Genomic DNA, 72,089 nt, shown 5'->3' with positions numbered 1-72,089 from the left:
GCTCGTGACAGGAATCTTATGGCTTGTGCCCAACTGTGGGAGAGGGTGGCCTGTGCCAACCCTATGGTGTAGTTGTCAAACTATTTATCAATGAACTTTGGAGCATTCTTGTATCACACCATCTAGATTGAAAGTATATAGTTTCAGTGATTCGAGAACTTGTTAAATTATACTTGTATGTTTTGTTGCTGATTATGTACTTCCAATTAGGTAAACATTATATTTTTAACTTATGGAAAATAACTAAGTTCGGTCTTGTTGCTCTTTGGTGTGGTATTTTTTCCTTTTTCTATGAGACTCTAGACTTTGGTGTTATTATTGTGTTCACTATGTTTGCAAATTATATTCCACGTTCTCTCAGACTATAATTTGTTGACCTACTGCTTTCGCGGTTCAGTGTAGCTGAGTTTGATTATGCATCAAAGAAAACCTAGTATATATAGAAACAAACTTGCGAGCAAATTAAGATTTCTACAGAACAGAAATAAAATCATCAAGAAGTGAGCAAAAAGAAGGGAATTGAATCAAGGGTCGTGTTCTTTTTTTGCAGACGAGGTAAATTTTGGCTTCCAAAGTGGATTATATTTTGCAGTTGAATGCATGTGTATTGAATAGCTAACAGAAGTACTAAAAACAACTCAGCTTTACTAGCTCTTACTTCGTAGTCATCTTTTTAATTTTGTCGATAAATTTATAAGACACTGCATAAAATTTGATCCAAAGATATGGAATGTGTTCATAGCGGGACTCTGCCTTTCATGCTACAAATGAAATTTATTTAAATAATATATTTTATTTGTATATATTACTGACAAAGGTATGAACATATCCACCTCTAACTATGCAAATGTACGCATCTTTATTATTCTGTATAATCTTTTTTCTTTTCCTTCTTTTGCAGTAACCTAAGTGGTCATGGTATAGCTTTTAACTGAAGAAAAAAACAAATTTTTATTCATCTTCGATTACGCAAAAAAGTTACATGCAATATACATACATATAAACATATGAGGGTGTCATTTGAACCCATTAACTCTTTAGGTAATGATATAGGAGTTGAGTGTTTAGGCAATATTTGGGAAAATTTTGAACTGCGGTTGGAATACTGAACCAAATTGCACGAGGTTTGATTCTTTCTCTACTTTTTCTATGTTTGTTTCTGTTGAATGCTTCTCCGATTTTGTTTGAGCTATCAAGTGTTTTTGCATTATTTTTGAAATGTCTACTGCTTAAAAATGCTACTAATTTTTTTTTCGAGCTCGTTTCTCGAAAAATCTTAAGTCACGCATGCATGCAACATTGCTGAAAATTTCATCTTTCAAAAATATTAGTAATCATCTATCGATTAAAATACTGCAGTTTAAAATAAAGCAAATATGAACGAGTACAAATTTTGATAACCAATAACATAACAAAATGAATGAGTAAAAATATTTGTGTTCACTCCTATCTCAAATCATGATGTGCGGAAAAATATATGGACCTCGGGTTCACATGCGCACATCCAGCCCCGCCTACTCAGACTTCGACGCCTCCAACCTCCTCATCGACATGCTCACCTGCATCATTCACACATAGTGAATGTAACGTACCGTACTTTTACTATTCAAAATTTGCGGAAAAATTAAAAATTTTCTTAAATAATTCTTGAACCTTCAAAATTTGAGAAAACAACTGTTCGTCCTCAAAAATTGTTGCAACAGAAAAATATCAAAATGATGTCTACCAAAAGTATTTGCTCGAACCTCAAACAGTAACACAAAATCATAGTATTTAGACATTTTCATAAAAGCTTAAACTTGGGCGGTCCTCGGGTTTAGCCTCCTGCTCAGTCCAAGCCTGCTCCTTGGTCCCCACCCCTTGTCTCCTCGAAAACATCCTCACCTGCATCGATCAAGTCTAGTGAGTCTAAAGACTCAACACGTATAAACTGTGAGTAACAAGTACTACATAATAAAACCGCATGCAACTTAAAAATAAGTCATACATAACTTGAAACTTGATACTTGAATTTAAACTTGAACTTACATACGTACGGACGTAGACGTGCCATAAACATAAAACTTTTCTTAAACATGCTTGCATACTTGTACATACATGAACATACATAAATTTCATCATTTTGCGTAGAGGCATGTTTCAAAGCAAGTGACCCATAACATAAATCGCCTGATCAGACTAAACCACAACACTGGGCTGACAGGGACGAATCCACTGCCACATACATGAGATCCCCGTTCATGCTTTAACAAGCGGATTGGTCCCCGTTCATGATTTAACGCTTTCCAATCCTAATCTAGACCCGTTCATGCTTTAACGGGGTGGGTTGATCCCCGTTCATGATTTAACGCTTTCCAACCCCATACATACATTGGTCAAAAGACATTTAACATACCTAAAAAACTTGAAAATATTTTCTTGCACGTCGACATACTTACTTTGCGTTGTGGGATTCGTTGGATTTCATTTGGGGCTGCTGCTGCACATACTACTATGAAATTTAAATACTTAACTTGCATAGCTTAGACGTAGGCATACGTGCTCACCCCCGAATTCAATAAATAACTTAAGACATTCTAGGACACTCGGGACTAGACCTTATTTAAATCATCGTACTAACCCAAGACATAAAACTACAAAACACAAATAAAATTTTCAAAAAATATGAAGTACACGGACCCCGTGCCTGGGTCTGTGTATGGGTCCATGTAGGTGCGCAAAAGAAATATTCGGGAAGGAGAAGGGACACGGACCTCGTGCCCAGGTCCAGTTCCGGGTCCGTGTAGGTGCGGTGAAATTTGTCATGAAGAAAAGGGAAGGCACGGACCCCATGCATGGGTCCGTGTAAGGGTCCGTGTAGACTCGGTGAAAAGACACTTCGAAGGATACAAAGGCACGAACCCCGTGTAAGGGTCCGTGTACCTGCGCTAATCGGAAACTCATGAAAATTTAGTACATGCGATGCTTATCATTCTAGACTCGATTGTACGGACCATGAACCGACACCCCGAGACCCATCCTAGTACACCCTAACATTGAACCAACCTCGTACAAACACCCCAAAGCAACGACGTCCACTCTACGACACATACAATTCAAAACAATATGGCAATTGACACTAAATCGTTTCCTATGACTTCTCATGAATTCAAGTGCCTATCGACACTAACCATCAATCCAAATACCAACCCAGCATCATACTAAGCATACCTATACGTAGCAACGATCACCCGTTTATCCCCAACGAAGCCTGCAACATTAAAACTTCAAGACGCATCAATATCATAATTTTCGGAAAAACGCAGTTTGAGCAGACTCACGAAAAACGCCATAACTCACTCAATTTTTATCCAAATATTTCGAATTTACTGTTAAATCGAAGGTATCGAAAAGTTCTACAATTTTTATGTTGAAAGTTTTCTCAGAATCACAACCGAAAAATTGCAGTATTTAAAAAGACAGTAAAAACGTAAATTTTAGATCTAAAAATTGTTTCAAAAGTGATCTAAACATAATTGCTCAAACTTCTACACATCACACATGTATTTTTACGCATAAATACAACGCAACACATACTATGACATGATCGATGCAGAAAGAAAAGAATATACGTGTCTTTTGATGATAAACTTTACCGACCGACAATACCGAAGCGGGGAAAGATGCGAGGTTGATCCGGGACGTTTGTGGAACGGTTTTCTTGCAAAAAAATCAACAAAAATTTGCTGGAAGATTTAGGGGAGGGGCGGCTGCTGCTCTTGTGCCAAGAACCCTAAAATTTTCTTTTAAAATGATGAGATGGAAATAGGAGAGATGTGTGTGTGTTATACGTGTAGGTGTGTGTATTTAAGTGTGTGTGCGTGTGTTTTGATAACAAGAAAAACAATTGTAACGTGTGTGTGCATATTAGTGGGTAATTAAGGCTAATTAATATGATTAAAATATATCTAAAAATTATTTAATATGCTAATTTAAAGTTAATTCCATATTAACCTCACTAGCTTTTCTTAAATTTAAATAAAAATGCACAAGTGCTACAACTTTAAAAATTTGACATCGCAATAATTACTTAATAATTTAATTAGGCTATTAAAATGCCTAAAATTAATAAATCATTTAAAATGCTCCTTTCCAATTTAAAATAAAATATCACATTTTAAAATTACCCAAAACTCGTCACCGGTCTCCTTTCCTCGATCCCGCATCGAATAATTGCCTGAAACATGAAACTCGAAAAACATTTTAACGTGCATCACATAAACATTAAAATAATATAATTTAAATAAATCATGCACCACTAAGACTCATTTTAAAATTAAATAAGTGCTTTAATAATTAAATAAATACATGGGTTATACGTGTACTGAATTTGGGCACTACAGTTCCTCCCCCACTTATATAAATTTCGTCCTCGAAATTAAATCTTACCAAACAATTCCAAGTAGCGAATCCTCATATCCGCCTCGGCTTCCCAAGTGGCTTCCTCCACTGATTGATTTAGCCATCGGACTTTGACCAACTTGATCACTTTATTCCGAAGTCTGCGCTCCTGTCGGTCTAGTATTTGGACAGGTCTTTCCTCATAAGACAGGTCTGGAGCCAACTGCAACGGCTCGTAGCTCAAAACATGCGATGGATTAGCTAGATACTTCCTCAGCATCGACACGTAGAACACATTGTGTACCCCGGCAAGATTCGGCGGTAAGGCTACACGATAGGCTAGTGTCCCAACTCTGTCAAGAATTTCAAACGGCCCAATAAACCTCGGGCTCAGCTTGCCTCTTTTCCCAAATCTCATAACACCCTTCATGGGTGCTATCTTCACGAAAACGTGGTCTCCTACGGCAAACTCTAGATCCCTTCTTCTCTTATCAGCATAACTCTTTTGACGACTCTGTGCGGTCTTCATCCTGTCTCGAATCTTGACCACCACATCTGCAGTCTGCTGAACTATCTCTGGACCAAGTTCTGCTCTTTTACCGACTTCATCCCAATGAACCGGCGATCTGCACTTCCTTCCATACAAAGCCTCGTAGGGAGCCATACCTATGGATGCTTGAAAACTGTTGTTGTATGTGAACTCCACTAGAGGTAGTTTTGATTCCCAAGTCCCCTGGAAATCGATCATACATGCTCGCAATAAATCCTCCAAAATCTGAATCACTTGCTCAGACTGGCCATCTGTGTGAAGGCCCTCGAACTACTTGCTTGAAAATTTGCGGAAAATTAAAAATTTTCTTTTTAAAAGAACTTAAATGGCCTCATTCATAAAATCACTGGTGAATCAAGTTCAATATTTCAAAATATTGCAGCGGAAGAAAATCAAAGTTTTGCCAACAACAACGATTTAAAAATATCCAACAACTGATAAAAATTGTTTGCGAAGAAAATAACAACTGCTGCTCTGAGGTCCTCGGGTGCCACTACTGCCGACCCAAGCTGGCTCACTGGTCCCCGCCCTCGGCCCTGGCCTCATCAGTACCTACAACAATCAAGTCTAGTGAGCCTAAAGACTCAGCATGCATAAATCGCAGGTAACGAGTAAAAATCTGAATTTAAAATATGCATGTGATAAAATATCATGTCCTGAGGCATACTGAAAATAATCTGTACTGAGCAATTATAATACGTGCATAACTGAACTGGAAATCACTGTAAAAATATTTGCTCCTTGGAGCCTGTACTGAAATAACTGATAAAATTTTCTGTTGAGATTATGTTTTACGCCTGTGGCCACTGCACTAAGCTGAACTGATCGGTAACTGGCTACCGGGGAGGCTGAAACTGAACTGAGCTGGCCGGTCACTGGCAACCGGGTGGTACCATACTGAACTGATCGGTCACTGGCGACCGTATAAAAATAACACTCCCACATAGTGAATGAACCACAAGCCATATCGCATAAATCTCAAAAATAATCATTTTCTATTTAATGCACGTAAAATAATTAACTGGCGTAATGAAAATTCCTGTAATTTTACCAACTGGATTGGATTGGATCGTTCCCAGGCTCGCTGCAACCTAACTGTGCCATGAAAAATATGCAATAGTTTAAACATGACCAACTATGCAATTTACGTTCAAAAGATGCGACTATGACGCCTAATGACTTCGCATTTAATCATGACTCCGAGCCAACTTGAACCGACACTGAACCGACGTATAGTCATGATTAAAATACGCTGAAAAATCATAAAATAATGTTCCTAAACTGGTAGGGTCGAAATCTAGGTGGAATGGAGGCCAAAACACGAAACGCTCTTTCGAGAGTCAATTTGGCACATTGCACCGTAAATTCTCGTACGACCTCAAAAATGATCCAAATGACAAACGGTCGAAAACATGACCTTCCTAACTCAATGAGGCACTGTCCAGTCCAAGGCCATGGGCTAAAAGCCAACCAAGAACTCGAACGACGCTTCTGAACAGCAGCATACTTGCTGTCAAAAAAATACAGCAGCTGCGCACTACAAGACTTGCATTGGTTTCGAGACTATCGGCCATTAGGGGCGTGAACCACCGACCAGAGACTCTTACCAACATCCCAAGGAATGATTTGAACCATGGCTAAGGGCCCTAGGCCAGCCACAATCCGCATCACACCAAATCTTAACCGAAGGGTCCAACCGAGAGCAACGTGCATGCGTGTGTAGTGTTTATGCTATGATCGATGTCTTGCGTCGTTCCAGTGGCCATTTGATTGACCATGGCACGATCTAGACATCTAGGAGCATGATATGAACCGTGGCTAAGGGCCATAGGCCAACCAAGATCCACACCAAGCCACAAAAGAAACGAACCATATGCTGAAAAATGGAAGGGCCGAATGGGGAAAGGGGTTGTTCTTGTTGATTATTTAAAAACCGATGAGCCATGGACCAAGCCACCAAAAGGGCGACTTATTCACGTCTTAGACTTGCTAGGGAAGTGATCCAACCATGGCTATAGGCCCTTGGGGCAGCCAAGATCAGATCCCTCCTCCATGACAAGAAACTGAATTTTCGAACAACATTTCTGCACCTATGGGGACTTGCTGTCATTCTGAATTTCCAGCAAGCATGGGGCTGGTTTGAATGGACCAACATGGTCCTAATGCATCCTACTACATGTATACAAGCCGCCTTGGGAGCCTGGAGTCGATCCAATACCTGAAACTCACAAACCAAAAGAAATCGTGAAGCTTGTCATGAAAGGGCCGAAATTCTGCATGTGTGTTCCCAAAATATTTTTGACATGTATCTCGGTTTTTGCTTGCTAAAACATGATCATGTACTGAAAAATAAATGATAATATGACTTGATTGAGGTTTGAAAGAAATCTAGACATGCCTGGTTTCGTTTCGAAAGAAAACGAAAAGAAGAGACGAGACGGCGCGGAGGAGACGGAGTGGCTTGCTTCTCTACCTTTCTTGGCTCTCGATTTTTCTCCCTTTCTCCCTAGCTGCTATCCACGTTTTTTCTACTAAAAGGGGTCTTATTTTCGGTGGAGGTGGAGGGGGAGTGATGGTTATGAAGGTGAGGAGAAGGGTGCACAAAAATAGGATCATATCAAGACCAAGTCCACTCCCCTTTTGAATTTGAATTTTGAATTGATATCAAATGAGTTGGTGGATGCTTCTAGGAGGTGGTGGCCGAAATTTAGCTTGATTCTAGACTAGGATATGTCCATTTATTTAATTAAATTGTGCTCCCAAAAATCCTAGAATTATCCTACTAATTACATGCAAAGAATTGGTCAAAGTTGGTGAGTTGGAAAATGAATCTTCTAGCACTAAGGGTGGCCGAAAAATGCATGATAAAATAAAGGGAAATGTTGATTATCTAGTCAACTAATAATCCTTGAAAGCCTTACTAATCCTTTAAATAATTTAGTGAGCTAACCCCTTAATTTAATAACTTAAATGAGTTCATTTCTTAATCACCTCAAATAATTAAATTAAATCTTCAAACCTTCCTTTCTAACTTAAATGAACTTAGTTACTAGCTAAATTAACTTCTGGAAATATTTCTCAAATCTTAAATTCTATCTCAAAACTCCAACTCCGGTCCGGCCTCACTGAAAATACTGAAATGCTAAAAATCAAACTGCTGAACTGAAATAATGAATAATTAACTTCAAACAAATGCATTTAAAATAATCATGCAATGAAGTCAATTAAATTAAAAAATCTAGAATTATGCATGGCTTATACGTCTACTGATTTACGGGTTCTACAATCCTTCCCCCCTTAAATAAATTTCGTCCTCGAAATTAGAACTCACCGAATAACTCAGGGTATCGACTTCTCATCTCCGGCTCAGACTCCCACGTAGCTTCCTCCTCTGAATGGTTGAGCCATTTGACTTTGACTCGCTTAACCAACTTGTTCCGAAGTTTCTTCTCCTGTCTGTCTAGGATCTGCACAGGGTCTCTCCTCATAAGATAAGTTCGGAGTAAGCTGCAACGGCTCGAAGTTCAGCACATGCGAAGGATTTGCCATATACTTCCTCAGCATGGAGACGTGAAAGACATTGTGTACTCCGGCCAGATTTGGCGGAAGAGCCACACGATACGCTAGCGTCCCAACTCTGTCGAGGATCTCAAACGGTCCAATGTATCTCGGACTGAGCTTCCCTTTCTTGCCAAATCTCATGACACCCTTCATAGGTGCCACTTTCACGAAGACATGATCGCCCACTGCAAACTCTAACTCTCTCCTCCGCTGATCGGCATAACTCTTCTGTCGGCTCTGAGCAGTCCTCATCCTATCACGGATCTTGACTACTACATCTGCTGCCTGCTGAACAATCTCTGGACCCAACTCTGCTCTCTCTCCTACTTCATCCCAATGAACAGGAGATCTACACTTGCGACCATACAGCGCTTCATACGGAGCCATACCTATGGACGACTGGAAACTGTTGTTATAGGTGAACTCTACCAATGGTAAGTTCGACTCCCAACTCCCAGAGAAATCAATGACGCAAGCACGGAGAAGATCCTCTAAGATCTGAATAACTCGCTCCGACTGTCCATCTGTCTGCGGATGGAAAGCTGTGCTAAACAGCAACTTCGTACCCAAAGTCGAATGCAAACTCTTCCAAAACGAGGAAGTGAATCTGGGATCTCTGTCGGATACGATAGAAACTGGAATACCGTGGAGTCGGACTATCTCTCGGATATACAGCTCTGCATACTGAACCATGGTGAAAGTCGTCTTAATAGGCAAGAAGTGCGCTGATTTGGTAAGACGATCTACAATCACCCAGATAGCATTCGATCCTCTGGCTGACCTCGGCAATCCGGTCACAAAGTCCATGGTAATGTTCTCCCACTTCCACTCGGGAATAGGAAGAGGCTTGAGCAAACCTGCTGGTCTCTGATGCTCGGCCTTCACTAACTGGCAAGTCAGGCACTCGGATACAAAACGCCTGATGTCCTTCTTCATTCCTGGCCACCAATACAATAGCTGCAGATCTTTGTACATCTTCGTACTCCCAGGGTGAATGGAGTACGGGGACGTATGGGCCTCTGATAAGATGTCTGCTCGGATAGAATCACTGCTAGGAACCCATATCCTATCTCGGTATCTCACAATACCGTCGCTGACTGAATACAAAACACTGCCCTTAGCTTCATCTCTCTTCTTCCACTGTGCCAACTGCTCATCTGCTGCCTGACCGCTGCGAATACGGTCAATAAGAGAGGACTGGATAGTCAAGGTAGATAGACGAGGAACTCTACCTCGAGGGTAAGTCTCAAGATCAAACCTCTGCATCTCGATCTGAAGAGGTTTCTGCATCGTCAAATGAGCCATCACTGCGACTTTCCTGCTCAAAGCATCCGCAACTACATTAGCTTTACCCGGGTGGTAGCTAATGTCACAATCGTAGTCTTTCACAAGCTCCAACCAACGTCTCTGACGCATGTTCAGCTCCTTCTGCGTAAAGAAATACTTGAGGCTCTTATGGTCGGTAAAGATCTGACACTTCTCTCCATACAGATAGTGCCTCCAAATCTTCAAAGCAAAAACTACGGCCGCTAACTCCAGATCATGGGTAGGGTAATTCTTCTCATGGATTTTCAGCTGTCGAGAAGCATACGCTATCACTCTCCCATGCTGCATCAAAACTGCACCTAAACCAAGCTTCGAAGCATCGGTATAAAGGACAAACTCGCCAGATCCTGACGGTACAGCCAAAACGGGTGCTGAGATAAGAGCTTGCTTCAAAGTATCGAAGCTCTTCTGACACTCCTCGCTCCACACAAACTTCACATTTTTCTTGGTCAGTGCTGTGAGTGGAACGGCAATAGAGGAAAATCCTTGGATGAATTTTCCTGTAATATCCTGCTAGCCCAAGGAAACTGCGGATCTCGGATGCATTCTGAGGCACAACCCAATCTCTGACTGCTACAACTTTTGCGGGGTCTACCTCAATACCACTGCTAGAAACAATGTGGCCCAAGAACGCCACCTTCTCTAACCAGAATTCGCACTTACTGAACTTTGCGAATAGTTTATGTTTCTGCAATGTCTGCAACACTGTGGTCAGATGCCTGCTGTGCTCCTCCCGACTCTTGGAGTAGACGAGAATGTCATCTATGAACACTATCACAAACTGGTCGAGGTACGGCTGAAATACGCGATTCATTAGATCCATGAAGATCGCTGGCGCATTCGTCAGACCGAACGGCATCACTAGGAACTCGTAGTGGCCATAACGAGTCCTGAAAGCTGTCTTCGAGACATCAGCATCTCTCACCCTCAACTGGTGATAACCGGAACGCAGATCTATCTTGGAGAAAATCGAAGCTCCCTGCAACTGGTCAAACAGATCCTCAATCCTCGGCAGTGGGTATTTATTCTTCACTGTAACCCTGTTCAACTCCCGGTAGTCAATGCAAAGCCTCATCGAGCCATCCTTCTTTTTCACGAATAAGACTGGCGCGCCCCATGGAGAAAAGCTCGGGCGAATGAACTCCTTGTCGAGAAGTTCCTGGATCTGCTTCTTAAGCTCTGCCATCTCTGTCGGTGCTAGACGGTACGGTGCTTTGGATATCGGAGCCGTACCTGGCATAAGCTCAACGGAAAACTCCACCTCTCTCTCTGGTGGCATACCAGAGACGTCTTCGGGAAAAACGTCTAAGAAATCTCTAACAATCGGAACATCTGAGGCTGACTGGCTGGGTTCCTCGGGGACAGATAAAAGGGTTGCTAGAAATGCCCGACACCCTCTATGCATGAGCTTCCTAGCCTGAACATAAGGAATAATGCGCGGTAAGGAAAAGTACCTGTCCGGCTCAAATAAGAACTGCTCCATTCCAGGCGGTCGGACAAGAACGGATCTCCGCTGGAAGTCTATCAACACTCTGTTCCTCAATAGCCAGTCCATCCCTAGGATGATGTCAAATTCCGGCATCGGTAGCACAATCAGATCCGCATAAACAAGATTACCGTGCAGCTCAAGGTCTATATCTCGGATAACATTGGTAGCTGCCATCTCCTCGCCTGACGGCAACACTACTGAAAAGGCTGTATCTAGCCCAATGGTCTGGATCTTGAGAAAGTTTGCAAAGACCTCCGAAATAAATGAGTGAGTGGCCCCTGAATCTATCAAGGCCTTGGTAGCGGAACCAGATATAAAAATTCTCCCTGAAAGAGCGGAGCTCTAAGTTGAATCCCACTACAAGATCTAAACTTATAGACACGCAAAGGTCTAGGTTCCTCTAGCTTAATTTCCCCGAAATAAATCTGAGTAGAGCATGCAATCCTATAACAGTTCTAAGTTCAAAATCTAAATCCCGATTCCCAAAACGCGGAAATTCAAATAATAACTTAAAGTTTAAAGGTACCTGTCAACAACATAGTCTCCGGGTTGGTTTCCGCGGCATGGAGAGCAAAAACTCTGCCTTGGGTAGGCAGATTCTTCTGAGGACACTGCAGCAACATGTGGTCATGGACTGCCACACTTAAAACACTTTCCTGAGCCAGCCATACATGCTCCAGGATGGCGACGTGAGCACCTGGGACAGACTGGGTGCTCCTGAGTCCTCGGGGCTGGGCGTCCCCGCTGCTGCTGCTGCTGCTGCTGGCCTCTGTTCCTGGGCGGTCCATGAAAAGGCCTCTTATTCTGCTGCTGATGCTGAAGAGGAGGAGGGCGGTGCGGTGCCTGGACTGGGCGCTTGCCCTGGCGATCCCTCTCGATATCCCGCAGATCCTGCTCTGCGGCTAAGGCCTTGGAGACGGCAACCTCATAAGTAGCAGGGTCAGATACCCTAACATCCCGGCGCAAGATCGGCCGTAAACCCACCAGGAAGTGCATCAGCTTGGCTTTGGCATCATTCGCTATCAGGGGCACAAAGTGACAGCCCCTCTCGAACTTACGGATAAACTCCGTAACCGACATATCCCCCTGTCTCAGGCTCATGAACTCGGTGGTCAGCCTGGTGCGAACCTCCTCAGCAAAATACTTGGAGTAGAAAACCTCCGTAAAGCGGGTCCAAGAAAGTGTAGCCAATGTAAGGGCTACCGAAGCTCCTTCCCACCATAAGCGGGCGTCTCCAGTGAACAGGTAGGTGGCACATCGGACTCGGTCCTGCGTCTCCCAGCTCCATAAAATCGAAGATAACCTCGAGGGATTTGATCCATCCCTCGGCAACCATGGGGTCAGATGCCCCAGAGAATTCCTTCGGGCGCATCTTCATGAATCGCTCATACACAGCCTCGGGCCCTGTCGGCCTGGCTGCGGCTGCGGCTACGGCTGCGGCATTGCCCCCCGCAAACTGTGCGAAGAACTGTGCCATCCCAGCTAACATCTGGGCACTCATGTCCGGTGGGGGCGGTGGAGGAGGTGGTAGGTCTCCCTCCGGTCTATGCTCCTCTCTGTCCTCTCGGCGAGGCTCCACCTCTCTGTTGCGCTCTAAAATGCGTCTAGGGGGCATACTGTTCCAACATAACCCATACGTAACTAACATGCATAATTCCATAATTTATTTTAAATGAACTCTGAAATACTGAAAATCTGGAAGCATGCTGACAAAATAATTCATGCTATAACTGAAATGCTGAACAAAATGCTGAACTGAAAAAAAACTTACAGACCAAAGGCGTGGCTTCGTGAGCTTCTCGCGGTCAGTAGTAGTAAAACCCTATACAGAACCTCGCTCTGATACCAACTGTGAAGGCCCTCGAACTACTTGCTTGAAAATTTGCGGAAAATTAAAAATTTTCTTTTTAAAAGAACTTAAATGGCCTCATTCATAAAATCACTGGTGAATCAAGTTCAATATTTCAAAATATTGCAGCGGAAGAAAATCAAAGTTTTGCCAACAACAACGATTTAAAAATATCCAACAACTGATAAAAATTGTTTGCGAAGAAAATAACAACTGCTGCTCTGAGGTCCTCGGGTGCCACTACTGCCGACCCAAGCTGGCTCACTGGTCCCCGCCCTCGGCCCTGGCCTCATCAGTACCTACAACAATCAAGTCTAGTGAGCCTAAAGACTCAGCATGCATAAATCGCAGGTAACGAGTAAAAATCTGAATTTAAAATATGCATGTGATAAAATATCATGTCCTGAGGCATACTGAAAATAATCTGTACTGAGCAATTATAATACGTGCATAACTGAACTGGAAATCACTGTAAAAATATTTGCTCCTTGGAGCCTGTACTGAAATAACTGATAAAATTTTCTGTTGAGATTATGTTTTACGCCTGTGGCCACTGCACTAAGCTGAACTGATCGGTAACTGGCTACCGGGGAGGCTGAAACTGAACTGAGCTGGCCGGTCACTGGCGACCGGGTGGTACCATACTGAACTGATCGGTCACTGGCGACCGTATAAAAATAACACTCCCACATAGTGAATGAACCACAAGCCATATCGCATAAATCTCAAAAATAATCATTTTCTATTTAATGCACGTAAAATAATTAACTGGCGTAATGAAAATTCCTGTAATTTTACCAACTGGATTGGATTGGATCGTTCCCAGGCTCGCTGCAACCTAACTGTGCCATGAAAAATATGCAATAGCTTAAACATGACCAACTATGCAATTTACGTTCAAAAGATGCGACTATGACGCCTAATGACTTCGCATTTAATCATGACTCCGAGCCAACCTGAACCGACACTGAACCGACGTATAGTCATGATTAAAATACGCTGAAAAATCATAAAATAATGTTCCTAAACTGATAGGGTCGAAATCTAGGTGGAATGGAGGCCAAAACACGAAACGCTCTTTCGAGAGTCAATTTGGCACATTGCACCGTAAATTCTCGTACGACCTCAAAAATGATCCAAATGACGAACGGTCAAAAACATGACCTTCCTAACTCAATGAGGCACTGTCCAGTCCAAGGCCATGGGCTAAAAGCCAACCAAGAACTCGAACGACGCTTCTGAACAGCAGCATACTTGCTGTCAAAAAAATACAGCAGCTGCGCACTACAAGACTTGCATTGGTTTCGAGACTATCGGCCATTAGGGGCGTGAACCACCGACCAGAGACTCTTACCAACATCCCAAGGAATGATTTGAACCATGGCTAAGGGCCCTAGGCCAGCCACAATCCGCATCACACCAAATCTTAACCGAAGGGTCCAACCGAGAGCAACGTGCATGCGTGTGTAGTGTTTATGCTATGATCGATGTCTTGCGTCGTTCCAGTGGCCATTTGATTGACCATGGCACGATCTAGACATCTAGGAGCATGATATGAACCGTGGCTAAGGGCCATAGGCCAACCAAGATCCACACCAAGCCACAAAAGAAACGAACCATATGCTGAAAAATGGAAGGGCCGAATGGGGAAAGGGGTTGTTCTTGTTGATTATTTAAAAACCGATGAGCCATGGACCAAGCCACCAAAAGGGCGACTTAGTCACGTCTTAGACTTGCTAGGGAAGTGATCCAACCATGGCTATAGGCCCTTGGGGCAGCCAAGATCAGATCCCTCCTCCATGACAAGAAACTGAATTTTCGAACAACATTTCTGCACCTATGGGGACTTGCTGTCATTCTGAATTTCCAGCAAGCATGGGGCTGGTTTGAATGGACCAACATGGTCTTAATGCATCCTACTACATGTATACAAGCCGCCTTGGGAGCCTGGAGTCGATCCAATACCTGAAACTCACAAACCAAAAGAAATCGTGAAGCTTGTCATGAAAGGGCCGAAATTCTGCATGTGTGTTCCCAAAATATTTTGACATGTATCTCGGTTTTTGCTTGCTAAAACATGATCATGTACTGAAAAATAAATGATAATATGACTTGATTGAGGTTTGAAAGAAATCTAGACATGCCTGGTTTCGTTTCGAAAGAAAACGAAAAGAAGAGACGAGACGGCGCGGAGGAGACGGAGTGGCTTGCTTCTCTACCTTTCTTGGCTCTCGATTTTTCTCCCTTTCTCCCTAGCTGCTATCCACGTTTTTTCTACTAAAAGGGGTCTTATTTTCGGTGGAGGTGGAGGGGGAGTGATGGTTATGAAGGTGAGGAGAAGGGTGCACAAAAATAGGATCATATCAAGACCAAGTCCACTCCCCTTTTGAATTTGAATTTTGAATTGATATCAAATGAGTTGGTGGATGCTTCTAGGAGGTGGTGGCCGAAATTTAGCTTGATTCTAGACTAGGATATGTCCATTTATTTAATTAAATTGTGCTCCCAAAAATCCTAGAATTATCCTACTAATTACATGCAAAGAATTGGTCAAAGTTGGTGAGTTGGAAAATGAATCTTCTAGCACTAAGGGTGGCCGAAAAATGCATGATAAAATAAAGGGAAATGTTGATTATCTAGTCAACTAATAATCCTTGAAAGCCTTACTAATCCTTTAAATAATTTAGTGAGCTAACCCCTTAATTTAATAACTTAAATGAGTTCATTTCTTAATCACCTCAAATAATTAAATTAAATCTTCAAACCTTCCTTTCTAACTTAAATGAACTTAGTTACTAGCTAAATTAACTTCTGGAAATATTTCTCAAATCTTAAATTCTATCTCAAAACTCCAACTCCGGTCCGGCCTCACTGAAAATACTGAAATGCTAAAAATCAAACTGCTGAACTGAAATAATGAATAATTAACTTCAAACAAATGCATTTAAAATAATCATGCAATGAAGTCAATTAAATTAAAAAATCTAGAATTATGCATGGCTTATACGTCTACTGATTTACGGGTTCTACAATCGCCACCAGCTTCCGCTTGGTTCGTCCCCGAACCACACCGTACTAAGAGAGGTCGGCTCTGATACCACTTGTAACGCCCCAGATTCGACGACTGTCCTCACTGTATCAAGACGAGTCTTTCCAGCGTGCTTATGTCCTCACTCACACGCACCCTGGGAAACTTCCCAGGAGGTCACCCATCCCAAAATTGCCCCAAGTCAAGCACGCTTAACTTTGGAGTTCTTATGTGATGAGCTACCGAAAAGAAGATGCACCTTCGTGATATGAGTAGTACAAATCAAATCTTTTAAGCCCTCTTCAACTGTACAGTCCATTACATTGAACAGTCTCGGAATCCCTCTCATTCCCGTGTGGGTTCGGTTCATTCATGTTCCCTTCACCTAGAAGCCTGCCAGGAGCCGCTCATTGTCCGTGCAACTGATGGCACCGGCGATCACCCCCCGCCCTCTTCGGCCCCGGGCCTCACAATCTGTCTGCGGGTGAAAAGCGGTATTGAAAAGCAACTTCGTCCCCATGGCTGCATGTAAGCTCTTCCAAAAGGACGATGTAAACTTCGGGTCCCTGTCGGACACAATAGAAACTGGGATCCCGTGCAATCAGACTATCTCCCTGATATAGAGCTCCGAGCTCCGCATACTGCGTCATGGAGAAGGTCGTCTTCACTGGCAAGAAATGCGCTGACTTAGTGAGTCGATCCACTATGACCCATATGGCATTGGATCTTCTAACTGATTTTGGCACCAACAACGAAGTCTATAGTGATATTCTCTCATTTCCACTCTGGGATGGGGAGTGGCTTAAGCATTCCTGCTGGCCTCTGATGTTCCGCTTTCACTTGTTGACAAATTAGACATTCTGACACGTAACGGCGGACGTCTCTCTTCATACCTGGCCACCAATATAGGATTTGCAAATCCTTGTACATTTTGGTCCCTCCTGGGTGGATAGAATACGGAGATGTATGTGTCTCTGACAAAATATCTTCTCTAATCGAGTCAACACTAGGCACCCACATTCTACCTCTGTACCTCACAATACCATCTGACACTGTGTATAGTACACTGCCCTTGGCTACATCTTTCAGTCTCCATTTTTGCAACTACTCATCTGAAAACTGACCTACACGGATACGGTCTAGTAAGGAAGACTTGACTGTCAGATTAGACAGCTTAGGAGCCCTGCCCTTAGGATAAACCTCTAACTCAAATCTCTGAATCTCTGACTGAAGAGATCTCTGCACGGACAAATGTGCTACAATTGCCACTTTTCTGCTCAAGGCGTCTGCGACAACATTAGCTTTTCCCGGATGGTAGCTAATTTCGCAATCATAGTCTTTCACCAATTCTAACCACCGTCTCTGTCTCATATTCAGCTCTTTTTGCGTGAATAAGTACTTGAGACTCTTGTGATCAGTGAATATCTGGCATTTCTCGCCGTACAAATAGTGTCTCCAAATCTTCATAGCAAAGACAATGGCGGCTAACTCAAGATCATGAGTCGGATAATTTTTCTCATGCACCTTCAACTGTCTGGAAGCATAAGCTACCACCCGACCATGCTGCATCAACACGGCACCTAACTCGAGCTTAGATGAATCGGTGTATAGCACAAAATCTCCTTGCCCTGTTGCCCTGTTGGCACTGGCGCTAAAATAAGAGCTTGCTTCAAAGTATCGAAGCTCTTCTGACATTCCTCACTCCACACAAATTTAGCATTCTTTTTAGTCAGTGAAGTGAGCAGTACTGCTATCGACAAAAACCCCTGGATAAACTTACGGTAGTAACCGGATAAACCCAGAAAATTGCGGATTTTTGATGCATTCTTTGGCTCAACCCATTCCTAAACGGCTGCCACTTTGTTGGATCCACCTCAATCCCACTGCTTGACACTATGTGCCCCAAAAAAGCTACCTTCTCCAACCAGAATTCACACTTACTGAACTTCGCAAATAACTTACGACTCTATAAGGTCTGCAAAACTATCCTCAAATGCTGGTTGTGCTCCTCATGGCCCTTCGAGTAGATAAGAATATCGTCAATGAATACTATGACGAATTGATCTAAGTAGTGCTGGAATACTTGGTTCATGAGGTCCATGAAATTTCTGGAGCATTCGTCAGTCCGAACGGCATCACTAAGAACTCGTAATGCCCATATCTGGTTCTGAAGGCTGTCTTGTGCACGTCTGCATCTTTCACCTTTAGTTGGTGATAACCCGATCGAAGATCTACCTTAGAGAACACCGTAGCTCCCTGCAATTGATCAAACAAGTCTTCGATTATAGGAAGTGGTTATTTATCCTTGATCGTTACCTTGTTCAACTCTCGGTAATCGATGCACAGTCTCATGCTCTCATCTTTCTTTTTCACAAAGAGCACTGGCGCGCCCCACGGTGAGAAACTAGGGCGGATAAATTCCCTGTCCAGAAGCTCCTGTATCTGCTGCTTGAGCTCTAACATCTCAGCTGGAGCCAATCGGTACGGTGCCTTAGAGATTGGCACTGTGCCTGTCATAAGATCAATTGCAAACTCCACTTCTCTCTCTGGTGGAAGACCTGTGACGTCGTCAGCGAAGACGTCTGGGAAGTCTCTGACTACTGGCACATCTGATAATGATGGAGTGGGTATGTCAGGTGTTGAAATGATGCTGGCCAAGAAAGCCTGACACCCCTTGGAAATAAGTTTCCGCGCCTGCATGCAAGAGATCATGCGAGGGAAACTCCTCCATCTTGCTGGTTCAAATAGAAACTGTTCCATGCCCAACGGTCTAACCAATACTGATCTCTTCTGGAAGTCAATCAGGACTCTGTTCTTTGTTAGCCAGTCCAGACCCAAGATAATATCGAATTCCGGCATCGGCAACACAATCAAGTCTGCATACAATAGGTGGCCCTGCAGCTCGAGATCGATGTCTCTGACCACGCTAGTAGATGGTATTTCATCCCTGATGGGACTGTTACTGAATAATTCGCATCGAGTCCAATGGTCTTGATATCCAAGTGACTAGCGAACGTCTCCGAGATAAATGAATGGGTGGCTCCTGAATCTATCAAGACCTGAATAGCTATTCTCTTGATGAAAATATTTCCTGGGGGACGTTAGCACCACACAAATTATATCACAAAGTTCTAATAGTAGTCTTAAGCAGCAAAAGACACCAAAATTTCCATCTAACATCCTAATAATCCCAATTCAAATAAACATGCAAGGCAAAAATTTAATACTGTACGAAATTAAATAAGTTACCCGTCAGCAGTGTAGTGTCTGGGTTCGCCTCCTGTGCATCCATGGCGAACACTCTTCCCTGCGTTGGCTGCCTCCACTGTGGGCACTCTTTCAACATGTGGTCACTGGCTTCACATTTGAAACACTTGCCTGACACATACAAACATTGCCCTGGATGCTGGCGGTTGCATTTCGGGCACATCGGGTACTCTCCCGGCCTCTGAGGAGCTTTCTGCTGTGGAACAAGGCCCTTGCCTTTCGGTGGTCCCTGATAGGGCTTCTTCCCTGGTTGCCCCTAGAACGGCCTCTTAAACTGAGGTCGCTACTGCTGTTGCTGCTGTGGAGCCTGATAGGGCCTCTTGCCCTGCCTGTCAGCCTCAATATCCCTCTGATCTTGTTCCGCCGGCAAGGCTCTAGATACAGCAACGACATAGGTCGTAGGACCAGCAACTCGAACGTCACGGCGCAATATCGGCCGCACCCCATCCATGAAATGCCTCAGCTTCCCCTGGGCATCATTAGCTATTAGGGGCACAAAGTGACACCCCCTCTCGAACTTCCTCACGAACTCCGCCACGCTACTATCCCCCTGACGCAACGTCATGAACTCTCTGGTTAGGCGAGAGCGTACTTCCTCAGTGAAGTACTTTGAGTAGAAGACTTCCTTGAAACCATTCCAAGGCAACACCTGCAAGTTGACTGACACTGCCGCACTCTCCCACCATAGTCTGGCGTCCCCTGTCAGAAGGAACGTGGCACACCTGACCCTATCTGCATCGGTCAGTTCCATAAAATCGAAGATTACCTCGATGGACTTAATCCATCCTTCAGCTATCATCGGGTCAGTGGTACTCGAAAACTCCTTTGGATTCATCCTCCTAAATCTTTCATACACAGCCTCAGGTCGGGGCCTTGCCCCTGCATCTACTGCGGCTTGGTTCCCCGCAAACTGTGCGAAGAACTGAGTCATCCCAGCAAGCATCTGAGCCTGCATGTCCGGCGGTGGAGGAGGAGGAGCGTCTATCCTCTCCTCTCGAGCCTCTCTATCCTCATCCCTGGCTTCACGGTCAATCAAACGTCTTGGAGGCATACTGTTCCAACAATTTATCCAACACGTAGGCCCCACATGCATGAACATGATATCAAAAATGTAAGATGCACGTAAATTGAACTTAAAACATGGACATGCTGAAATCATGACTTAATGCTTAATACATAACATAATTCAAAACTTTAAAACTTACAGACTTGAGGTGTGACTTCGTGAGTTTCTTGCGACTAGCAATAGGTATAACCCTTTAAGAGAACACCGTTCTGATACCAACTGTAACGTACCGTATTTTTACTATTCAAAATTTGCGGAAAAATAAAAAATTTTCTTAAATAATTCGTGAACCTTCAAAATTTGAGAAAACAACTGTTCGTCCTCAAAAATTGTTGCAACAGAAAAATCTCAAAATGATGTCTACCAAAAGTATTTGCTCGAACGTCAAACAGTAACACAAAATCAGAGTATTTAAACATTTTCATAAAAGCTTAAACTTGGGCGGTCCTCGGGTTTAGCCTCCTGCTCAGTCCAAGCCTGCTCCTTGGTCCCCACCCCTTGTGTCCTCGAAAACATCCTCACCTGCATCGATCAATTCTAGTGAGTCTAAAGACTCAACACGTATAAACTGGGAGTAACAGGTACTACATAATAAAACCGCATGCGAGATAAAAATAGGTCATACATAACTTGAAAGTTGAACTTACACTTAAATTTGAACTTACATACATACGTACGTAGGCGTGCCATAAACATAAAACTTTTCTTAAACATTTTTGCATACTAGTACATACATGAACATACATAAACATCATCATTTTGCGGAGAGGCATGTTTCAAAGCAAGTGACCATAACATAAATCGCCTGATCAGACTAAACAACAGCACTGGGCTGACCAGGAAGAATTCACTGCCACATACATGAGATCCCCGTTCATGCTTTAACGAGTGGATTGGTCCCCGTTCATGATTTAACGCTTTCTAATCCTGATCTAGACTCGTTCATGCTTTAACGGGGTGGGTTGGTCCCCGTTCATGATTTAACGCTTTCCAACTCCATACATACATTGGTCACAAGACATTTAGCATACCTCAAAAACTTGAAAATATTTTCTTGCACGTCGACAGACTTACATGGCGCTGAGGGATTCGTTGGATTTCATTTGGGGCCGCTGCTACACATATTACCATGAAATTTAAATACTTAACTTGCATAGCTTAGACGTAGGCATACGTGCTCACCCCCGAATTCAATAAATAACTTAAGACATTCTAGGACACTCGGGACTAGACCTTATTTAAATCATCGTACTAACCCACGATATGAAACTCCAAAACACAAATAAAATTTCCCAAAAATATGAAGTACATGGACCCCGTGCCAGGGTCCGTGTATGGGTCCGTGTGGGTGCGCAAAAGAAATACTCGGGAAGGAGAAGGGACACGGACCTCGTGCCCAGGTCCGGCTCCGGGTCCGTGTAGGTGCGGTGAAATTTGTCGTGAAGAAAAGAGAAGGCACGAACCCCGTGCCTTGGTCCGTGTAGACTCGGTGAAAAGACACTTCGAAGAATACAAAGGCACGGACCCCATGTAAGGGTCCGTAAAAGGGTCCGTGTACCTGCGCTAATCGGAAACTCACGAAAATTTAATATCTGCGATGCTTATCATTCTAGACTCGATTGTACGGACCATGAACCGACACCCCGAGACCCATCCTAGTACACCCTAACATTGAACCAACCTCGTACAAACACCCCAAAGCAACGACGTCCACTCTACGACACATACAATTCAAAACAATATGGCAATTGACACTAAATCGTTTCCTATGACTTCTCATGAATTCAAGTGCCTATCGACACTAACCTGCAATCCAAATACCAACCCAACATCATACTAAGCATACCTATACGCAGCAACGATCACCCGTCGATTCCCAACGAATCCTGCAACATTAAAACTTCAAGACGCATTAATATCATAATTTTCGGAAAAAAGCAGTTTGACCAGTCTCACGAAAAACGCCATAACTCACTCAATGTTTAACCAAATATTCCGAATTTACTGTTAAATCGAAGGTATCAAAAAGTTCTACAATTTTCATGTTGAAAGTTTTCTCAGAATCACAACCGAAAAATCGCAGTATTTAAAAAGACAGTAAAAACGTAAATTTTAGATCTAAAAATGGTTTCAAAAGTGATCGAAACATAATTGCTCAAAATTCTACACATCACACATGTATTTTTACGCATAAATACAACGCAACACATATTATGACATGATCGACGCAGAAAGAAAAGAATATACGTGTTTTTTGATGATAAACTTTATCGAACCGACGATACCGAAGCGGGGAAAGATGCGAGGTTGATCCGGGACGTTTGTGGAACGGTTTTCTTACAATAAAATCAACAAAAATTTGCTGGAAAGATTTAGGGGAGGGGCGGCTGCTGCTCTTGTGCCAAGAACCCTAAAATTTTCTTTTAAAATGATGAGATGGAAATAGGAGAGTTGTGTGTGTGTATAAGTGTGTGTGCGTGTGTTTTGATAACAAGAAAAACAATTGTAACGTGTGTGTGCATATTAGTGGGGTAATTAAGGCTAATTAATATGATTAAAATATATTTAACAATTATTTAATATGCTAATTTAAAGTTAATTCCATATTAACCTCACTAGCTTTTCTTAAATTTAAATCAAAATGCACAAGTGCTACAACTTTAAAAATTTGACATCGCAATAATTACCTAATAATTTAATTAGGTTATTAAAATGCTTGAAATTAATAAATCATTTAAAATGCTCCTTTCCAATTTAAAATAAAATATCGCATTTTAAAATTACCCAAAACTCATCACCGGTCTCCTTTCCTCGATCCCGCATCGAATAATCGCCTGAAAATGAAACTCGAAAAATATTTTAACGTGCATCACATAAATATTAAAATAATGCAATTTAAATAAATCATGCACCATTAAGACTCATTTTAAAATTAAATAAGTGCTTTAATAATTAAATAAATGAATGAGTTATACGTGTACTGAATTTGGGCACTACAGTGAATCTAAAGACTCAACACCCCTGTAACTTTGCTAGCAAGTATATATTATAATATGCAACAGCGAAAAGTACCGTACTAAAAATACATTTTCATGAGCTTGAAAAGAAATGAACTTAAACATTTCATATCATAGCATAGCGTGTCAAAAACATCTCATCATATCATCATATGCTTGTTCATTTTCCTTAATTGAATTCAGTTTTTACTTGTAATTTTCGTATCAGCTCTATTCGATAGATCCATCTACATATAACCGTGGTACCCGATGGCGGGGACATCAGCGACAGTATTACCTATCCACTGAGCCTTGGCCTTACAGATCATCGTATACATATATCGTCAGTCACCACAAACTCACATCCTTCAAAACATTATCATTTTCATCACTTATAAAAATATGCATATACGTAAAACCAAGCATACAACGTATTTTTCATAATTTTCATAAAAAATCATATACGTGATGACATAAACATTTAAAAACATGAAAAATCGTGTTCAGGGCGCTGGCAGGACTAAAAACTCAACCCAGATGCAAATGATCATTTTGCCTCTAGAAACCCTAAATGATCATTTTATCCCTTAACCTTAAAATTTCGACCTGGAGCTTATCAAACTCCTTAAAACACCCTGAAACATATTTCTAAATATTTCTTAGACTTAAACTCGAGCCCGTTTCAAAACTAATACGATTCGTTTTAAAACTCTGATCGGGGTCCCGATTTTAACCCGAATCAACCTGAAACTTAACCAAAATTTTCCAAAATTAAACTGTGTCTTAATAATACTTAACCATAACCATTACCACCCATTTCACACCATTTAGAACCCTCGAAATCTCCTTGACCCTTGCTGAAATTTCTGCACCAAGGAGAATGAACCCTAGTGCATCTTGGACTCTAAATGATCGGCCCTAACTCAAGACCAAGTGAACCAGCACCTAACTAGCTATACTGAGACCAAGTTAGAACCCAAGAAGCTCTCCTTGACCAATCCTAGCTAACCCAACTGCCCAAAACACTAGCCCCTTGCGGTACCCTCGAACTCGCGCCGCACAAGACAACCGAGCCACACATCAACCTAGCCCTTCGACCAACTTCTAGACCTCGACTAGCTGTTCATGGCGCTCTCCCAGCCCTGTCATGACCCAAGAGGGTCGGCTTCTTGGCTGGAAATTGGGCCATGCACGGCCACACACCAAAGTCTTCGATCTTGCCAAAACCGATCCAACCTACACCAAATACCGATCGGCCCCTCACTTAAACCAACCAAGTTTCAACTCCAGGCTTAATTACCCTTCTTACTTGACGTGTACAGCCCCTTAGTAACGTAACTCAGCAGTCCCCTTGCACCAAGGTGAGTTATTTGCATAAATGTATGTATTTCATGACAAACCAAAGCCAAAAACATGATATCATTCAGACCGAGCATTATACATACATAGCACACATATCAACATAAATATGACGTGAATGATGGTAAAAAGAAGATACATGGTGTGCCTTAACGTTTTTACGCTTGAAAATTCGAAAAATTAAGCGCGGGACGTGAACCTGTGAGGCGGGAGAGGAGCTTTTCTTGAAAAAATCTTGAAGAACTCGAGTTCTTGCTGTATTTTCTTTCGAAAAAGGCTGCTGAATGAGAGGGAGGGGGCGGCCGAAATTAGGTTTAGGGTTAGGGTTTGATGGTGTAGAGTTTAAGTAGAAAATTCATGCATAAATGGGCCCTAATTATGAACTAAATGAATTTAAAAGGGTTTTGAGCCCACTAAGCATTAAAATAAACCCATCAAGCCCAAACACACTCTCAAAAAATATTTCGTTTAGGTAAGTTTTTGAAAATATCGTCTACACCCTCAAAAAGTCCTCCAAACCGTTAAAAGTTGTGTATCGGTTATAAACATGCCCCGACGAATAAAAATACATAACCAAGGCCCATTTTCAAAAATCACACTTAAAAACACCACATATTAAATAATTAAAATTAATTATTCAATAAAAATATTTTTCTTATTTATTCCCGGTCTTCGATACTTGTTCGAGCGCGAAATGCAACTTAAAACCCTAATTCATGAAACTTAAAAATAATCATTAAATAAACCCTAACTATGCAATAATCATGCATGAAATGCATGAAAATCATTAAACACATATTTTTATATAAAACCCTAGATTGCATGCAGTCAAGTTACGTCGTTCGAATTTCCTAGACCTTATAATTCTCCCCTCTTATATTGAATTTCGTCCTCGAAATTAAAATGTAGAGAATAATTCCGGGTAGCGACTCCTCATCTCGGTCTCCGTCTCCCAAGTAGCCTCCTTCTCGGAATGATTCAACCACTTGACTTTGACCTTGTGGATCATCTTTTTCCTGAGCCTCCTCTCTTGTCTGTCCAATATCTTAGTTGGTCTGTCCTCAAAAGACAGGTGTGGCGTCAACTGCAGTGGCTCATAGTTCAGCACATGCAAAGGATTCGACATGTACTTCCGCAGCATGGATACATGGAACACATTATGAACTCCCGCCAGATTCGACGATAATGCAACTCTGTAGGCGAGTGTCCCAACTCTCTCCAGGATCTCGAACAGTCCGATGAATCTGGGACTGATCTTGTCCTTCTTCCCGAATCTCATCACACCCTTAATCAGTGCGACATTCATGAACACATGATCCCCTACGGCAAACTCAATATCTCTACGCTGCTGATCTGCATAACTCTTCTGTCGGCTCTGAGCGGTCTTCATCATGTCCCGGAGTCTGAATGACTATCTGATCCCAACTCAGCCCTCTCTCCTACATCGTCCCAATAAACTGGCGACCTACACTTCCTCCCGTACAATGCCTCATATGGCGCCATGCCAATGGATGCCTGATAACTATTGTTGTACGTGAACTCCACGAGTGGTAGCTTCGGCTCCCAGCTGCCCTGGAAGTCGATCATGCAAGCTCTGAGTAGGTCCTCCAAGATCAGAATCACCCTCTCTGACTGTCCGTCAGTCTGAGGATTGAAGGCAGTACTGAATAGCAGCTTAGTACACAATGCCTGATGCAGACTCTTCCAGAAAGCAGACGTGAATCTCGGATCCTTGTCTGACAGGATGGACACTGGAATCCCATGCAGTCTGACTATCTCTCTGATATACATCTCTGCGTCCTGAATCATGGTAAAAGTCTTCTTGATCGGTAGAAATTGAGTTGACTTAGTGAGCCGATCAACTATCACTCATATGGCATTATATCCTCCAGTCGTCCTCGGAAGTCCCATCACAAAGTCCATAGTAATATTTTCCCATTTTCATTCGAGAATATGGAGTGGTCTCAGCTTCCCTGTAGGTCTCTGATACTATGCCTTGACTTGCTAACACGTCAAACACTTGGAGACAAAACGCAAAGTATCCCGCTTCATGTCCGGCCACCAATAAAGAGATTGAAGATCCTTATACATCTTCGTACTCCCTGGATGGATGGATTACGGGGTGTTGTGGCTTCACTCAAGATATCTACTATTAGGAAATCACTGCTAGGAGCCCATAGTCGGTCCTTATATCTGACTATGTCATCCACAACTGTATACAACCTCCGGTCCTTAGCCTCATCCCTCTGTCTCCACTTCTGTAACTACTCGTCAGAAGTCTGTTATGCTCGAATTCTATCTCTCAGTTTCGACTGCACTGTCAGGGTAGAAAGACTAGGGGCAATGTCCCTTGCATAAACTGCAAGCTCAAACAATTGTATATCTTCCTGCAACGGTCTCTGTACTGACAACTGAGTAATCACTGCAGTCTTCCTGCTCAGGACATCTGCAACTACATTAGCGTTACCCGGATGGTAGCTAATGTCGTATTCAAAATCATTCACTAGTTCTAGCCACCGCCGCTGTCTCATGTTCAGCTTTTTCCGTGTGAAGAAGTACTTCAGGCTCTTGTGGTCAGTGAAAATCCTGCGCTTCTCCCTATATAGATAATATCTCCAAATTTTCAATGCAAAAACCACTGCTGCTAGCTCGAGGTCATAATTCAGATAATTCTGCTCATGGACCTTCAACTGTCGGGACACATAAGCTATAACTTTGTCATGCTGCATCAAATTGCGCCCAAACAGAGCTTCGAAACACATGTATATACCACAAACTCTCTTTGCCCTAATAACATAGCTAAAACTGGTGTCGTGGTCAGCACCTGCTTCAACTTGTCAAAACTCTCCTGGCACTCCGGTCCCCAAATAAACTTTGTATTCTTCTTCGTCAAGGCGGTTATAGGCACCACAATAGAAGAGAAGTCTTGAATAAACTTTTTGTAATATCCATCCAATCCCAAGAAGCTACGGATCTCTGTCATGCTCTTAGGCACTGGCCAATCTCTGACTGCCTCCACTTTACTGGGGTTGGCATCTGTATGATCCCGAGATACAATGTGTCCCAAGAATGCCAATATGTCCAGCCAGAACTCACACTTACTGAACTTGGCATACAACAGTCTGTCCTGTCAAGTGTGCAGTACGGTTCTCAGATGCTGACCCTGCTCCTCTCTGCTCTTCGAATAGATCAGGATGTCGTCAATGAAAACTATGACGAACTGATCCAAACATGGCTGAAACACGTTATTCATGAGATTCATGAAGATCGCTGGCGCATTAGTTAGACCGAAGGGCATCACCAAAAACTCATATTGCCCATAACGCGTCCTGAATGTCGTCTTATGCACGTCACTCTCTCTGACTTTCAGCTGATGGTGTCCATATCGGAGATCTATCTTAGAGAATATTGATTCTCCCTGAAGCTGATCAAATAAATCCTCTATCCTGGACAGTGGATACTTGTTCTTGACTATGGCACAGTTCAGCTCCCTGTAGTCAATGCAAAGCCGCATGCTACCATCCTTCTTCTGAACAAATAGACCAGTGTGCCCCATGGAGAAAATTTAGGGCGAATGAAACCCTTATTTAGCAAGTCTTGTATGTGATCCTTCAGTTTTTTCATCTCTGCAGGTGCTAGATGATGAGGTGCCTTAGAAATCGGCATTGTACCTGGCATGAGCTCGATAGAAAAGTCCACCTCCCTGTCCGGCGGAATGCCTGAAAAATCGTCAGTGAAAACACTGGGGAAGTCTCTGGCTACTTTGACCTTCTCTAGCCTCTGACTGGCTGGCTCTGACACTGTCACAATGATTGCAAAAACGCCTGGCAGCCTCTCTTCATGAGCTTCCTCGAACAGTTGCAAGAAATGATGTGAGATATCTGCTGATGTTTAGCTGCCTCAAATATAAACGGCTTACCGCTGGACGGTCGGACATATATTGACCTCCGTCGAAAATATATGAAAGCTCAATTACAAGAAAGCTAGTTTATACCCAAAATAATATCAAACTCCGGCAACGGTAGCACAATCAAGTCCGCCTGCACCGCATTTTTCTGTAATCGAAGCTCCAATTTCTTCACTATCTGGGAGTTAAACATTTGATCCCCATGGAATCGGTACTCTGAATCTTGAATCCACCGCCACTTGTATGATTTCTAGTCGCTTGACAAAAGATTCGGATATAAACGACTGTGTATCTCCGGAATCCAACAATGCATACATGAATAAACATAAAATATATACCTTTTCTGCGACAAAAAAAACCATCAAATCCATTCGCGTTGAAACTTAAGAAATTTTCCTACCAAAAATTAACCCAAAATCCTCAAAAATTAATGATTTAACCCAAGTTTTGAATTAGATCCCCAAAATTTTTGAAAATTATAATTTGGCCCTAAAAGTTTTCGAAATTACATTTTGGCCCTACAATTTATCGAAATTTGCATCTTTGTCCCCATAAAATTTTCGAATTTTAGTCCATTAAACCTGAAAATCCTCAAAACTCATAATTTAATCCTAAAAATTCGGAAAATTCGAAAATTTCCCATTAGAATTTTGATTTTATGCACTTAGGTCCTCATATTATTGGTTATTACAATTAGGTCCTTAAAATTCTCATTTCATGCAATTCAAACCCCTAAATATAACTAGGTAGATCATGCATCCTAATTTATTCTAGGTTCTCAATCCTAAAATAATCCACACAATAATCAAATCACTCAATGCAATCAAGGCGGTAGATATATAAAACTTAAGCATAAAAGTTACCGGTGATCAAAATAGAGTCGGGCTCAGCCTCTGCCTCATCGGCATGCATCACATATGCTATACCTGTAGTGTGCCCTTGTTCTTACGGAAATCTGCCGCCTTGTGACCCTTCTGCTCGCATATGAAACATTTGTAGGTTCCTCATAAACATTTTCCGAGGTGGAACCGATTGCACTGCTTGCATGGTTGCCCATCTGCTGGCTTCGGAGCCCCTGGTACCTGTGGTGGCCTCTGCTGACCAAGACTCTTAATCTGTCCCTGGGGCTTCTGCTGCCCCTGATGTCACGGTGGCCCCGTGAACTGTTTTTTATGTGGATGGGAGCTGGACTGGGTCTGGGATCTCTTCCTCTGCATCTCAAAATCAATGTCCCTCAGGTCCTACACCGCCTGAAAAGCACAAGCGGTGGCCTCACAATAGCTCGTCGTCTCATTAGCATAACTTCCTGGTGCAATGTGGGTCACAAGACATCCATGAAATGCCTCAGCTTCTAGGCGGCATCTCTCGCAATAAGGGGCACAAAATGACAGTCCCTGTCAAACATTCTGATAAAGTCGGCCACAGTCGAGTCCCACTGGCGGAGACTCATAAACTTCCTCGTCAGGCGGCCCCTAACGTCTGCTGGCAAATACTTGTCATAGAACACCTCCATGAACTGATCCCAAATGAGGGTAGCCAAGTTCAACCCATGCGCTGCTCCCTCCCATCAAAGGGACGCATGATCTTTCAACATAAAAGTGGTGCACCTGACCTGATCGCCATCCATCATCTGCAATACTAGAAGAGTAGCTACAAAGACCGAATCCAACCCCCTGCCACGAAAGGTTCAGTAGTACACCCGAACTCCTTTGGTTTGAGCCGTCGAAACTTCTCATAAATGTCTCTCATAGGGCGAGGAGCCTTCTGCGCCTGCTCCAGAAATCTAGCCATGCCCACAAGAACTCGATTAGCTGTATCCTATGACGGTGGTGGTGGAGGGCCTGATGTCCGAATACAGTCCAAATTCTAAACGTAACTCATCATGCAATTTAATCTAGTTTTCAAAACATTTAATCCTTAAACTATGAAAACATCTAGACATGTACTGTAAATCGCTGTAAAACGTATAACATGCAATCATGCAGGTGATAGCAATAAACTATTTAAAACATAAAATCTTACAGACTTGAGGCTTGAAGACTGAGTTGCAGAAGTTGGCAGTGGCACAACCCTCCACAGGACCCTTGCTCTGATACCAACTGAAACGTCTACTACTTTAAAATGCTACTAATTTTTTTTCAAGCTCATTTCTCGAAAATTTGTAAATCATGCATGCATGCAACATTGCAAAAAAGTTCATCTTTCAAAAATATTAATAATCATCTACCGGATGAAAATACTGCAGTTTAGAATAAAGCAAATATGAACGAGTAAAAATCCTGATAACCAATAACATAATAAAATGAATGAGTAAAAATATTATGATGTGCGGAAAAATATATGGTCCTCGGGTTCACGTGCGCACATCCAGCCCTGCCTACTCAGACTTCGGTGCCTCCAGCCTTCTCATCGACATGCTCACCTGCATCATGGACACATAGTGAGTTTAAAGACTCAACACACCTGTAATGTTACTAGCAAGTACATATACATAACATGCAACAGCAAAAAATACCGTACAAAAAATACATTTCATGAGCTTCAAAAGAAACATGAACTTAAACATTTCATATCGTAGCATAGCATGTCAAAAACATATCATCATATACTTGTTCATTTTCCTTAATCGAATTCAGGTCGTTAGTTGTGAGTTTCGTATCAGCTCTATTCTAATAGATGGGAAAAAGAAGATACATGGCGTGCCTTAACGTTTTTACGCTTGAAAACTCAAAGAACTACATCCGGGACGTGAACCGGAGAGGCGGGGGAGGAGCTTTTCTTGAAAAAATCTTGAAGAACTAAAGTTTCTGCTGTATTTTCTTTGGAAAAAGGCTGCTGAATGAGAGGGAGGGGGCGGCCAAAATTAGGTTAAGGGTTAGGGTTTGATGGTGTAGGGTTTAAGTAGAAAACTATTGCATAAATGGGCTCTAATTATGATTTAAATGAATTTAATAGGGTTTTGGGCTCACTAAGCATTAAAATAAACCCATCAAACCCAGACACACTCTCGAAAAATATTTCGTTTAGGTACATTTTTGAAATATTACCCTCAACCTTAAAAAGTCATCTGAACTGTTAAAATTTGCGTACTGGTTAAAATATGCCCTGACGAGTAAAAATACCCAACCAAGACCCATTTTCAAAAATCATACTTAAAAACACCTCATATTAAACAACTAAAATTAATTATTCAATAAAAAAATTATTAATTATTCCCGGTCTCCATTATTAGTTCGAGCGCGAAATGCAATTTAAAACCCTAATGCATGAAACTTTAAAATAATCATGAAATAAACTCTAACCATGCAATAATCATGCATGAAATGCATGCAAATCATTAAACACATATTTTTATATAAAACCCTAGATTGCATGCAGTCAAGTTAAGTAGTTCGAATTTCCTAGACCTTGCAATTTTTTTCCTATACTTTTATTGATATTGTCACCGATAATTTGATTATCTCGAGTAGGATGCTGGACTGATGAATTCTTAAAGTTTTGGAGTGTTGTTCTTCGTATTGTCATGGATTTAAGAAGAAAGTTTTGGAATTGAAATAAGAATTACCTCTTTGGAGTATGAACGAGACTCTAGAAGAGAACTAAAAGTTTGGTAATTTTGACCATCGCCTGTATTTGTCATCCATTTCAATTAATATGCTTGAGATATTTTGTCAAATGAATTATTTTTTATAATATAGTGTGAGCTGCTCTGAATTTAGCAATCTTGCCCGGCGATTTTTCTAAATTATGTAAGGAGATATGGAAACAAGTTACCACGGTAATTCCATTACAATTTGAAGATATTATTCGCCAAATGCTCTATTTGAATTAGTACTTGAATTGTGCTAACGATTTTGTGTTTTTGTTGAATAATTTACAGTTTTGATATACAAAGCAAAATAAAAGAGATTGTTGTGGCTTTTATGAAAAACCTTGGGTCAAGAAAGTGTAGTTGTGAAATTAGTACTAGCTCGAGTCGGGTGCTAATATATGTTGAAGAGAAGATTCCAAGTTTATCAAGATTAATGTATATATCTATTTTTTAGTGTACATAGAGTTATTCGAACAGATAGTGATTTATAATACTAAATTTTATTTCAAATTTTGAATATTGTATCATTTATAATATTGAAAAAATATTAAATAAATTTTTTTCTGAAAAAAGATAACAATTTTTCACCTTTGTCGTAGGTCTTTTCAAACTGTTGTTAAAAGATGTATTGCTAAAGGGTGCGGTAAAAACCGATGTCTTTTCGGGCAAAGACAACGATTTTTCACCGTTGTAAAACTGTTATTTTAGGGCAAAGAGCGCCTCTTTTAACAACAAAGCTTTTAACAACAGTTTTAAAATGGCTACGACAACGGTTTTTAACTGTTTTCGTTGGGCGTTTTTCTTGTAGTGTTTGTTGTTCTTCTTAGAAAAACTAAAAACCGTTGTCGTTGGGCGTTTTTCTTGTAGTGTTTGTTGTTCTTCTTAGAAAAACTAGCTCTTATACCAATTGAAAGATCAGTTTTGACACTTTTGAAGGTGTTTCAAACACAATATTCTATGTAAGCTGCAATAGCTTGTGTTCTAAGAATGAATACACCGATGAATTAAATCGATGTTAGTTTTCAAACTAAGCGGAAAACACTCGAAATAATCCTTCATTAAGAAAACTGAACAGTTCAAAAATTTTAGCCTGTGTAAACTGAATAACTGAAATAAGGAAGATCCGTTCGGGCTTGTATCAGTTCAGTTATGGGAAAAAACTGAACTGATCAAATCAATTTTAAAATAATAGTTAAACAGTTAGAGACACAAGATATGTTTATGGATGTTCGGAGAGTTCAACTACTCCTACGTCACCCTTTATACTACATCGGGTAGGATCCACTAGAAGACTTTGATTTATACAACATTTTGTACAAACCCACTCCAGAAAGCAGCACCCAACTACAACTCCTAGCATTTAAGATTGTAGGTAGCACCTAACAATCTGCATAATGTTTAACATTTTTTATGCCAAGAGTACAAACAAAAAGTTTAATGTTTTTATGTGAAGTCTCACTCGGCTAAACAATAATCTCAACTCTCTGTATATCTGAGTTATTGTGTGTGAATTTGTGTGAGAACTGATCTAATCAATACAACACGAAAAGTGTTCTCACACAACTGGGCTAACTGCTTTTAGTAAGCTGATATGAAATGAATGTGCCCTCTATTTTCTTCACACACTAGTATTTTGTTGTTGTTCCATGCACTTTCTTCAATGGTTTTGATCTGGTATTTGTGGTCTCTTATCTGACCGTACATGAAGAATCAACAATAATGTTTGTTGTATTTGCATGTGCTTTTTATGATATGTCTCTTCATTCTGACAACTGTTTTGGAAGCTTTCCTCTTTTAGCTATGCTGCAACGTCCATTATTGTACCTTTGTCTGTGAAGTATCTTATACCTTGTATATTCGTGCTTAACTGGATCCATTTGATGTTCTTGTCGTGATATGCGAATTGATCAGTCACAACTGATGTTCTGAACTGGTCTGGTGAAGTCAGTTTGGACTAATTTCATTGTATCAGTTGTTTTGCTTCAGCTAGGTTCTTCATCAGTTGGACTCTTCATTAGCTGGTCGGGCTTCTGAAGGTCTTCTGCTGAACCACCTATCAGCTGGACAATCAGTAGAACTGATATTTGATATATTAGTTGGACTGGTTCAGTTTTGAACCAATCAGTTGGCGTCTCGATAGCTTCTGATTTGACATGGGAATTGATCAGTTCGGGACCTGATCAGTTTCAGTTTTTTTGGGCACTATATAATCTTGTTATAAACAAACTAACAAGTTTTGTTAACATGAAAATCAACATTGTGAACATAAAATGTTCCAACAGTTATAATATCAGATATACGTTATGGTCATTGTTGTTTTGCCTACCACTTATGCAGAAGTCGTGGACAAAGTGATAGAGATTGAGACAGGATTGCGACGAGGTAGGTCATCTCATACTTTTCAAATTCCTATGGTTAGTTCATATTTTTCGGCGGATATACCTTCATATCTAGCTCAACAATCCTAAAAACAACATAATCACATAAATTCAAACTAAAGGGAAGACAATTTAAGAAGAAATATCAGTCTAGTTCTTCCTGATCTAGTGGAAGAGATGTGGGTAAAACCCTGTGATTTTCTATGATCGATGTGGGGGAAAACATCCTACTGCATAGTGTGGTGGAGTTCAGGGATCGTATAATTGTTTTGGCCAGCCAGAGAATTATGCCAAAGTTTTTTTGAGTCGTGCACAAGGATATATGCAGCCACAACAGTTTCACTACAAAAAAGGCTAAAGACAACGGTGAAAAATCGTTGTCGTAGGTCTTGTAAAATCGTTGTTAAAGCTCATGCGGTTAAAGGGTGCGCGCAAAGACAATGGTGAAAAACCGTTGTCGTAGACGTCAAAGATGACGGTGAAAAACTGTTGTCGTAGGTCTTGTAAAACCGTTGTTAAAGCCCCTGTAGTTAAAGGGTGCACGCAAAGACAACGGTGAAAAACCGTTGTCGTAGACGTCAAAGACGACGGTGAAAAACCGTTGTCGTAGGTCTTGTAAAACCGTTGTCGTAGACGTCAAAAACGACGGTGATAAATCGTTGTCGTAGGTCTTTTAAAATATTGTCTTATAGAAACGAGAACGGTTTTTAACCGTTGTCTTTTATCACATTCAACAACAGTTTGTCAATGTTTTTAAACCGATGTCTTTCGCTGCAATATACAACAGTTTTACAACAGTAAATCTGTTGTCTTTGGATTTGATTTACATCATTTTAAAACTGTTGTCTTATATATTACCAAACCGTTGTATATTATATTTAAACCATAAATTGTTTAACTAATTAAAAAAATTGGGTGTGAAATATATATCAGTTAACCCTTATATAAAATCAATTCAAACATCAACATATATATATACTTGATCAAGAACTACATGCATGAATTAGAACATAAACATGTCATTCATAGACGTGTAATCTACCAAACCAACAATTAAAAAAAGTATGTAACCATATTCCAAAATTTTTTAATCAAGTTCACAAAAATAAAAATACCCTACAACCTAGATTTGCACATATCAACTCCAAAATATCTTCTGTAGCTTGTTGGAATGAATTTCTCTGCTGGTGCATCTTCCAAAACATCATTACAGTGCCTGTGAAAATAAAAACCACGTTATTTTAATCATTGTTAAATTTCAACACATGCACAACTTAGCATTAAAACCATTAAAACCATTAACATATAGAACAAGTCATGTATAAAAAGCAAAAAGTCATGTTAGAAGACAATAAGCCATGAATTGAGAACAATATGCATAGATAAGTTTGTAAAAAAATCACTAACTACTTAAATAATATGAAGATCCAAACAGTTTCTAATGACAATTGATGATAAAAAATAAAGGTTGGATTAAAATCTGCAGCAAAAAAAAGGTTTAAAACACTTTAAAACGGACCTCATGGCCTAGAAAAATTTTGGCATAACCTCCACGCAAGTAGGACATACCATAAAATATAAAAACATACAACAACAATATATATAGTCGAAATATATTAAAATACGACCATACATCACACCTATCACCTACACAGCCAGACCATACATCACACCTATCACCTATAATTACCACATTCTTTAAACATATCCCGAAAGTAATGAAGAGATCCACATGTCATGAACAAACAAACGTGCAACAAAAAAATCACATGTCAATCCAGTATCATTTGTATTCCTGATCCACAAACTGAAAGGAAAAATGCAAGAAACCAAAATAATATCACTTTTGAAATACACGGAAAAGATGTTATAAAAATCTTAAAGTAGGAACAAGAATTTCTCCCAACTTAGAAGCTAAATCATGTGCAAAATGACTATTTCTGAAACAACCCGTAAACATGTTAAAAAGTATAACGATAATGTCCAAATCCATTCAATATGAGCTGTATTTTTTCAAATAAGATGAACTCATGTCCTACCTATTCATAAATATGATCCTGTATGCATTCGGCCAGCTCGGTGCGCACCTCATCAATTTCTTCTATAGAATACTCCGGTTTTGTGAATTATGAACACACTCAAAAAGCATATTAGTAAATAAACACAACTTGATGAATTTTCAAAATGATAAGTAGCTAGATAACTTGTAATTATTTTATATGAGTAAGATAATATTACTATCAATCGTAGTGAATCCCCCTCAAGAGTTGCAACTTCTTCAGTAATCTGCCTCATGAATCTCATCACGTAATAACCACATTGTTTCGCATCCCGTTGCTTAGGAGCCTATGTTAAAAAAATGTCAAATTGTTAATGATAAATATACACAATAAAAAATTAGCTCGAATGAGAATTACACATACCTTTATGACTTCCCATTGTACACGCTTTCTTCCTTTCCTTCCCTTAGTTGAGTTAAACAATCTCAACGCCCTTCATTAACATTGAACATAGTTGATATATGAGTGTTTTTTCATTAAATGAAATGCATCATTAATATGGAATATGAACTCACATTTCCACAACATATTTCCAATCCTCATCGCGAATGCGATGGTTTAGGGAATACACCAAATAAACAATCTCCTTATAAGGCTCGATGACGGTGAGAGTCCAATGAAAACTACACACGAACATAATAAGTGTATGTAATTCACTAAAAAAAACATTTGAAAATTATATTAGGATCTTACTTACCCACAACAACTTGGAACCAAAACCAATTGATCCATTGCTGCACCACTTAGCCGATCCGCTAAAGAACTTGCCCTCTTGTTCAACCTTTCAGTTTTACCTGTTTTTTCGTGTATATTTTTTTGCAAATTTGGGATGCTGTGTGGATTAACGAATCTGAATTTGTCAATCTTGTTTTCTTTCACCATCTTTTTATAAAGATGCCTGTCATTTCAAGTAAAAGAAAATCAAAACTACACTACATACTAAACTAACAAATTATATGCATCTTATATATATAAGAAAAGAACAAACAAACTTTAAGTTAATCGAAGACTTACCAAATGTAGACAACTATACAATTTCCTAAAAGTGGCTCCAAGTGATACAAAGGACTGATGTCCCCAAAGTGCAAGTTAACTTCATAATCATCTGCAAATACTTCATGATCTAAAATAAATGCTAATTTCCTTCCATTTTCAAGGGCTGTCTTACAATAACAATACACCATACGCACTGCTCTTGGCACATTTGATGACAAAGTCTGGTTTCTTTCGACACTGACAGTTTTGTTCCTTTGACTCTTCTGATAATTGTATTGTAAACATGTTAGATAGGTGCAATACTGGAGAATTTGACAGACATTTACTTTGAAATATAAGCATACGTGTACCTCTTGTCGTAGCATTATAAAATGATTTGGCCAAGCCACATGTGTTCTTACGGGATCACCAACATTTTCACATTCATTGGGAATCGGAACTGGCAAAAGTGCTGATTTTTTCATTGCTTCATCAATGGATACACACATGCAATTTTGAGGTAATGGAACACCATGAAGCAAGTTATTAGCTCCATTGACCTGAACAACTGTTCCATATGCAACAATGTCTGTGCTAGAATCCAATGTCAAATTAACTTGTTTCCCCTAAAAGACAAATAGTTATGTCAATGAATTGTACTAACATTTAGTTAAAAAATATTAAGTGCTATATGACCACAACAAATTATATACCTGTAAAGCAAATGATTTTTCCACAACTTTCATTTCGACATCATTCAAATCTTCATAATCGGGGGAAAACTTGTCGATTTTCATTTCATTTTCATTCACTTGATGCAATTTTACCGAACAACTTCCTTTGTCATCAATCTCATTGTCCCATGCACCTTTTTTGTAGAAAATTGCTTCAAGTTTTTGAATGCGTGTATCTTGCCCTTGAATTAATTTTCTAGCCTCGATCAACTCTTTCTTTTGCTCAATCATTAGCTTTCTGTAAACAACCTCAGTCTTACAACTTCTACCAACATTGAAATATAATGTTGGAGTGATGTGACCTCCAACAGCTCTCACACGTCCACCATGTTCATCTGAATTGAGTGCTTTTGTGAGAATATCCTTTTTTGTCTCTTTTATTTCAAGTTTCTCCTTACGCTTTTTTTGTATATAATCATCATATCATCCAATTGAAAATATCAATTACTTTAAAAGGTTTCACTAAAATAAAATAATTGATTTTTATGCATAGTTTGCTCACAATCTTTTCTACTGTTATTTGCAACTCCTGGCCATCAAAGTCCCCTTCTTTATTCACCCGCCCTTTTTTCCAAATGATGGCTCTGTTGATATCATCATCGTCACACAATTCACTTGCCTACATACAAGAACCATCAAATGATATTTGTCAAATAGGTTAAATGTTGAAAAAAAAAGGGCAAATGCAATGATATATATCACATGCTAGAAAAAAAAAAGGGCAAATGCAATGATATATATCACATGCTAGAAAAAAAAACAGCCACCCATGTTGCAAGTATTCATACGAAGGAATGAAACAGTCACTTCTTGGACGGCACAAATGTTGAATATACTTACTATTTCTTCAGAAAATCGTGCATAGCCCTTACGAGAAAGGCGATGGGGGTATATGTTCTTCTTCCTTCTTTCCTTCTGTTGATCACTTAGTTCCTAGTCAAGTGAAGAATTACACATATCAAATTTTTTTTTATTCGTTAAATACTTCATGGTGGACTTATTTTTAAAAAACGAAAAAAAAGATACTTACAATGAATTATCAGATATGCGAGTCATGACAAAAGAAATCCAGTCATCTTGTGCAAGACCATAGCCAATAGGTGGTTGATCCAACTTCTCTGGTTTATCAACCTTGTTCGAATTGAATGTTTGATTGAGATGTGATTTTAATTGACGCAACTTATTATTTGCCGAACTTAAACATCCCTTTTTCCAGCTTGGGGGAACATCAAATGTCAACTGTAAAACATCAAAATTGGAAATACATTAAAAAGAATGACATAACATAAAATATATATAAACAATATGAATATTAATTGTGAGAAAATAATAGAACTTACATTAATAGATTCTCATATCAAGTCTTTCACTTCACTTGGAACTTGCTTCCATGTTTTCTAAGTTATCTTAACTTTTTCTCGAGCAAGCACACCAATATCACTCTGCATCTCAACAGCAACTTCTCCTACTGATTGTGAAACGTCTCCTCTTTTTCGTTTTCTTAAAAAGTACTAGAATTTTTTTTTCCTCGTAAATAAATATACTTATATACAAAAGTTTTAAAATACCTTGTCACCATTTTTAAAATAAAAGATCCTACTAGTGCTTGAAAATCCAAAGAGAGAAGTCAAACATGAAATCGTAAATCGTTTACCAAACCTAGAAAGCAATAATTAATTGAAAAGTGTAGCCCATACTACCTCTCAAAAATCTCTCAAAATCATAAAGTAAAATGTCGTAGAAATCTTTAACTTAAAGCGATAAACTTAAATGCGGAAATAGAAGCGCTGGTCCTCGGGTTATGTGCACCGACAGTCCAGCAAGTCACCCGTCAAGACCTCCAATATCATTGCCATTAATCCCACCTGCATCAACACACCTAGTGAGTCTAAAGACTCAACACGACCTATCTTTGGTAACAAGTAATACGTAATACAGTTAACATATAACAGTGAAAAATACTTGTACTTAAAATATCATTTTCATGAGGATGCATAAACTTAAACTTAAATATTTTCGTAAACATTTTCATGATGCATAAAAACATTTTCAAAAGACATAAACATATCACTTAAACATATTCATATTCATGTCCATATTCGTATTCCTACTCATGTTCGTGTTCATGTTCGTGTTTGTTGAATTCAGATCGTTGATTGTGACTTTCATATACGTGTTAGGCGATGGATCCATCTACATGTAACCACAGTACTGGGCGGCGGGAGACACCAGCAACACTCTCACCGGTCAACTGGGCCCTGGCCTTACGTATTATCATATCATCATATGCATATACATATACATATCCGTATCCAAGGAAATACGATCGTCGGGCTCCCACTGAGACCATAACCCTCACGATATCTCCAACATATCATCGTGTTAGTCACAATCCCTTCACATCCTTCAACATATTATCATCACTTAATAAAAATCATGCATATAATATTTTTCATTTTAAACCAAGCATGCAACATGTCTTTTAATGTTATTGTTTCATCATGAAAATCCATAGGCATTTAAAATGAACATTTTAACATTTTAAATCATAAACATATAAAATAATCATTTTACCCTGCAAACATTCATAAACATTAAAAATAATCATGTTAGCATATAAAACAGCAAATAGGGCACTGCCATGACGTTTACTAATTTTCCGGTGTAAAAAGACCGTTTTACCCCTGGACGTGACTTTTTACGTTTTTGACGTTTCCTTTATTTTCTTGACTCTAACATGTCCCAAATAATTATTTAAGCTTAAATTAAAATTCCCATAATTTTATGTAGCTTAAAAACAAGACTTTTAATTAATTTGTATTTGGACGTGTTTGAAGGCGTTTTAATTCCGAAAAATCCCAAACTTTAATATAAAATTCCTAAATTCTAAGTTTAGTCTTTTATATTATTTTAGTCCCCATGAACCACGAATCGACCCCCGTGAGCCGTTGTTCAAGTTTTAAAGCTTGGGAAACCCTAATATGACACATAAACTTCGACACCGAGCCATCTCTTGATTTTATCGAGTCACCCCCGAGCCATGTTGATCTAAACCCTGACCAGCACCCTAGAGTACCCTACTGGACCTAAGGAACACACGGAAACCACCCCAAACAGAAAATCGAAGCCCTCACACAACTACCTTAAGTGGCCGAGAGTTACACCTTGACAAGGACTCTTGTTCTAACTTCCAGGACTCTAACCTACCGAGACACCCCTGAACCATCATGATGAGCACTCACTTAAGACCCCAAGGAGTTGACCTAACCCAGCCCAGGCCCCCTGGACCGCGCCCACAAGTCTGCAACAAGCACAGAAGTTGCGCCCGTCCATGACTCTTCTCGGGTAGGAGTCCTTGCTGTCAAGGACTCCTCCCAGCCTCTTAGCTCGAGTCCTAGCATGGCTAGGACTCTTCCCTTGACTCCATCACGACCTTGGATAGCCCCTGGAACCAGCCAACGCCCAGCCTAGCCGTGAAGAACAAAAACCGAACCCCTTGCTTCCCATGACAGCGAGTTGCTTCCCAGCATGCGTTTGAATCGTGTGTGGTGTTTAGGTGGTGTTTAGGTGTCTGAAATTCATGTAAAACCATACCATAACCTTCCCTAGACATGGCAGCCCCTTTATGCACACAAACAACACAATTTGGATCAAAAATCCCACTTGAAACTTACATGATACATACAAAAACGAAAATACATAATATGTTACTTGTTTTTCATGTTTTTCATGCATAAAAGAATACTATGATGTGATGATGGTTTTGAAAGGAAGAATAGGCGTGCCTTTGCGTAATTAATGCACGATTTTACGTTGATGATTGCGAAGAACGGAGCAAGACCTTGGCTAGACTCTTCCTTGCAAAAATCTCGATTTTTCTTCTTCAATATCGTGATGTGTGTGAGCCGTGTGTCTTGGGGTGAATTTTCAGAAGTGAGGCATGTGTTTGTGTAGGGATTGTAGGGTTTTGGGGAGCTAATCATGTGTTATATAGTTTATTTAAATACTAACTAGGCTTTAGGCCTATTAAGCCTCTAAATTAAGCCCATTAGTTTAATTAGGATTTAAATAGAATATTAAAATAATTTTTGGTTACATAATTTTGTGAATTTAATAGCCGGGTTGCTAAAACGCTCGCATTTTTGTTAAAATCCAACACCAATAAAAATTACGTCCCGGCGTATAAAATCACCTCAAAACCCCATATTTTCAAAATTAATAAAAAAGCATCACCCATATTTTAAATAATTAAAAACATTTATTTAATAAAATCATTTTCCATTTTTTTAGCCATCGGTCTTCGTTCCTCGATCGCAACTCGAATAACCTTTTAAAAATAAATTTTAATGCAACCATGTAGAAAAATATATTTTAAACATGTAAAAATGCATCACATAATTAATTAATGTAATTAAATCATTTAATTAAAATACAAGAGAATTTAATAATTGCATGCATGTGGTTTGCGTGGACCTTTAAATTTTCGGGGCGTTACAGGTTGTCCAAGCAGATTGAATCTTACCTCCTTTCGAATTCCCTGAACCCTCTGCCTAGAAAGCTTATCTAGATGTGTACGACCTCTAGATGTTCTTGTTGTTTCAGTGTCTGAAGATCCCAACATTTCATTTCCATCAAAACTCTTGTCAATAGAAATAGATGCAATTTTTTCTTTTACCTTTCCAATCAATGCAGGCTGTCCTGATCTCTTGCTCGGTTCATGAATTGTGTCATCATCATGAGACCCAATTTTAAGCTTTCTAAAGGATGTCATAGTCCAGATTTAACATGTTCAACAAAAAAGCGAAAAAAACATATCAATATAGAAATATATACATAATATATACAACAAAAAATAGGATAAGAAATTCATCTTCAATATAAATTCAACAGATACAAAGATAAATAAAAGTATAACTTCAATATTGTCTACAAACTCCTATTCAAAAGTAAAATACATATCAATATTGTCTACAAATACATCTTCAAAAGTAAAATATCTTTGGTTAAACATTGTCGACCCAAGTCCCAGCACAATCTTCACGAAGGCATGATGGTTCATTGTCATATGCTCCGTCAACACCCATTGATGGTAACCCTCAGGTAAAAGATTGATAGTGTCATTGACGTGTTCAAATGACTCTCTAGTAGGAGTTGCAAGTACAATACTCCATTCAGGATCTTCAATGTAAAATACTTGCTTTGCTTGACTTCCCAAGATAAAAGAGTCGGATTTGAATCCAATTCTTTTCAAATTTGCCAATGTGAAACCAAGATCATCTATTTTAATACCATTATTATTCTCCATCCAATTACATTTGAACATTGGAATTTGAAATTTGTGGTAATCGAGTTCCCATATTTCTTCAATAACTCCATCAAAAACCATGTCTGAAACAATTGGGTTTTTATCCTTTGCACTGGCAACTTGCATTGTCTTTGCGACTAAGCTTACTCCAGAGTTTTGAGTAACTCCTATATCATCACGTTCTTTTGTAGCATATGTAACCCCATCAATCAGATAACTAGAATACTTTAACACTTTGTTGCTAGGTCCACGCGCCATCCACTTCAATCTTTCTGATATTTCATGGGTGGAATTGTCAACTAAATGTGCAACCTATATTTCACAATGCCATAAATTTAGATTTTACGTAAGATACCAAGAGTTGTATGCATGTTAATATCTAGTATTTTGGAACTTACAGTATCACGCAACCAGTTAGTAAACGTTCGGTTATGCTCATCTTGTAACAACTTTTTGGACTTGGATTTATGAGGAAATCTTGATTTCAAATCCACCATGTGTTCCCTAATGAAATAATTTCTAATAGGTAAACCAATAGAATGTATGCAAAGTGGATGAAAGAATTGATAGGTTGGAGATCTTACTCGACATAAGGATCAATCTCAACATCATTTGTCAATACATGATGATGTGCTTGTTGCATCTCATCATGACTAGTGGAGTGCAAATGTGGGGATCCGGACGCTAATTCATTTCTTAATCATCTTTGGGAATGATTAGATCAATTAAAGAAACAGGGTCTAATTTTTTTTTTTAAATACAAATGCGGAAACGTAATGTAATCAATCTGATATACATATCAAAAGTAAAGTACATGTCTTGTACTCAATACATTAAATCAAACTAAGGTTCATCTACTATATATCAAGTGCTGAAGCCTATCTACTTCTAATCCAGATCTCCACGCTAACTTGTCCTCTCTCATTCTCTTCTTGACCCTGATCATGTCCCACCTGTTGTCATGCACACATACAAACACACACAACAGTCGGGTAACTCCGGTGAGAATATAATCCCAGTATAAACCATGCAAACATGCAATCATATAAAAACATATATAAAAGCATATAACAGCTATCAATAACATGTATCAAATCCGAAAACATGAATGATGTAAAACTGTAAATAAACTCGTGACTCGTCATCTCAGACTCGACTCATCTCTAATCTAGGGATCCCGGTTCCTGTACGTTGTCTCATATATTGAATCTCAGCGATAGGAATAAATCAACTCCTAAGCAAACATCGATATAAACCAACATCCAGTGTCTTGGCATATCCGCCACAGACTTGGCATATCCTGCCAATGACTAGGCATCTCCGCCCATGACTCAATACACGCTTTGCTATAAATCAATAGAATAAGCAATTCAATCTCAGACATTGCAACATATCGAGGCAATGACAATTAAGTATGTGATTTTGGGAAACTCAAGTTAAATCAAACTCAAGTTGTGCAATCCCGAATCAACATTGATTTATACCTTTCTCTTGTCGATCTGACGAAGTCTTGAAGTCGCTGCTGTCACTACTCAATCTGGCAATGACAATCGAATATACTGTATCAATATACAACTCAACTCGAGACATCTATGTCTTATCAAATTCTAATGGCATAACAGTACAATTTCGATATATCCCGGTAATACAAAATCAGTATATACCAATCCACAACTCATAATCAGTAACAATATAAATCTGATATCAAATCTCAATCAAATCAGCTCTGAAAATCATAACAATTTCATACGGTATCTGTTCTTCAATCCGGTTTCGATTATACGATGTCTACTATATCAAAAACACCATATATGAATCAAATTCGATTCCTTCAATAGCATATTTTCAAATCATATCAAAACATGAGAAAACTTACATCTTGTCGAAGCCTGTAACGAGAGGATCACGGAAATATGTTCGGATCTAAATTCTGACGGACAGATTTTGCGCAAACTTCAAATTCCTAAAATAAAAGGCGTAAGGATTTTCTACAACAATCCCTCTTTCTTGCTGATGAAAAATTCTGAAGAACAATTGCAATGTGCTATATATATATAATGCATGGTGGAGAAACGTGGCTTCATCTTTCAACTGCACGTCTCGCGCATATACGCGACCCTCCTCGGCGCATATGCGCGAGACATTATGTCTCAGCGCGTGTAGTCTCGGCAGCTCGCGCATATGCGCGCCCTCGCCCGGCGCATATGCGCCAGGTTCTTTGCAATTCTGCCATACTCGAGCATATGTGCAGGTCCATGTCGCGCATATGCGCGAGGTTCTCTGCCTACCTCGCGCATATGCGCCCTGTCCGGTCGCGCATATGCGCGAGGGGTTCAGTTCTCGCACATAAATCGGGTCTTCGCTCGTCTTTTCCGGTCTGATCCGTTCTGTCTATAATCACTTCAATTTATCAACAAATCATTTCCGATTACAATAATCAAACTCTCGGGCATTAGTAGAACAGCTCTAAGAGAGAAACTTTCTTCTCGATATGCATCATATGCTTCAACACCTTTATCCCATAAGCATTTTAAGTCTTCAATAAGAGGTGCTAAGTAAACATCAATATCATTACCCGACTGTCCAGGACTAGATATCAACAAAGTGAGCATCACAAATTTTCTCTTCATACACAACCATGGTGAAAGATTTAATGTGATCATTAAAACAGGCCAACAACTATATGCAGAACTCATCAAACTATGAGGATTGATCTCGTCTGCTGATATAGCCAATCTAAGATTTCTTGGCTTGGCCACATGCGATCAACTAATTTCCAAGAGGGCGAATCAGCTGGATGACGCAAGTATCCATCACGAATTCTTTTATCAGGATGCCAAGTTAACTCCTTGGACATCGTCTTATTACCAAACATTCTTTGAAATCTTGGAATAAGTGGGAAATACCACAAGACCTTTGCAGGAATTTCTTTCTTTACCTTCGATTTGTTGCCCAACTTCCACCTTGACGTCCCGCAAGTAGGGCAATTTGCAAAATCTTCGTACTCCTTCCGGTATAAGATACAATCATTAGGACAAACATGAATTTTCACATAGTCCATCCCTAATGCGCATAAGCTTTTCTTTGCATCATACAAAGATGAAGGCAATTCATTGTGATCTGGAAGCATTTCTCCAAACAAAATAAGTAGATCAGTGAAACTTTTATCACTCCAACTATATTTTGCCTTCAAGTTAAATAATTTCACAACTACAGATAACTTTGTGAATTTAGCACATCCAGGATATAAAGGTTTATCTGCATCTTCAAGTAGCTTATTGAATTGGCTTGGATTCTCAGCATAACTTTCATATACACAATGCACCATATCTATAGGTTCCTCACTAAATGATTTGTGTTCATCTTGTTCGACTCATTCATTATCATTCATTGAGTTCCCTTTCGTATATCTTTCCTCATGCCATATCCATGTATGATATGTCAAATCCATACCATTACAATACAAATGTGCCCTGATAGTTTCAACATTTTTCTTCCTTAGATAACCACATCTTGCACATGGACAAGGTATTGCATCAGAATGGATAGCATTTTTTAGTGCAAACTGCAAGAAAGACTCTACTCCAACATCAAATTCACGTTATAGCCTATCTTTTGACATTCATTCTTTGTCCATTCTTGGTACAACTACTCCGCTAACAATGAGCCCATCCCCTTCAAAACAATTTTAAATAATATAAAAAAATCTTTTATTGATAACCTATCTTTTTAATATATATATACACACACATGTACACAAAGAGAATTTTGTTACGAACACCAAAAATTGTTTTAAACTTTATATTTATATTATATAAGTTGGTTAATGGTTGAATTCATGTAGCTACTCCTTACACAAAGTAGGCTAGTAAGACTCCTGCGAACTTCCTAGATCAGCATACACCGAAAGGCGCTGGAAATAGTTCACATTCCTGCAAGACCTGCATCAAATAAGAAGCTTTGAAATCACACTTGAATAAAAATTCCAACTTTACCAAAAAACCATTCAAATCTCTACATATACACTTGCACAAGATCTGCACTCTAACTGACACAGAATACAGGGGTGGCTTTCTCCACCAAACAACGGTCTCGATTAAAATGGGACTCAAGGAGGATTTCAAGTCTAAAGACAATTCTTCACAGCCAACAAAAAATTATAACTTGGAAATGGGACTCAATTCCAGGAATAAAAAAAGGTGAAAAAAAACAAGAAAAGAAGCGTGTTTTGAAATCTATATCATGTGTTTGCTGTTGTTCCTGATCTAAAGCCATTGGTATCGGGGTTTGCATATTTTTTCTTGCTGAAACACCCACCCATTTCTTTTTCTGGTAGAAAAAAAAATGAAGTCAATATTCCAGATTTATGAACGGAATTTTTTTAAAAAAAATACTGAAAATGTAATCTTCAGACTGAAACGGACTTCCCTTGACAAATCCGTTAAAAGATTCAGACTTCGAGATTAGAAATGGAAAATCAAAAATAAAAACTTGAAAATGAAACCTGGCCAGGAGCAATGTTGACTCTACAGCTCTTCAGTCGAGTGTTTTATACACGGTGGTCGGCCGGTCTTCCTTGGCGGTGAGAAGCGGCGGCGACGGGCTTGAGACTTTGGAGGGAAAGAGGGCGACGTAGGCGGGAATGGTTTGGGATTTTCTTTTCTTCTCTATTTTACTACTATTGTATATATGTGTGTGTAATATGTTATGTTATTCTACAAATTATTTTAAAAAAAAATTGAACTACGACAACGGTTTTACAAACACCGTTGTCTTTAACCAAATAAAACACAAAAACCGACAACGTTTTTAAAAACCGTTGTCGTATTTCTAAAAAACTAGCTGAACGACAGTGGTTTACACAAACCGTTGTCTTTGACCCTTGACATAAACACATATAGACAACGGTTTTTGTAGTAGCCCAAAAAAACACTCTCATAGACAACAGTTTATAAAAACCATTGTTGTAGCCCAAAAATAAAACGCTAATACACAATGGGTTTTAAAAACCGTTGTTGTATAAAAAAAAACGCTCATAGACAACGGTTTTTAAAAACCGTTGTCGTAGACACATCAAAGATAACAGTTTTTAAAAAACCATTGTCTATAAACTGGTTTTTTAGGCTACGACAACGGTTTTTTATCAAACCGTTGTTAAAAGTAAAAAACACAACGTTTTTATAAAAAACTTTTGTGGTAGGTGTCTTGTTGAATTTGAATTTTCTTGTAGTGTTTCTTTATGCTAGAGGTGGTTTTCCGAGTGGCTCATCTCAGTAACATTTTGCTCATGCATAGTCATATCAGCAGTATAGTTACCCACATGTCATGGGTAATGTGACACGGTCTTTTCAGGGTCACCAGCAGGCAAAAGTCTATGTTTGACTAAGGATCATATCAGAGAGGCTCCGTGCGGTGTGATCACATTTACCTATTTTATTTATAGTCATACTACACGAGTTTTATTTGATATTGGAGCATCTCATTCATTCACTGCATCCAACCATGTAGATAATATGAACATGTGACTACACCATTTCATGAGACTGTATCTCTATCAACGTCAGCTAGTCGATTTATTCCATCTTGGAAAATTTTGTTAACTTGTGCATTGTATTTCTGTTATAACATTAAGATAACGAATTTGATTGTATTTTCGATGCATGATTGTGTTTGTATATGGAAACTATCAAATTACTGAATCACTGTAAATTATTTTATCAGGGTATTACGATTTAGACCATATCCAGGTAGCAAATTGAATATTTATGGCATTATAGGCTGAGATACCATTAGTCTCAGCGATGAATATGTTTAGGTTATTATCCTAAGTAAAAGGTTTATGATTTATGTTGTGGATGCTATAAAGAAAGAACCAAAATTTTCTGATATCCTAGTAGCGAAGGAATTCCCTGATGTCTTTCCTGAGGAGATAACAAGTTTTCTACCACAAAAAGAACTTGATTTCAGTTTCAAACTAATGTCTGGTACTACGCCAATCTCTAGAGCATCGTACATAATGGCTCATGAAAAGAATTGAAGGAGAAATTACAACAATTAATCCAAAAGGGATATATTTGCTCTAGTATGTCACCTTGGGGAGCACATGTACAGTTTGAAAAAAAAGAAATATGGTTCCAAGATAATGTGCATTGGTTATAGACAGCTTAATCGTCGTTATTAAAAATAAATTACATGCAACCTAGAATTGATGACTTGTATGATCAACTTCACAGAAATTCGGTTTATTTTAAGATTGATATTCGATCAAGGTACCATAAACTTCGAGTTACAGAAAAAGATGTACCAAGACAAAGTTTAAAACCAGTGGTCTATGAATTTCTAGTTATTCCATTTTGGTTTAACAAAAATGCATCAACGATGTTTATGGATCTGATAAATAGAGTATTCAAAGAAATTTAGATAACTTTGTCATTGTTTTTATTGATGACATAGTGGTATATTTGAGATCACAGCGGGAACATAAAGTTGATTTACGAATGGTTCTTCAAACAATTCGAGATTCTCATTTTTATGCTAAATTGTCAAAGTGTGAATTATAGATGGATAGCGTGATATTTTTGGGTCATGAGATACCGGCCAAAAGAATATCTGTAGATCCAAATAAAGTTGAAGCATTCCTGAATTGGGCTAGACCAACCAATGTACAAGAAATTTAAAGTTTTACGGAATTTTTCATGTATTACAGAAGATTCATTGAAAGATTTTCTCAAATTGTCTAACGTATCACCTGACTGACAAATAAATATGCAAGATTCATTTGGTCATATGAGTATGAGCAAAGTTCTCTAAAATTGAAAGAGAATTTGACAAAATCACCAGTGTTGGCATTGCCATCTGGATCAAGTGGATTATTGGTTTGTATTGATGTATCATTAAAAGGTTTGAGATGTGTTTTAACGCATCATGGAAAAGTTATTTCCTATGATTCAAGGAAACTAAAACACGTGAATCACGATATCTAGTTCATGGTCTTGAACTGGTAGCCATTGTTTTTGCTTTAAAATTTTGGCGACATTATTTATATGATGAGGAGTTTATTATTTGCTCAAATCATAAGAGTTGAATTATCTGTTTACCTAGTCAGAATATTATATAAAGAAGAGACGATGGTTACATATATTGAAATACATTATAGGAAAATAACTAGGTTGCATATGAATTAAGCCTTTAGTTTCAGGATGTCATTATAGAAAATATTTATGTATGACAAAATTACAATGAGTTTATGTACTTCTTGTGAGAACCCGAGATTTTACGCTCCCAAGTAAATAAGGTAAGAAATATACGAGCTTAAAACTTAGCTTAATATAAGATCAAAATACTTTCATTCTAATTATAAAACTTAAATATGAACTTAGATTTTCAGCTAGTAACTCGTGGAAGTAACTTTAAAGCTCGAGAATGAGCTCAACTGGAAGCCGAGCTGCAAGTAACCACATCCATCGAAGTATTGTCACGAGATGAGTAAAACCCCAGCTCAAGGACTCGATCTTTCAGCTCAAAGCAGCTCAACCAAGCTTGTCCTAACAAGACCAAAAAGGGAGCTAAAAGATGAGCTAAAGGCTTGGACAAATTAACTATGCAAGAAATAACCTTTGCGTTAACCCATGAAGGAGCTGCGGGAGAAGCTAAGGGTTAGGACATATTGATGATGCAGGAAATGACCCTTTAGAAAATCAAGATTACATTTAAGGAGTGCATGAGATTTTGAGCCACATTCATGACTAATCTAGAACTTGAAGAATGCATGGGATTTTGGATTTTCATGCATGAAACTTTGTACCTACATTATGAGCACAATAAATCCTTTCTTGGAGCCCAAGTTGGCGTGAATCTAGGGGAGGAGGAAGGTCACAAATTCACCTATAAATAGAGCATGAGGGCTGATGGAAAAGTATACAATAAAAGCACTCAAATTTCGGCTCTTCCCCACCACAAGAATTCTCGGCCAATTCAACAAGGAGGAAGCTTTGTTCGTGCGGTTCAAGTGCTACAATACTACGTCAAAGTGCTGCTGGTTTGAAGACGTAATCTTCAAAAAGTTTACGTCGAAATACTGCCCAATTTTCGAGAGGAAATTCGTACCAAAAATCTGCAAATTCGGTAAGTGGGCTTTTGTTATGTACTTCGTTTGTATTTTTAAACTTGAATATATATTATGACATGCATGATTGTGTGTCTCCATTTTCGAAAATATGAAGTCTGTCTGTTTAAAATTTCGATCGATTATATGCTCAGTGTGTTATTCGAAATTCTTTGGTACCGCTGAATCTGTCTGAAACTCTGATATCTGAAAACTCTGATACGTTCTGTCTGGTAAATCTGAATATCTGAAAAGTTCTGTCTGTTACTTCTGAATTCTGTTTGCACTGTTACGAATTGATTTGAAATGTGACGAGAATTGTAATTCTGTCTGGCCCCCATTGGTGAGTATAAAACCATGTTCTGTTCTGGCCCCCATTGGTGGGTATAAAACCATGTTCTGTTTGGCCCCCATCGGTGGGTATAAAACAGTGTTCTGGCCTCACCCCTTAGAGGACTAACATATTGGGGACAATTTGACCATGGAAATGAGATGAGTAACAGTGTTCTGTCTGTTCTGATATGTTCTGTTCTGAATTGAGTAATCGGTTTTCGAATTGTTCTGAATCATCTGATGAATTCTGTCATTTATTCGATTTGTCTTTGTCCTGATAAGTTAAGAATATTAAGTTTTGAAAGTCTGTTAAAATAACGTTTTAAGAAAACTAAGTTCTATATGTATCTTTGGAATCGATCGACCCCCACTTGCTGAGTGTTTTCCAAAACACTCACCCCTTACAAATTTCATATAAAAATGAGGAGCAACTGGATGAGGAAGAGCAAGATGCTTTCTGGGGTTGGTGAACTGTAGATCAAGATTAGAACTCAAGATTTTACTTTTCTTTCGTTTCCGCTATTTGAAACTCTGATGTATTTTATTCTATTGTCATTGTAAGACAATACTTTATTTATGAAAAATACTGGTTTGATTTGATACGAGGCTTTATTGTTTTCAATTTAATTGTTAAACAATGCCGGATGTCACCGATGCTTCGGACTCGGGACGTGACATTTAAGTGGTATCAGAGCCGCCAGGTTCATAATCCCGCTGGGATTTTGATAGAAAAAATTTGGCGAAGTCAAATTTTGGCAAAAGCCTAGTGTATCCTAATTTGAGTCCAACTTTCACCCGTTTTTGAAGTCTAACTTTTATCTGTTTCCTAAATTTCGAATAGACTTCAAAGATCTATCCCTTCGATCATTCCACAAACTCTGAGTATCGAAAAATTTTCCACGACAACTTTGTTTCTACTATTTGTGCCTTTCTATCCTTTATACGATTCTGATGTTTTACTTCCATTTTTATCCTAGGAAATGGCTGCTCCTCGTACCCGCGCACAGGTTGCTCTTCGTATGCGTCAGCTTACCATAGATAATCAAACTAGGGAGATCGCGACTTTGAAAGTGCAACTAGCCAAGGAAAGATTGGAGAAACAAGAGCTTAGTGAGATTAGACACATGCTTGAGACTGATGTACAGCGATTGACTCATCATCTGGACTTGTCGGAGAGCCAGCTATTGCAGATACCGACTGATTCCGTTCGCATCACACGTTTAGTTGCACTTAACAAGGAATTATTGGAGAGAGTGGAGATAGAGCGAAGACGTGCTGCTCAGGCCCGTCAGCGCCAGGACGAGTACAACGCCAGACAGAATCGGTACATTTCGAAGCTCCACAGCGCCATGGACAGACTTCAGGATCAGAATAACTACCTACATTTGGTGATAGAGAACATGGAGGAAGAGGAGGTAGCACCGATGGAGGTGGCCAGAGACGACAATGCCAGCGACAGCGACGGTGGAGAGATGTTCGATTAGATTAGCATTATAATAAAGTATCTGGGATGTAGTAAACTTGTGACTAAAAAAATAATATGTGTACCAAACTATTTTTAAACTTTCTATTATCTTATTGCATATTTAAGAATGGATGAGTATCTTATTTAAATGTTTTTATAGGAAACCAACATGAACTTTCAAAGCATTATAAATGAACTTCAGAAACAGCTTCAGGAAAAGGAGTCAGAAATTAAAACAATGAAAGAAAAGAATGATAAACTTGAAAGAGATAACTATCAGTTGGACGGAAATAACGTGTGCATGATGGAGGATCTTCGTGAGGCCAGAGTGGAAGAGAAGAAACTACGCGAAGACGTTAGACGTTACGCGGCTTATCATCTAGAGTCAGAGCGTCAGCACGAGATCACCAAGCAGGAGTTGAAGAAAGTGCAAGATAGGATTTTTACGCTCGAAATTCGGGAAAATAGTCTTTTCAAAACCCAACGTCGTCTTCAGGAGCGGATTGAAGAGCAAGAAAACGATGAAAATGTGAGCCAATCAACAATACAAGAACTACAGAATCAAGTAAACAACCTCGATCACCACAACACACAACTGCAGAATTACATTGAGCACCTTCAAAATGAGATGGTCAATATAGAAGAACTCATAGAACAACTGGAAGAGAACCCTGTGGAGGAAGAAATTAATGAGGCAGTAGGAGATGGAGAAGTAATAGACGAGTAGGGAGAGAAAGTTCTAGATTAGGCTTCGATTGTATCTAGAAATATTTGATTAATCATTTTGAAAAATATTTGGAATTATTTCTTTGATTAAATATTGTGGCAAACAAATTAATAAAATACCTGTTTATAGGAAATGGCAGGTAGACCACCCCGAAACAACCGTAACCCTCGTGGCGCCAACCAAGATGAAAACCCACCACCACCACCACCAAGAGTGAATCTCAGTCAAGAGGATATGATGGCAATAGCCACTATCGTAGCTGCGACGTTGCAAGGATTCGTGAACACATTGGCTAACGCCATCCAACCACCACCTGAACCGCAACCGCATGGGATTAAGTACCATTACGAATCTCTCAGAAGGAATCGAGTTCCAACTTTTGATGGGAACCCAGACCCAGAAGTCAGCCACAACTGGCTCAAGAACGTCGAAACACAACTGCATTTACTGGAGATACCTGAAGAACTGAGAGTGGAGGTTGTAACACCATTTTTGGAAGACCGAGCTAGGAAATGGTGGGAAACTGTGTCGCCATCCTTGGCAGAAGTGGAAGAAATCACATGGCAGATTTTTAAAAGAGAATTTTTGAAACAATATTATCCAGCTGAGTTTCGACTACAGAAGTTGAGTGAGTTCGAGAATTTCAAACAGACTCCGGACATGTCAGTAATGGAATACACTTCCCGGTTCAACAATCTAGGAACCTGTGTCCCAACGATCATGTCGGATGAGACGTTAAAAATGCATTGTTTCAAAAAGGGACTCAACAGTCGAATTCAGTCGGCATTGGCAGTATTCAAGCCAAACAATTTTGCGGATCTGATGGGCGCTGCAATGAGTGCAGAAACTGATATCAAGCGACGCGAGGATGAAAACAAGAACAAAAGACCGATGAGCAGTCAATCTACTCAGAACGGTCCCAAGTTTAAGAAACCAAATTATTCAGGTGGGTCTTTCAAAGGAAATTCTGGCAGTGCTGGTAACACCGAAGGAAAGTGGTGTGATACATGTCAACAGAAACATGTTGGAGAATGTTACCGGAAGACGGGCGCTTGTTTTAAGTGCGGAAAGGTGGGTCATAGAATTAAAGATTGTCCTGACCACAAGGACAAAGGGACGGGGTCCAACAAGAAAAATGAAAACAAGACCAATGCACGGGTATATGCAATCACCCAAGAGGAAGCTGATGATACCAATGAAGTGGTGGCAGGTACTATCTTACTCAATGAAATGCCTGCTTATACCTTATTTGATTGTGGTGCTACACACTCATTCGTGTCTAGAAGGTTTGCTAAGAAGCTTAAACTCGAACATGATACTCTTAGTGAACCATTAAGAGTAGCAACACCGGCAAGTAAAATAATTGAGACCCAAAAAGTGTATCGAAACTGTAAAATTTGTATCAGCAAACAAATTTTTGAAGCAGAATTGATTCAACTCAATATGGTTGAGTTTGACATCATTCTTGGAATGGACTGGTTAGCTAAATACCATGTCATTGTGGACTGCCAAAAGAAAAATGTTAGACTACAGACTCCTCATAAAGAAGAGATTTTATTCCCTGGTAAATCAAAAGAAAGAAAATCTCTGTTATCTGCCTCACAAGCCTGGAAAGCCATAAGAGGAGGAGAAGAAATTTATCTGGCGGTGATCAATGAAATCAAAGAAGAAGAAGTCCCAAGGTTGGAGGATATTCCGATTGTTCAAGAATTTCCAGATGTTTTCCCCGAGGAACTACCGGGAGAGATACCAGATAGGGAAGTAGAATTTGAAATCAATTTGGTCCCTGGTGCTGCACCAATATCAAAGGCACCATACCGAATGGCTCCAGCTGAATTAAAGGAGCTAAAGGAGCAACTGCAGGAATTATTAGACAAGAAGCAGATTCGCCCCAGTGCATCCCCATGGGGAGCCCCAGTTCTTTTTGTAAAGAAAAAGGACGGAAGCATGAGGCTATGCATCGACTATCGGGAGTTGAACAAGATCACCATAAAGAATAAGTACCCACTCCCAAGAATAGATGATCTTTTCGATCAGTTAAAGGGAGCCAAGGTCTTCTCAAAACTAGATCTGAGATCTGGTTACCATCAGTTAAAGGTCAAAGAGGAAGACATCCCTAAAACTGCTTTTAGGACAAGATATGGACATTACGAATTCACAGTAATGCCTTTTGGCCTAACAAATGCTCCTGTAGCATTCATGGACCTGATGAATCGGGTATTCAAACCATATCTCGACAAGTTTGTGGTTGTTTTTATAGATGATATCCTTGTGTACTCACGAAGTGAAGAAGAACACAAAGAGCATCTGCGTCTCACTTTGCGGACATTTCAAGAAAAGGAACTATACGCCAAATTCAAGAAATGTGAATTTTGGTTAAAAAGTGTGGCGTTCTTAGGGCATATAATTTCTGAATTAGGAGTATCAGTAGATCCTAAGAAGGTAGAGGCAATCAAGGATTGGCCACAACCAAAGACAGTGACTGAAGTAAGAAGTTTTTTGGGATTAGCAGGCTACTATAGAAAATTTGTGGAATGATTTTCTTCAATAGCCATTCCACTCACCAAACTAACTCAGAAAAATTCGAAATTTATTTGGAATGAAGCTTGTGAAAAGAGTTTCGAAACCCTAAAGACAAAACTCGCATCCACACCAGTACTCATTCTTCCCGAGGAAGGTAAGAATTTCACTGTATACAGTGACGCATCAAAGGAAGGATTGGGGTGTGTGCTTATGCAAGAGGGTCAAGTAATCGCTTATGCCTCACGGCAATTGAAACCATATGAGCATAATTACCCCACTCATGACTTGGAGTTAGCCGCAGTAGTATTTGCGCTTAAAATCTGGAGGCACTATCTTTATGGAGTAAAATGAGAAGTGTTTACCGATCACTAGAGCCTCAAGTATATTTTCACTCAAAAGGAATTAAATATGAGGCAAAGAAGGTGGATGGAACTTCTCAAGGACTATGATTTGTCCATTAATTACCATCCGGGTAAGGCAAATAAGGTGGCAGATGCATTGAGTCGAAGGAACCCTGGGAAGGTGAACTTAAATTCCCTATCAGTGAAACCAAATCTTCGAGAGACCATCAAATTGAAGCAGAGTCAAGACACCTCCATCCTTAAAATTAAAGAACAAATCCAAGAAAGAAAAGCTTCAGAATTTCAAATTGATGGAAATGGAATACTCTGGATGAAAGGACGATTGTATGTGCCAAACGTCGATGGAATTCGAGAAGAAGTGATGGCCGAGGCACATAAATCGAGATTTTCAGTACATCCAGGAAGCACCAAGATGTACCGGGATTTGAAAAATAATTACTGGTGGAACGGTATGAAGAAAGATGTAGTTGTCTTTGTTGCTAAGTGTTTAGTCTGTCAACAAGTCAAGGCGGAACATCAAAGGCCCGGAGGACTTTTACAGCCATTGGAGATACCAGAATGGAAGTGGGATAACATCTCCATGGATTTCGTAGTAGGACTACCACGATCAAGACAGGGTCACGATGGGATCTGGGTGATCATTGACAGATTGACCAAGTCTGCCCATTTCTTGCCAGTACGAATGAATTATAATTTGGATAAATTAGCCACTTTGTATGTGGACAACATAGTGAGGCTACATGGAGTTCCAGCGAGTATACTGTCTGATCGAGATCCGAGATTTGTATCAAGATTTTGGAAAAGTTTCCAAAAGGCTATGGGAACCAATGTCACTCTCAGTACGGCCTATCATCCCCAGACTGATGGCCAAACTGAAAGGACAATTCAAACCCTTGAAGATATGCTGAGGGAATGTGCACTGGATTTTTCTGGAAATTGGAGTGAACAATTACCCTTGATCGAATTTGCCTATAACAACAGCTATCACAGTAGCATCGAGATGGCTCCGTATGAGGCATTGTATGGAAGGAAGTGTAGGTCGCCTCTATATTGGGATGAGGTCGGAGAAAAAGCTGTTACCGGACCAGAACTCATTCAGTTAACCGTTGATAAAGTAGTCATAATCAAGGAGAGACTCAAGGCAGCCCAGGATAGACAGAAGAGCTGGGCCGATCTAAAAAGAAGACCGTTAGAATTAGAGATTGGTGAGAAAGATTACGTCAAGGTCTCCCCTATGAAAGGAGTAGTCCGATTCAGTAAATCCGGAAAGTTGAATCCAAGATACGTAGGACCGTTCGAGATACTGGAAAAGGTAGGAACCTTAGCCTACCGATTAGCGTTACCACCAGACATGGCCAGGATACATAAAGTTTTCCACATCTCACAACTGAGGAAGTATGTCCCAGACCCGAGTCATGTACTCAAAGTTGCACCACTGATGATTGAAGGAAACCTCAACGAAGAACTATATATGAAGAAGTCCCTATTCGAATAGTGGACACAAAAGATCAAGTATTGAGGCACAGGACAATACCTTATGTCAAAGTACGGTGGTCAAATCATACTGAAAGAGAGGCAACTTGGGAACTCGAGGAGAAGATGCGGTCACAATACCCTCACCTATTTGAATGATCAAGCTAATGCAAGTTTCGGGGACGAAACTTTTAATAAGGAGGGAGGTATGTGAGAACCCGAGATTTTACGATCCCAAGTAAATAAGGTAAGAAATATACGAGCTTAAAACTTAGCTTAATATAAGATCAAAATACTTTCATTCTAATTATAAAACTTAAATATGAACTTAGATTTTCAGCTAGTAACTCGTGGAAGTAACTTCAAAGCTCGGGAATGAGCTCAACCGGAAGCCGAGCTGCAAGTAACCACATCCATCGAAGTATTGTCACGAGAGGAGTAAAACCCCAGCTCAAGGACTCGATCTTTCAGCTCAAAGCAGTTCAACCAAGCTTGTCCTAACAAGACCAAAAAGGGAGCTAAAAGATGAGCTAAAGGCTTGGACAAATTAACTATGCAAGAAATAACCTTTGCGTTAACCCATGAAGGAGCTGCGGGAGAAGCTAAGGGTTAGGACATATTGATCATGCAAGAAATGACCCTTTAGAAAATCAAGATGACATTTAAGGAGTGCATGAGATTTTGAGCCACATTCATGACTAATCTAGAACTTGAAGAATGCATGGGATTTTGAATTTTCATGCATGAAACTTTGTACCTACATTATGAGCACAATAAATCCTTTCTTGGAGCCCAAGTTGGCGTGAATCTAGGGGAGGAGGAAGGTCACAAATTCACCTATAAATAGAGCATGAGGGCTGATGGAAAAGTATACAATAAAAGCACTCAAATTTCGGCTCTTCCCCACCACAAGAATTCTCGGCCAATTCAACAAGGAGGAAGCTTTGTTCGTGCGGTTCAAGTGCTACAATACTACGTCAAAGTGCTGCTGGTTTGAAGACGTAATCTTCAAAAAGTTTACGTCGAAATACTGCCCAATTTTCGAGAGGAAATTCGTACCAAAAATCTGCAAATTCGTTAAGTGGGCTTTTGTTATGTACTTCGTTTGTATTTTTAAACTTGAATATATATTATGACATGCATGATTGTGTGTCTCCATTTTCGAAAATATGAAGTCTGTCCGTTTAAAATTTCGATCGATTATATGCTCAGTGTGTTATTCGAAATTCTTTGGTTCCGCTGAATCCGTCTGAAACTCTGATATCTGAAAACTCTGATACGTTCTGTCTGGTAAATCTGAATATCTGAAAAGTTCTGTCTGTTACTTCTGAATTCTGTTTGCACTGTTACGAATTGATTTGAAATGTGACGAGAATTGTAATTCTGTCTGGCCCCCATTGGTGAGTATAAAACCATGTTCTGTTCTGGCCCCCATTGGTGGGTATAAAACCATGTTCTGTCTGGCCCCCATCGGTGGGTATAAAACCGTGTTCTGGCCTCACCCCTTAGAGGACTAACATATTGGGGACAATTTGACCATGGAAATGAGATGAGTAACAGTGTTCTGTCTGTTCTGATATGTTCTGTTCTGAATTGAGTAATCGGTTTTCGAATTGTTCTGAATCATCTGATGAATTCTGTCATTTATTCGATTTGTCTTTGTCCTGATAAATTAAGAATATTAAGTTTTGAAAGTCTGTTAAAATAACGTTTTAAGAAAACTAAGTTCTATATGTATCTTTGGAATCGATCGACCCCCACTTGCTGAGTGTTTTCCAAAACACTCACCCCTTACAAATTTCATATAAAAATGAGGAGCAACTGGATGAGGAAGAGCAAGATGCTTTCTGGGTCGGTGAACTGGAGATCAAGATTAGAACTCAAGATTTTACTTTTCTTTCGTTTCCGCTATTTGAAACTCTGATGTATTTTATTCCATTGTCATTGTAAGACAATACTTTATTTATGAAAAAGACTGGTTTGATTTGATACGAGGCTTTATTGTTTTCAATTTAATTGTTAAACAATGCTGGATGTCACCGATGCTTCGGACTCGGGGCGTGACACTTCTGGATGGACTTTTAAGCAGCAATAAAATTATTTTCTTGTTTTTAATTGACAATTTGAGTCACGGATTATTTCGAGGATCAAGAAGGCTCAAAGATTCATCGACAGGTTCATAAATAAAAATATTTGTTTTTTTCATGTAATCCATATAAATATGGTGTCTCATCGAATGGTTGTTTGCTAATGAATAATAGTTTAGGGGTTCCGAATGTCACCGGATTGAGATAAACATTTCTTCAAGAGGCACACTCTAGTCGTCATAGAATTTATCCTTGTAGTCATAAAATGTACCACATACTGAAGCCATATTTCTGGTGGGACGTGATGCAAAGAGATAACTCTGAATTTGTAGTAAGATGTTTGACATTACAACAGGTTAAAGTAGAGAAAATGAAACCTCGGGGTATGTTATAGAGTTTAGAAATACCAAAATATAATTGAGAACACTTTGCAATGGATTTCGTGACTCAATTAAAACAAATGTTGTGATGTAATTAATCTGGGTGATAGTCAATAGATTGTTCAAATCAGCACATTTCATTCCATACTATCTTACTTATTCTTATAATAAAATGACAAAATTATAAGTGGATAATGTTCGATTGTACGGAGTTCCAGTGTCAATTGTGTCCGATCGAGATCCTAGATTTACTTCCAAGTTTTAGAGTAGTCTTCATAATGCTTTAGGTATTAAGTTGGCAATGAGTACAACTTATCATCCCCAAACATATGGTCAGACAGAAATGATTATACAAACTTTGGAAGATATATTAAGATCAGTAAATATGGATTTTGGAGAAAACTAGAAGAATATTTATCATCAGTATAATTATATTATAATAATAGTTTTCAAACAACTATTGGGATGACAACATTCGAAGCTTTGTATGGTAAAATTCGTCGATCACCGGCATGTTTGAATGAGGTTGGAGAAAGACTATTGGAACAACCTGAGTTTGTTGAAAAGTTGAATGAAAATGTGGAATTGATAAGGAAGAGAATGAAATCAGCCCAACATCAATAATCCAGACATGCAAATAAAAGGCGTAGGCCTTTGGAATTTCAGGTTGACGATCAAGTTTTCTTGAAAGTGTCATCGTTTTGAGGCACAATGAGATTTGGATGAAAAGGGAATTTGGCTCCATTTTACATTGGATAGTATATTATTGTTGAGAGGATCGCCTTGTTGACTTATAGATTAGACTTGCAACAGTGTTTTTATTTTATACATTGTAATGCCTGAGATTTTTATCCTGTTAATCTGCGATTATTGATTATGAATTGATGTGATTATAGATGGACCACTCCGAGACCCGATTTGGTAGAGCATGTGATTTGACTTATGTGCGAGAACAGAACCCCTCGCGCATATGCGCGACCATGAGGCGCGCATATGCGCGAGACAGGCAGAGAAACTCGCGCATATGCGCGAGACAGGGCACGCATATGCGCGAGCATGTTAAGAGATAAAGTGCCGAGACAGTAGGTCTCGCGCATATGCGCGAGCAGAAGAAATGTTAGGCGACGAAACCAGTAGGTCTCGCGCATATGCGCCGATGAGGGTCGCGCATATGCGCGTGACGTGCAGCACCAAGAATGAGCCACCTATACTTACCATGCAAATATATATGGAAAGTTTTCGTTTTCACCTTCAGAAACGATAACGAAGGCTCCAGGAAAGCTTCAAGATTTCGTAGCTCAAGAAGTGAGATTTTATAAGATCCGTCTGTCTGATTTTCAATCTGAGTTGAGTACCGTGTTTCTATCGACAAGAGCTTCAAAAGGACGTAAGTTTTCTTATGTTTCATTATGATTTGAAATATGATATTGAAGGAATCAGGATATGACTGATATTATCTATTCCTGAGTTTGTTGTAATCGTATAATCGAAATCAGATTAAAGAACGGATACCGTATGAAATTGTTATCATTTTCAGATTTGATTTGATTGAGAATATACAGATTTGGTATCAGATTGTGCTGTTATACCGTCGAAACAGAATTAGATTGAGTTTTGATTATATCCAGTATTTATTGAGTTGTATATTGATATTGTGCTACTCGATACTGTTATTCCAGAGTTGGTATTGACGACATTCGAAGATTGAACTGAGCCAGACTTGTATTGATTTCATTGATCAGATTGATCTACGAAAAGAAAGGTATAAATCGATGTTAAACCGGGAAGATACGACTCGAGTTAGATTCGACTTGAGTTTCCCAAAATCACATACTTTGTTGTATTGCATTGATGTTTGCAATTTATGAGATTGATATGCTTAGTCTATTGATTTATAGCAGAGCGTGTACTGAGTCATGGGCAGATGTGCCTAGTCATTGGCAGAGGTGCCAAGTCTTTGGCAGAGCCGCCAAAACACTGGATGTTTGGTTTATATCGATGTTGCTTAGGAGTAGATCGACTCCTATTGTAGAGATTCGATATGATGTGCCAACGTCTGGGAACCGGGATCCCTAGATTAGAGTCGAGTCAGAGATTTTGAGTCAAGAGTTTGATTTACAGTTTTATATCGATTCATGTCTTTCAGATTATAATACATGTATTGATAACTGATCCATTCTTTTATATCTATTTATATGATTGAATGATTACATTGTTTATACTGGGAATATATTTCTCACCGGAGTAATCCGGCTGTTGGTGTGTTTGTATGTGTGCATGACAATAGGCGGGACAGAATCAGGGTCAAGAAGAGGATGAGAGATTGAGATTAGCGTGGAGATTCGGGCCTAGAAGTAGATTGTTTCATCACTTGAGATGTAGTGAAGGAACATTAGTTTGTTATGATTTACTTTTGTACAAGACTTATACTTTTGATCTTGGTGTTGATCATTGTAAATGAAATAAGATTTATTTCATATGTTGCGCATTCATGTATTTTAAAAAAAAAATTTATGACCCAGTTACTTAATTGTTACATTTGATCCTAATACTGATTAAGAAGATGAATTAGTGTCCGGGTCCCCACGGCAAGTGGTATCAGAGCAGTAGGTTTCCTTAGACTGACTTAGAAAAGAGTGAGGGGGGTAGATTGAATTTTCTTTCCTTGCTTTTGTGATGCCAGCATGTTTTAACGCTTTAATACATGTTTACCTGATTATCTGATTTGATTGAAAACATGTATGACTTGAGAAGGAATCTGAATCGATTCTTGATCAGCAGTAAGAAGTTCAGAGGAGGACTGAAACAGAATTTTTCTATTTGATTACTAATCCTTTTGATAATCAGATATGTCTTCTCGAAGAATCCCAGAACAGGGTATTACCTCAACTAATCCGATGGATGTTACAGCAACACCGATGGAAACACTGCTGAAGAGATTTCAGTCGTTCAAACCGCCGACTTTGAAGGGCACGGAGAATTCTGTTGACTGTGAGAGTTGGCTAGATGACATTGAGATGCTGTTTGATTCATTGGATTATACAGATGAGCGCGGAGTTAGACTGATTGGGCACCAGTTGCATGACGTTGCAAAGAATTGGTGGCTTACGATCAAGAGAGCGTTGGAGCATCGAGGTACAGTTATTACTTGGAAAATCTTTAAGACTGAGTTTTATCAAAGATTTTTCCTAGTATCGTACAGGAAAGACAAGGGTGCAGAGTTTGCCAATTTGAGACAGGGTCAGTTGAACATAGAAGAATATGTGGCCAAGTTCTCTACTCTGTTATGATTTGCTCCACATGTTGCTGAAAATGATGAAGCTGTTGCTGATCAGTTTATCAATGGGCTGAATCCTGAGATTTTCACATTGGTAAACACGGGGAGACAGAATAATTTTGCTGACGCCCTGAATAGAGCAAAAGGAGCTGAAGATGGCCTGATTAGGCAGAAAGGAGCTTCGTATGTTCCTCCAGCACCAAAACAGCAACCATCTTCCCCTCAATTCCACCAACCACCTCCCAGATTTGAAAGTGGAAGTAGCAGCAGTGGAAAGAAAGATCATTTGAAAGCCAGAGGAAGACAGTTCAAGAAGACTGGTAGCAGTTCATCTAGCGCCACTGATTCACGACAGAGCCAGAGTTATACAGGGGCTTATTGCAGAACATGTGGTGGAAAACATCCTACCGAGCAATGCCAAGGAGTGCTTGGTAGTTGCAACATCTGGAGACAGCAGGGACATTTTGCCAGAGTATGTCCACAGAGAAGTTCTCCACGATCCCAGAGAGCAGAATCATCTGGATCAGTGGCTCAGACTGATAGACGATCATCAGCTGTTTACTCTTTCCAGCCACAAACTACTACTCAGTCACAGCAGAGGCCAGAAGGAAGCCAAACGGTTAGCCACCTCCGAGACAGCAGGCCAGAGTATTTTCTTTGACTGAAGAACAGGCTCAGAAAGCACCAGATGATGTTGTTGCATGTAACTGTTCTTTATGTGGTTATTCTGCTTACGTATTGATTGATACGGGTGCATCCCACACTTTTATTTCTGAGCGATTTGCATTGATTCATGCATTGCCTGTTGAGTCATTATCTACTGTAGTATATGTCTCTTCACCTTTGGGGAGAGGTCTTATATCAGTGAATTCTGTGAAACATTGTATGCTACAGTATGACGGGCATGAGATTGAGTTAGATTGTATTATACTTGGGTTGTCTGATTTTGACTGCATTATTGGTATTGATATGCTGACCAAGTACAGAGCTACCGTAGATTGTTTCCAAAAGATTGTGAGTTTTCGTACAACAACAGCTATCAGACGAGTATAGAGATGGCTCCATTTGAAGCGTTGTACGGAAAGAAGTGCAAATCCCCTCTTTATTGGGATGATATTTCTGAGATACCTGAGATTGGGCCTGATATGATACGAGATATGACAGGGAAAGTGAAGCTGATTCAGAAGAGAATGAAGACAGCTCAAAACAGACCGGCCAAATATGCCAATGTTCGTCGTCGACCTCTAGTTTTTGAGGCAGGAGACAGAGTATTTATGAAGATTTCTCCTTTCAGAGGCGTCAGATTTGGCAAGAAAGGGAAGTTGTCTCCATGGTATATTGGTCCATACCTGAGATCGGGCCTATCGACTCGCCTTACGTCCGTCTATATCTGGAATACATGATGTCTGTAAAGGGGGCCTAAAACTCCTTTCTTGAAATTTGCGGAAAATTAAAAATTTTCTTTTTAAAAGAACTTAAATGGCCTCATTCATAAAATCACTGGGGAATCAAGTTCAATGTTTAAAATAATAGCAGCGGAAGAAAATAAAGTTTTGCCAACAATAACAATTTAAAAATTATCCAACGACTGATAAAAATTGTTTGCGGAATAAAATAACAACTGCTGCACTGAGGTCCTCGGGTGCCACTACTGCCGACCCAAGCTGGCTCACTGGTCCCCGCCCTCGGCCCTGGCCTCATCAGTACCTACAACAATCAAGTCTAGTGAGCCTAAAGACTCAGCATGCATATATCGCAGGTAACGAGTAAAAATCTGAATTTAAAATATGCATGGGATAAAATATCATGTCCTGAGACATACTGAAAATAATCTGTACTGAGCAATTATAATACATGCATAACTGAACTGATCATCACAGTAAAAATGTTTGCTCCTTGGAGCCTGTACTGAAATAACTGATAAAATTTTCTGTTGAGATTATGTTTTACGCCTGTGGCCACTGCACTAAGCTGAACTGATCGGTAACTGGCTACCGGGGAGGCTGAAACTGAACTGAGCTGACCGGTAACTGGCGATCGGGTGGTACGATACTGAACTGATCGGTCACTGGCGACCGTATAAAATAACACTCCCACATAGTGAATGAACCACAAGCCATATCGCATAAATCTCAAAAATAATCATTTTCTATTTAATGCACGTAAAATAATTAACTGACGTAATGAAAATTCCTGTAATTTTACCAACTGGATTTGATTGGATCGTTCTCAGGCTCGCTGCAACCTAACTGTGCTATGAAAAATATGCAATAGCTTAAACATGACCAACTACGCAATTTAGTTCAAAAGATGCGACTATGACGCCTAATGACTTCGCATTTAATCATGACTCCGAGCCAACCTGAACCGACACCGAACCGACGTATAGTCATGATTAAAATACGCTGAAAAATCATAAAATAATGCTCCTAAAATGATAGGGTCGAAATCTAGGTGGAATGGAGGCCAAAACACGAAACGCTCTTTCGAGAGTCAATTTGGCACATCGCACCGTAAATTCTCGTACGACCTCAAAAATGATCCGAATCACAAACGGTCAAAAACATGACCTTCCCAACTCAATGAGGCACTGTCCAGTCCAAGGCCATGGGCTAAAAGCAAACCAAGAACTCAAACGAGCCTTCTAAACGACACAGCAACTTGCTGTAATTTCCAGCAGCTGCGCAACTACAAGACTTGCGTTGGTTTCGAGACTATAGGCCATTAGGGGCGTGAACCACTGACAAGAGACTCTTACCAACATCCCAAGGAATGATTTGAACCATGTCTAAGGGCCCTAGGCCAGCCACAATCCGCATCACACCAAAACTCAACCGAAGGGTCCAACCGAGAGCAACGTGCATGCGTGTGTAGTGTTTATGCTATGATCGATGTCTCATGTCATTCCAATGGCCATTTGATTGACCATGGAACGATCTAGACATCTAGGAGCATGATATGAACCGTGGCTAAGGGCCATAGGCCAACCAAGATCCACACCAAGCAAACACAAACCGAAACCATATGCTGAACAAAGGAAGAAGCCGAATGGGGAAAGGGGCTGTTTTGATGTTTTTATTAAAAATCGAGGGGCCATGGACCAAGCCACCAAAAGGGCAACTTAGTCACGTCTTAGACATGCTAGGGGAGTGATCCAACCATGGCTAAGAGCCGTTAGGGCAGCCAAGATCAGATCCAACCCCTTGACACAAAAACTGAAATTTCGAAACACAAATCTGCGCCTATGGGAACTTGCTGTCATTCTGAATTTCCAGCAAGCATGGGGCTGGTTTGAATGGACCAAAATGGTCCTAATGCATCCTATTACATGTCTAGGAGTCGCCTTGGGAGCCTGGAGTCGAACCAATCACCTGAAACTCACAAACCAAGAAAAACGTGAAGCTTGCCAAGGAAAAACGAAAATTCTGCATGTGTTGTTCCAAAATGTTTTGACATGTATCTCGGTTTTTTGCTTGAATAAACATGATCATGTACTGAAAAATAAATGATAATATGACTTGATTGAGGTTTGAAAGAAATCTAGACAGGCCTGGTTTCGTTTCGAAAGAAAACGAACGAAACGACGACGACGCGGTACGGAGGAGATGGAGCGCTTCTTGTCTACCTTTATTGCTCTTGATTTTTCTTGCCTTCCCTCTAGCTAAGACTCACGATTTTTCTACTGAAAATGAGTGTGAATTCACTCTGAATTTTCGAAAAGGAGAGGGGGGTGGGGGGGGAAATGGTTAGGAGGGTGAGGGAAGTGGGTGCAAGATATAAGGAAGATCCAAGACCAAGTCTTCCCATTTTTGAATTTTGAATTATGGTTTGATATCAAATGAGTTGGTGGATGCTTCTAGGAGGTAGTGGCCGATTTTTGCTTATTTTCTAGTCTAGGATATGTCCATTTATTCAATTAAATTGTGCTCCCAAAAATCCTAGAATTATCCTACTAATTACATGCAAAGAAATGGTCAAAGTTGATGAGTTGGAAATGAATTGCTTAATAAATCCAAGAGGCCGAAATCATGCTAATAAAATGAGTGGGAAGTGTTGGTTATCTAGTCAACTAATAATCCTTGAAAGCCTTACTAATCCTTTAAATAATTTAGTGAGCTAACTCCTTAATTAAATAACTTAAATGAGCTCATTATTTAATCACCTCAAATAATTAAATTAAATCCTCAAACCTCCCTTACTAACTTAAATGAACTTACTTGCTAGCTAAATTAACTTCTGGAAATATTTCTCAAATCTTAAATTCTATCTCAAAACTCCAACTCCAGTCCGGCCTCACTGAAATAACTGAAATGCTAAAAATCAAACTACTGAACTGAAATAATGAATAATTAACTTCAAATAAATGCATTTAAAATAATTATGCAATGAAGTCAATTAAATTTAGAAATCTAGAATTATGCATGGCTTAAACGTCTACTGATTTACGGGTGCTACAATCCTCCCCCCCTTACAATAAATTTCGTCCTCGAAATTAGAACTCACCGAATAACTCAGGGTATCGACTTCTCATCTCCGGCTCAGACTCCCACGTAGCTTCCTCCTCTGAATGGTTGAGCCATTTGACTTTGACTCGCTTAACGAGCTTGTTCCGAAGTTTCTTCTCCTGTCTGTCTAGGATCTGCACAGGTCTCTCCTCATAAGATAAGTTTGGAGTAAGCTGCAACGGCTCGAAATTCAGCACATGCGAAGGATTTGCCATATACTTCCTCAGCATGGAGACGTGAAAGACATTGTGTACTCCGGCCAGATTCGGCGGAAGAGCCACACGATAAGCAAGCGTCCCTACTCTGTCAAGGATCTCAAACGGTCCAATGAATCTCGGACTGAGCTTCCCTTTCTTGCCAAATCTCATGACACCCTTCATAGGTGCCACTTTCACGAAAACATGATCGCCCACTGCAAACTCTAAGTCTCTCCTCCGCTGATCGGCATAACTCTTCTGTCGGCTCTGAGCAGTCCTCATCCTATCACGGATCTTGACTACTACATCTGCTGCCTGCTGAACAATCTCTGGACCCAACTCTGCTCTCTCTCCTACTTCATCCCAATGAAGAGGAGATCTACACTTGCGGCCATACAGTGCTTCATACGGAGCCGTACCTATAGACGACTGGAAACTGTTGTTATAGGTGAACTCTACCAATGGTAAGTTCGACTCCCAACTCCTAGAGAAATCAATGACGCAAGCGCGAAGAAGATCCTCCAAAATCTGAATAACTCGCTCTGACTGCCCATCCGTCTGCGGATGGAAAGCTGATCTAAACAGCAACTTCGTACCCAAAATCGAATGCAAACTCTTCCAAAATGAGGAAGTGAATCTGGGATCTCTGTCGGATACGATCGAAACTGGAATACCATGGAGTCGGACTATCTCTCGGATATACAGCTCTGCATACTGAATCATGGTGAAAGTCGTCTTAATAGGCAAGAAGTGCGCTGATTTGGTAAGACGATCTACAATCACCCAGATGGCATTCGATCCTCTGGCTGACCTCGGCAATCCGGTCACAAAGTCCATGGTAACATTCTCCCACTTCCACTCGGGAATAGGGAGAGGCTTGAGCAAACCTGCTGGTCTCTGATGCTCGGCCTTCACTAACTGGCAAGTCAGGCACTCGGATACAAAACGCCTGATGTCCTTCTTCATCCCTGGCCACCAATACATTAGCTGCAGATCTTTGTACATCTTCGTACTCCCAGGGTGAATGGAGTACGGGGACGTATGGGCCTCTGATAAGATGTCTGCTCGGATAGAATCACTGCTAGGAACCCATATCCTATCTCGGTATCTCACAATACCGTCGCTGACTGTATACAAAACACTGCCCTTGGCTTCATCTCTCTTCTTCCACTGTGCCAACTGCTCATCTGCGGCCTGACCACTGTGAATACGGTCCAAAAGGGAAGACTGAATGGTCAAGGTAGATAGACAAGGAACTCTACCTCGAGGGTAAGTCTAAAGATCAAACCTCTGCATCTCGATCTGAAGAGGTTTCTGAATCGTCAAGTGAGCCATCACTGCGACTTTCCTGCTCAAAGCATCCGCAACTACATTAGCTTTACCCGGGTGGTAGCTAATGTCACAATCGTAGTCTTTCACAAGCTCCAACCAACGCCTCTGACGCATGTTCAGCTCCTTCTGCGTAAAGAAATACCTGAGGCTCTTGTGGTCGGTAAAGATCTGACACTTCTCTCCATACAGATAGTGCCTCCAAATCTTCAAAGCAAAAACTACGGCCGCTAACTCCAGATCATGGGTAGGGTAATTCTTCTCATGAATTTTCAGCTGTCGAGAAGCATACGCTATCACTCTCCCATGCTGCATCAAAACTGCACCTAAACCAAGCTTCGAAGCATCGGTAAAAAGGACAAACTCGCCGGATCCTGACGGTACAGCCAAAACGGGTGCTGAGATAAGAGCTTGCTTCAAAGTATCGAAGCTCTTCTGACACTCCTCGCTCCACACAAACTTCACATTTTTCTTGGTCAGTGCTGTGAGTGGAACGGCAATGGATGAGAATCCCTGAATGAACTTCCTGTAATATCCTGCTAGCCCAAGAAAACTGCGGATCTCTGATGCATTCTGAGGCACAACCCAATCTCTGACTGCTGCAACTTTCGCCGGGTCTACCTCAATGCCACTGCTAGAAACAATGTGGCCCAAGAACGCCACCTTCTCTAACCAGAATTCGCACTTACTGAACTTTGTGAATAGTTTGTGTTTCTGCAATGTCTGCAACACTGTGGTCAGATGCCTGCTGTGCTCCTCCCGACTCTTGGAGTAGACGAGAATGTCATCTATGAAAACTATCACAAACCGGTCGAGGTACGGCTGAAATACGCGATTCATTAGATCCATGAAGATCGCTGGCGTATTCGTCAGACCGAACGGCATCACTAGGAACTCGTAGTGGCCATAACGAGTCCTGAAAGCTGTCTTCGAGACATCAGCATCTCTCACCCTCAACTGGTGATAACCGGAACGCAGATCTATCTTGGAGAAAATCAAAGCTCCCTGCAACTGGTCAAACAGATCCTCAATCCTCGGCAGTGGGTATTTATTCTTCACTGTAACCCTGTTCAACTCCCTGTAGTCAATGCAAAGCCTCATCGAGCCATCCTTCTTTTTCACAAATAAGACCGGCGCGCCCCATGGAGAAAAGCTCGGGCGAATGAACTCTTTGTCGAGAAGTTCCTGAATCTGCTTCTTAAGCTCTGCCATCTCTGTCGGTGCTAGTCGGTATGGCGCTTTGGATATCGGAGCCGTACCTGGCATAAGCTCAATGGAAAACTCCACCTCTCTCTCGGGTGGCATACCAGAGACGTCTTCGGGGAAAACGTCTAAGAAATCTCTGACAATCGGAACATCTGAGGCTGACTGGCTGAGTTCCTCGGGGACATATAAAAAAGTCGCTAGAAATGCCCGACACCCTCTATGCATGAGTTTCCTAGCCTGAACATAAGGAATAATGCGCGGTAAAGGAAAGTACCTGTCCGGCTCAAATAAAAACTGCT

At 39.9% G+C, this 72,089-nt stretch overlaps 1 protein-coding gene and 1 long non-coding RNA gene across 2 annotated transcripts; both read right to left on the bottom strand.

Annotated features, from left to right (window-relative positions):
• Positions 1-35,716: 35,716 nt before the first annotated feature.
• LOC142523780 (uncharacterized) lies at positions 35,717-39,573 on the bottom strand. Its single transcript, XM_075627511.1, has 11 exons — positions 39,548-39,573; positions 39,358-39,442; positions 39,020-39,136; positions 38,497-38,916; positions 38,155-38,409; positions 37,823-38,067; positions 37,506-37,706; positions 37,324-37,431; positions 37,172-37,241; positions 36,788-37,094; positions 35,717-35,964 (listed from the first exon to the last, which is right to left on the bottom strand). Exons 1-10 carry the CDS (start codon positions 39,571-39,573, stop codon positions 36,840-36,842), a joined length of 1,782 nt encoding a protein of 593 aa, XP_075483626.1. The 3' UTR covers positions 35,717-35,964; positions 36,788-36,839.
• A 29-nt stretch (positions 39,574-39,602) lies between these two features.
• On the bottom strand, positions 39,603-47,937 carry LOC142523635 (uncharacterized). The gene is made up of 4 exons (XR_012814792.1): positions 47,678-47,937; positions 43,013-43,274; positions 39,858-39,965; positions 39,603-39,756 (listed from the first exon to the last, which is right to left on the bottom strand). It is a non-coding gene; the product is annotated as an uncharacterized LOC142523635 (long non-coding RNA).
• Between the last annotated feature and the right edge of the window lie 24,152 nt (positions 47,938-72,089).

This window comes from Primulina tabacum, chromosome 14, assembly GCF_025594145.1.
Source record: "Primulina tabacum isolate GXHZ01 chromosome 14, ASM2559414v2, whole genome shotgun sequence".
Classification (NCBI taxonomy): Eukaryota; Viridiplantae; Streptophyta; class Magnoliopsida; order Lamiales; family Gesneriaceae; genus Primulina; species Primulina tabacum.
Note: the sequence above shows the minus strand (reverse complement) of the source record. Positions and strands in the feature narration are given on the sequence as shown.

Bases quoted from the DNA above. Each gene is read 5' to 3' on its own strand.
- LOC142523780 (XM_075627511.1), bottom strand. From the start codon at position 39,573: ATGACTCGCATATCTGATAATTCATT. The intron at 38,410-38,496 runs GTATATAATTTG...TTTGTCTTTTAG, and splicing joins AAAAATCATTTGCTTTACAG to GGGAAACAAGTTAATTTGAC. The intron at 37,095-37,171 runs GTATGTGTAATT...TTTTTAACATAG, and splicing joins TACAATGGGAAGTCATAAAG to GCTCCTAAGCAACGGGATGC.